Below are 72089 nucleotides of genomic sequence, written 5' to 3'. Positions count from 1 at the left end.
AAAAAAAAATATTAAAAAAAAAATAAAAAAATAAATTTAAAAATATTATAATTAAAAAAAAATTTGAAAAATATTTAAAATTAATTAAAAAAAATATTTTAATGAAACAAAATTTTTAATTCTAAAAATATATATAATACCTTGTTTTAAAATAAATTAGAGAATTTTTTTAAGAAATTTAGTTATTGTTTTTTATAATTAAACATATTCTTAATATATGGAAATTGAAAAAAATATATTTTTCAAAGTATTATAATTAAAAAAAAAAAATTAGAAAAACGAACAAAAAGTTTAAACAATATTTAAAATGAGTTAATAAAAAAATTATATATATACATGTATAAACATACACTCATCTACTCAAACCCAAGTGTCTAACATTTGTTGCAAGCACTCTAATGCACTTACGCTCTCATTTCCCGGTACTTCAAGCACTTGAGAAGACTCTTTTTGAAGTCAACCACATACAAATAAATACTTTTGTACGAGCATTTAGATATGCATTTATTGCCACTTAAGTGCGTTTGTGTGCCACACTATATGAGGCATATCAGTCAGTGTTTATATTGCGTTTAATGCGAAAACAAAATCATTTACAGACGAGTGTGTGCGCCCTAATGATGCTCAACTCATTAACGGTTATGCTGATAAGAGGTGCTTAATCCGACAACCCCAGCAACAACAACAAAAACAACAACAGCGGCACTGCGGCTACTTATGTATATATAGAAATATATAGAAAAAGAGCGAGTGTAAAAATAATCAGCACACTTCAATAGCAAGCAAAAACAAATTAATAAAAAATAAAAAATCAAAAAAACGAAAAAAAAATCAACGTTAAACGTTGGGGTGTTGGCAGTGCTTAGCTGGTTATTGCTGCGGTATTTCCAGTAAACTGCGTTAATAGCTCGGTGAACTGCCGCGGCTGCCTGGTTGGTAGGTGACTGTGGCAAGTCTAATTATGCGAATTCATATCTGCAACCAGGCATCGGTAGGAAACACACACATACACATGTAAACACACGCGCTTTGGTCCGTGCATGTGTGTCGTGAGCGTTGTTGCCACCTTAACGTTTCACCGTTAGGTATCCTTTCAATTAACTCATTTAAACGAGCGTCGCGGATAATGATGCGGCTGATGTGGTAAAGCGAAGGCGTTGATAACGTCACGCTGTACGATTATACCATATATAAGTACATGCATATGTATTTCTACTATATATGTATATGTATTCATATGTACATATGTATTTTTAATGTAGGGAAGGTGTTGATAATCATTAGTTTGGGGTTGAGTTACTGGTAGTTGTTGAAAAGCGCATATTCTTCTTTGAAGGTTAAAGGTTCTCATGGGGTTCCTAGATGGTCGTTGTTGCTGTTGTTGGTTTGCGCAAGCAGCGTCTGTTTAATTATGTATGCATGGTTCTACTCGTGCGAAAGCAGATCCCCGACATTTACATATGCCGGCGCGTACAAGTAAGTGTGTGGAGCATTGTGGTTTTAAAATTTCTTTCGCCATATCGCACACGCAACGCATACATACAGAGATATTTATTAGTATAAGAACAAAATATACATAGCTACGAAGAACCAAGTAAGCATTTTGGTGATTAAATCCGTCAACTAGTTGAGGCATGTGAACTGGTGAGAACTAGGATTTTAAAATATTGCAAATATTTCTATCCCAACCTATTCTACTATATCTTAGCCTACCCTGGTCTATACAAAACAACAACTATTCTATCATAATTTGTTAACCAATCATATCACATCCATCTATTTTTTTCTATCTTATCATATACTATCCTTCTTAAATCTAAATTCTTCTATCTTATTTTTTCTTACTCTAACATTCTATTCCTGACTAATTCAATTCAATCGTTACTATTCTATTGTTACTTATCCCATCCTATATAATTCTTTACTTTTCTATTTTATCACATCCTACTCTCTCTAATCCGATCCTATCCTATTCTATCATATCCATACTATTCTATTCTAGCATTTATAGTAACCAATCTAAACAAAATGAGTATGTGTTCAAGTACGTCTCAGTTACGCCACAGATTTAGAATCACAACTCCTATAAAATAAGACTATTAAAAATCAATTTTGAGTTTCTGGACTAAAACTGTAGTCCTAGCGTCCTATGCAAAAATATAGATCAAGCTACTTTCAAAACATTAGTATTGCACCCTTATTTTATCCTTAACTTTTTTCGGAAAGCTTGAATCACAACAAACAATTCCGTCCCAAAATACAATGTTCAAGTGGTACTTCTTACTTATTACAGTCTACGAAATATGTATATACTCTGCCATATCATTTGCTGTTCAATTCCCGAATGAAGAAATGTAATATCGAGAAATTAAATTGGAAACGGAGACTCGAACTAAAAAGACTTGAATATCTGAGTGCGAGTATCCCAAAATTCGATGACAATATAATATGGAGGTACTCCGGACAAAGAACTTTTTTAGATAGGGGTTATTTCCGAACTCGATTATATGGTTTACCGTTATCTCAAGAGTTTCCATTGATATAAAGTAAGTTTATTGACTACAACAAGATAATCTCTATTCATTCAGTAAAGCTAAGGAAAGTTTTTAGAATCTATAAGTGAGCTGGAATTGGTACCTCAAGAAGAGATGTACATATACATTTCTGAGCCGCAATGCATATCAGCCCTGGAAGTGTTTGTTTTCATTTCAATAATCTACTACTTCAGAAATGATTCCGAATATGTTCGTAGGCTTTCTTTATGGATGAAACTTTTTCTGCTAAAAAAATTGAGAATACTTATAATTAACATAACCTAACTCTTCAGTTCTTTTGAAAAAAAAAAATGCTTCAAAATCTTATCCAAGTTCGTATATGTTCCTTCCGTTGTAATGAATATGTCATTGGTCTCCGGAACACTACTATGCTTTTGTCATTTAATGAACCTAAGGCGTTTTACCGCTTACGAATAAGATCAATGGTCAAATAATGAATATTCTAAAACTAGTAACGCATGTGATATACAGAAAATATTGCGTTCTTCACTTAGCACCCCTTTGATGAGTTCAAGATTTGCAAACACTATCGATTTCCTATCAATATTGATTAAGGACCTTCTCAATATTTAATTACCAATATGTTCACTGGGTGTTGGGAGCGCCTTTTTTGCCATACTAAAGTAGCTCATACTCGAACATACATATACACACTTATATGTACTTGTGTATTTGATTGGTAATGAGTACTTTATACTTGAATGCACGGTTAGTGGCGTCCTTCAAGTGCTCGGAACACTTTATGTCAGGCTAATATTAGATTAACATTTGCTACTTAATCGCGGAGTCTGCACACGCGAGCACCCACACACATGCTCACATGCTTACTTGCATTCAACGATGGGAGTGAATGTGTGTGAGTGTTTGTATTTGCATGTGAGCATACTTTCACTTGCGGTGGATGCGGTGATTATTGCCGCTGCCACATGATTGATGCATTAAGTACCGCTATACAAATATATGTACTCGTATATATTTAGTACGTGTGTAGCTGCCTCGACCTATATTCGAAGACAAGGGAGTAAATTGCTGTTAGTAAGCGCCCGACATAAGTGAGCGTTTAATTGGCGTTGAAAGCGATTTTTTCGCAAGATTGAATGGTTTAAAGGCGCTTGTGTGAATTTTGCATATGGATTTGTCAAATGACTTTTAAAAGGCTATTAATTTGCTAATTTTGGACTACTAGTTCTGATTTCTTGGAATTCAACTCTTTTGTATGTGAGCTGGATGGAAAACTGCTGAGGACTTGTTATGACCTTGAAGTTTCAAAATGTGAAAATCGAAATAAATAAATCGAAAAACGTTTTTATTTCTATTGGAGTGATCTCAGAAAAATGTAATGGAGATAATATGCAACTGTGTTTATTCTCTTTCAGTCGAAAAATTAAAAAAAAAAAGAAACTAATTAAAGCGTCCAGGAATGATGACTATTGTCCCATTGAAATCCATACGTCTGAAAAAGCACCCGTCATGTTTGAACTCTATTGAAAGGCGGAATGATCTGAAGTTGTAAGAGTCAAATGTTATCTCTGTAATGGTTAAACTATGATTAAACGATATTTCTAATACAATATTTGGAAACTATTGACTTAATTAGATAAATTACGCAATTGAACGGATAGGGCCTACCCCCTGACCACATTTAGTTATTAGACGTATCAAAGACAATCTATAATAGACAATGGTACGAAAGTCGGTTGTACGAAATCGGAACGGACCGCCTTTTCCGAACAAGAACTGTCAATTCAGCAGCATTTCTTAAAATTAATTGAGGAATGTTTTATGCCACTACAACAGCAACAACACATTGTTAATCTGAAATGTACTTCGTACTTGCTTGACTATAATTATGATGAAAATGAATTTTTTCTGTCAAATAGTACTTTTTCCTATATATGGTACAGAAATCTTGGATACACTATGGCAAAAATTAACGATTATATTTTGCAAGTGAGGTATCCCTATTAATTCCAAAAAAGATTTCCATTCCATGATTATATCAAGTCTTTAAAAGCTCATGTGGCTTTTTAAAACGTCCATCGTTTGAGAATGAGTTTTCAGGAGAAATTGCAAATTAATAATTCACTTAAGATAGTTTTTACTATATGATAGCACTGTCTGGATATCAACAACTGTTCTATTGAGTTCACCCTATTTGACCTTAATGATCATTATTATTAAGAACACAACGATAGAATAATTTATAAAATATTTGAGGAGAAGCTCCTCTACAATGATATACCTCAGTTAGGACTTAAATTTCAATTAATTTGACCAACCGAAAATCAATGTAACTGAAATAATAACATAATTTGGAACTATTTTGAGCTTGAGACTTTCAAATATACTGATAAGAACTGGCGAAGATCATTTAATGATACGTTGGTTTTCTACTGGATATCTGACTTCAAGTCAGTGGTAATTAAAAATAATATTTTATAGAAAGTTGCATCTACATAAGAAATTAAATTAATTGAATTTTATTTTCAAGTTTTAATATTGAAAGTACCAAATTATGTTATGTTAACGAAGCTTCTGTTCTACGTAACGATACATTATGTTGTTTCTAAAAACCTCAACCTATCAATTCACTGATAACCAATATATCATCATTCAGTAAAACTGTTTTGAAAAATTGCTAGACTAATAAGTTCACCGTTTTCTAAATCACATATTAAGCAAAATCCACACAAGTTAGAGTTTACTGGTACTTTGTAACGCAGTGTAATTGAATAGCTATTTAGAGATTCGAAAAGTTTCAAAATTGTTTAGAAAAACAAATTAATTTAGTATTGTTTTCCAAAAGTTTTCGAAATAAATTCGAGGTAATTTTTGCGCCTATTTCAAGTTAAACTGAAATTTTTAAGAATTCTTTGAAAAATAATATTTTAGACTGTTCCGCAATGATTCCGATTTTGGACGATTTAAACAAAATTAAAATTTCTACTTTTATTTTAATCTAAAAAATATATTCTCTCGCAAACTAACAAACAATTTTTAAAATCAAAATACTAACAACTACGTTCCCAGCCACTTGCTACACGCCGTCAACAAGAACTTTACGTAAATACTGCCGACGCTATGGCAATGATGTTGCAACTCCAATTGCCTGACAGCACAACAACGCAGCATGCCACAGCAAAAATGCCCTTGTGGCATGCAGCTGCATTTTAGACCTAAGCAAAACTAAAGGTCAGCCGTACAAATACACAAACAACTAAACTTTGAGCATTGAGTAACTGAGTGCGTGTGTCAAATGAGTTTGAGTGAAAGAGAGCAGACAGGAAGCGCATTGTATGCATTTCGAATTGGCATTGAATGCATTTCAGTGAAGCTAATGTGCACAGCGACCTCTACTGGCGCACTCATGCTGAGTAAATGCATGTGAAGCGCTACGCTCTGAGTACACTCATTAATATTGTGAGAGTGCTAGTGTGGAGTCACACACTCTCCTTGACTTGGATGACCAATTGGTGAGCATTCACCGCAAATGCAGCTGCCTTTTTGCCGTCCGCTGCCTGCTACATGTGAGTCTACTGTGCTGGCTCTCCAAGTATTTTGTACAAGCACTCACGAAACTCTCTGAAACGCTTGGTAGAACGCTCTCAAACTGGTTTTCCTACCTCCGGCTGCAATTCCACGAGCAACTCTGTGCTCGCCGAAGTCAAAAAACGTTGATTTTTGAGCGCGCTTTGCACTCCAAAGACTCCAATGAGGGTTGTTGTTGGTATTCTCCGTACACTATCGCTTGTTTGCAGTCCGTTGCTTGTTGGCTGGTTAGGTAGCAGAATTATTTACGCTTGGCCGCTTCTCCATGGGCCACAACAGCACACCGAGGTGTTGTTAACACACTAGGTTCGTTCAAATTTTAGTGTAGTTCGTTGCTTGGCCGTGTGCGGTTCTATACTTGGCTTTCACTAACCAAGAAACCAATTCGAACACTTTCGAAACTTAGCAAAAATCAAACGCCAAAGTCGTCTATAAATGTAGAGCGCGCAGAGTTAAGACATAAGAAAGCGCGACAGTCGACAAAAAGTGCCAAATTTTTTATTTCGTTTATTAGCAAAGCCGTGATTAAAGCGAACACTTGGATTATCGCTCACGGTGCAGCTATTGCACGGAAAATTCTAATAAGTGTGTTCAATATAAGAAAAATAAAAACATAAACAAATAAGCAAAAATTGCTCAAAATTGTGTTCAAAATAATTTTGAAACTCACCAAGTGATTTTATCATTAAAAACCATGAATATTTGTGAAAAATAAATAACTGTATCAAAAACAGCAAAGTAAACAACATAAACGTTAGCAACAACAAACATTTCTGTTTGCCACGGAAGTGCTTTATTAAACAGTTAAGTGCTGAAAATCACAGTGAAAATACAAAATCACTCAAATTGCAATTGAAGTGCGTGTGAAAAATTGGAGAAATCATAAAAATCGCATGAGAACTCTGTTTTAATGTGTACGAGTTACAGCTGGCCAGTTGGAAAAGGTTGGTTGTGTTGCAAATTATGTTATGAGAAAAATTTTGAAAATACTTAAAAAGTATTTCAAAATTTATATTTAGTGTTTGTGAAACTGTAAACAAGTTCAAATGAATTTTGGAAAGACACAAAATATTGATACGTGAAAATATGTGTGACTGGTTAGAAAAGAAACACTTCTAAGTTTGAAAAAATTTAAAAAAGCACAAAATTTTAGTTTTTTCAAAATTGTGTTTTTTCAAAAATGCATTAAGAACTAATAAAAAATTGACAAGAAAATTACAAACATTTTTTATATTGAAAATTTTTAATATTGAAATTTTCGAAAATTAAATTTAGAAATACTAAATTTTTAAACATAAAAATTTTCAGTTATAAAATTGAATAATAATAAAACTGAATTTTTTGAAATATTGAATACTAAATTTTGTTTAAAAAAATTATAAATTTAAAATTTTTATTACATAAAGAAAAAATTAATAATGAAATAGGAAATGAAAAGCTATTTCAAAAGCCACTACGACACCAGTTTCACATATCAAAATAGTTATTTTTTAGAGCCAATATTTATTAAGTTTAGTAACTTAAAAGGCAAAGAGTGATTATGGATAAAGTGTTTACATGTGCTTTATATTTAGTTATTGGTCCAAATATCTTCAAACAAATTTGGTGTTTCAAAATCAGTATTAAATTATTAGACAACTACAGCTTTAAATGCGAAATTATACAAGTTTTAGAATTTAAAATAAATTGGTTTTGAGATAATTCAAACAGAAAAATTTTCAAATTTCTAAAAAGTGAAATTTTTGTAATAAAAAATTCTCAAATAGCAATAATATTGTGGAATTATTGAATTTCCATAGAATTTGTCTCTAATAAGAATATGAGTTATTTAGGCGCCAAATTCGAAAATTATATTTTTCTTACAAATTTCAGTTTTGAAAGTTATATTCAAAACTACGGAGTTTTTAGACAAAAAATCTTCATGCGTATTTTTTAAAAATAAGATAGAGGAGTGTTGAAAATATTAAATTTTTGAAAAATATGTGGTCGAAAATTTAAATGTATTAAATAATCAAGTTATTTCTGAGGAACCAAATTTTTAAAGTATAGATTTTCGAAATTTTAAAATTTTTCCAATTATTTTTTCAAAAAGACCAAAAAACACATTAATATTTAACAAAAAAATAATTTTAAATAATCTCATTCAAATTGTTTTTATTATACAACTAAGAAAAAGATATTCAATTAATTAACACTACAAAGCACAGAAATAAATTTGTCAGCAGAGCGGAAACTCCGCTGCACATAAGTCACCCTTAACACACACACACACAGCCATAAACAGAAATGAAATTTTCTTTGCCTTTTTTCACATTTTCCAATTTTTATTACTTTTATGCATTACTTATCTGCTGCATTTCCATACATTTCACATTGAATTAATTTACTCCACTTCAGCGCATTATTTAATCATCTCCACTTCTTTCACTTCTCTTTCTTGCAGCAATGGAACGCTTATAAAACCAACACTCATTAAGTACGCTGCACACCACGAACGAAGCAACGTATGCGCTATAGCAAACAGCAACAACAAAAACAACAAAATTAAAATTACAGCAACGCTTAATAAGCAACCACACTCACACACGTACATATATACTTACCACAAAATGTTGCAACTCACAAGCATTACCTACGTTTCACTACTCTGCCTGCTGCTGACCGCCACAGCTAGCGGTTTGGCTAACTGTCCAGCCGGTTGTCAGTGCGATGACAACACCTTGGTCGTACAGTGCGGCGAGGGTCAATTGGATGTGTTGCCCATCGCGTTGAATCCATCCATACAGCGGTTGGTGATACGCAACAACAAAATCAAGACAATCGACTCATCGATACAATTCTATGCCGAGCTGACATTCCTCGATTTGTCGTCGAATCACCTGATGACCATACCGCAGCGCACCTTCGCCTATCAGAGGAAACTGCAGGAGGTGCATTTGAATGACAATAAGATCGGCGCAATCAGCAATAAGACATTCATTGGGCTGTCGGCGGTGACGGTGTTGAATTTACGCGGTAATCTAATTTCCGAACTGCATTTGGGCACCTTTACGCCGTTGGCTAAAATTGAGGAGCTGAATTTGGGTAAAAACCGCATTGGCTTTGTGGATCCGAAAGCGTTTGACGGTTTGACGCAGTTGCGTATCTTGTATTTGGATGATAATGCTTTGACATCGGTGCCCGATCCGGTTATCTTTCAAGCCATGCCCAGTTTGGCGGAGCTTTTCCTCGGCATGAACACTTTGTTGAGTGTGCCCGCGGCGGCTTTCCAAGATGTGCCGGCCTTAACGCGTCTGGACTTACGTGGCGCTGGACTACGTAATATCTCACATGATTCGTTCAAGGGCTTGGAGGCGTTGCGTCAACTGGATCTGTCCGATAATCGTTTGACACGTGTGCCCACCTTCAGTTTGAGCAATTTGGTACGTTTGGAGGAATTGGCGTTGGGTCAGAATGATTTTGAGGTGATCGTTGAGGGTGCTTTCGTTGGTCTAAAGCAATTGAAACGTTTGGAAATCAATGGCGCTTTACGGTTGAAACGCATTATGAATGGCGCTTTCTCCACAAATGGTAATTTGGAATACTTGAATCTGTCATCAAACAAAATGTTGCATGAGGTGCAAGAAGGTGCTCTAAGCGGTTTACCCAATATGCGTCATGTCATATTGAAAGCAAACGCGCTTACCACACTCGCTGAGGGGCTGTTCCCATGGCGCGATCTTATCACACTCGATCTCTCGGAGAATCCGATCTCTTGCGACTGCCGTGTCATGTGGCTGCGCAATTTGTTGGTGGAGAAGAACGGCACAAACGATGCCATATCTGAGGTATACTGCGCATTCCCCGAACGGCTGCATGGCGAAGCTTTGCGCAACTTGAATCCGGCGCTTATGGGTTGTACGCACACCGATCCACGCAAACAGGCTTTGATCGGTGCTTTGCTCGTCGGTTCGGCTGCCACACTCACCGCTTTGGCGCTGATTTTGTACCGTTGTCGCCGCAAGATCCGCGAGTACATCAGCAGCGGTGTTTGGGGTAACTCGGCTTTGGGACGTAAAGAACGTGAATACCAGAAGACTTTCTGCGATGAGGACTACATCACGCGCCATCAACATCATCCCTGCAGCCTGGGCATACACTCGACCTTCTCGAACACCTACACACCACACCACCCGGCTGCACGTCATTACGGCTTTTGCACCATGCCCATCAACGACTTGAACGCGCCCGATGCACAGAAGAATCTACAACAGCTGCAAGTGCCCACCGCCAGTGTGTTGAACGAGAAGAAAGCGCTACAAGCGGGTGTTAGCATTGACGATTGCGCATCCTACTCGCTACGGCTTAAACCCTGCAACGGCAACGTGGCGGAAACGCAGCAGAGCGTAAACCATTACACGAAACCGCAATTCGCACACTCCGGCGTTACGTTGGATGTCGGCGAGTCGTGCTACTCGTATGCCGATGTGCCAATGATGCATTCGCCCGGGGTGAATACATGCGAAGCACGCCAACACCAGCTGCGTCTCACCCAAGAGCACTTCAACCAACAACAACAGCAACAACAAAAACAGCTGCAACAGCAACAACAACAGCCGTTGCATTATGGCACTTCATCACGTAGCGATTGTGATGCGTCTAGCGAGGTAATGGATGCCAATTATATTTACAGCAACACACACTATTCGATGCCGTTAGAGCAGGGACGTTGCTCCAAAACGCCAACACCGCCACCACTACCGCCAGCATTGCCCTTACGTAATGGTGTAGCGACTACGGGTCGTCGCTCCTTCATGGGCGCTAATGCACAAAAGCAACTACAACAACAACAACAGCAGCAAGGCAACAACACAATGCGTAATCCACACTGATCGCAGGTGTTTAGTGTGGGTAATGAGCTGCCGCTGGCGGTGCGTTACCCCACCTATCATCAGCCGAAGCTGAGCTTGTACGCTTAGTGGGCGCCAACTGTGATGTGACCGCGTGTCGTAGCGTAAGCGTATTATCAAAACGGGAGTGAGAGCGTTAAGCGGGGGTAAAAGCGAAAGTATGCAAGGGATATACAGGGGGCGTTAGCGTGTAGGAGAGATCACGAGATAGAATTTCAAGTATTACTACCGAGGACCCTAAGTACATAAATAGTAAACCAACGAATTATATAACTTAAGTAACTACATATGTAATTAGCAGCAAAGACAATAGGCTAAGTTCGTGCACCTAAAGGTATGCTTCGGAGAGAGCATTTTTCAAAAAGTGTGAAATTGAAATTAAATTTTCCAAACATAATGATACTTTTCAAAAATTTGTATATAAAAAATAATATTGATTTAAAGAAAACAATAACAATTTAAAGAACAACAAATCGGAAGACATAGCATTAATTGTAAATAACTTACCTAAGTAGTCTAACAACTAGTTTGTAAGCATTTTTATTATAATTATTTTTTATTTTTGTTTCGAAAAAAGCACTGACTTAATTTTTAATAACGGTAATTATACTGTTAAGCGAAAATTGTACTTACTTAGCCGTTAAGCGAAATGTAAATTATTTTATAAAACCTGTTGTTTAGTTAGTATATTTAGTTTTAATACAACAACACAACACTAATTTGTAATAGTTAGAAGAATATTTAAATTATATATAAAAAATTGATAAAAATCCACAAAAAAACATAATGAAATAAATAAAGTATGAACCTTTTTGAATTAAAAAATAAATAACTGGACTTTTTCATTGATGAAAAGGAGTTTGGAAGGTTACAAAAAGATGGTAAGTGATTTTATTACAGCAAAAATTAATAATAGGAGAAAAAATAAATTGAAATTAAAAACAAATAAATTAGTAAAATTAAAAAAATACATGTTCAATGAAATCAAAATTTTATATTAAAAAAAGACTAACATAAAAAATATTAAATTTAAAATTAAAAACTTTTTTAAATAAAATGTTAAAAAAAAATATTATAATTTTAATTCTAAAAACACATTTGTATTACAATTTTTTTGTGAAATTTAATAAAAAAAATTTTAATTTTTTTTAAGTTCCACAATCTAAATCTGATTAGAAAATAATCCAATATTTAAAAAAATTTCTTTTTATAATTTCATTTATTTTTTTTTTATTTTTTATTTTAAAAATCTAAATGTTGTTTTCAATTTTTAAATTTTAATATGTTTGATAATGACACTTTGTACTTTCTTCAATCCATATTTGATTAGAAAATTCTTCAATATTTCAAAATTTTAATTTATAGATTACATTTTAATGTTTTAGGTTCACAATGGGCAATATGTTTCACTTTCTAACTTAGAAAGTTTTAAGAACTAAAAAATTAACAACCATTATACAATAAAATACATAGAAATATAAAAAATAATGTAATTATTCGATAATTTTCGAAACAAAATATTTTCAAAAATTTAAAAAATATTTTAAGAATTTGAAAAATTAATTTTAATATTTATATAATAAAAAAAAATAATTCGTTGAGGATATTACAAAAATTAAAGTGTTTTCGAATATTTATTAAAATTTATTTCTTTTTTCAAAATTAAAAACTTTAAAAATAATTTTCAAAATAAACTTTTCACTTTTATTCGACAATTCGACTATTAAATATTTTTTTATGAATTTTATAATTTTTGTAAACTCAAAATAAATGTATTTCGTATTTTTTTAACTTCTTAAAAAAACATTATCTTTATAATATTTATAGCATTTAATAAAAATATTTTGGTAATGAATTTTCATGAAAATTTAAAAACTAATAGAAAAATTTGAATTTGAAACTTTGAAAAATGTTCGATAATGTGTTATTTTCTCGAGAAGGTCGAAAACTTGCTGGTAATTATTTTAATGATGACCCTTAGTTTGCGCATTTGAACTGTAATACTTACAACAGCGAAAATACATTAATAGAAACATAAATAGTTATTTTAAGATATAAATATATACACACATGCTCACACTCATCTACTAACTGTTTTCTCAAAACCAATTGGACACTTTAAAATAGTCCTACTGCGTTCAAGGTCTGCACAAGGTCAACAAATCACTACTGGAACAACTACAAAAACAACAATTTCGCACTGTAATCTTATGCTCCTACTCCACACACTATTCGCACTAATCTCAAGGTGGCTTATAAGCAACCCCGCAAATCCATAATCGTTGCAATGTCCGCATGAGATCTATCTTCTTTCTATTACAAATCACCACTAGTGTTTCACCAACACACACTCACATACTCATTCACGCACACACAACGGGAGCTAGTTGGACAAAAGTCGCTAAGCCTGTGTGTGTTTGCAGTGTTCCTTCGTCCTTTCTTTCGTAGACAATACACAAAATATGAGAACCCAAAACACTTTTCCCATCGTCAGCCTACGCGCCTGCCTATCAACAACAACAGCAAAACCGATAATGAATTGTTGTCTTTTTCCTCCGTTCGCAATGATGAGCTATTAATTTCTTTGCAATTTCCAAAATTAATTCTCAACAATTTCGTATAATTTCACACAATCCGTTGCGCAGCAGGAGAGCCTTAGCGCAGCGCGGAGCCAAATATATGCGTAGTCATGTAGGGACGCATGTTTCGTGTGTCTTCGGTTAGGTCTTCATATGTGTTTGTGTGCTTGACGAGCTGTGCGTGTACCTGTTTTCTTGGGAAATTCGAAACATGCAGTTTGTTGTGGAATCCTTTGTGTCACTTTAGTCCTGTAAGGTGATCTTCCTCAAATAATGATTGTTGTTGTGCTGTTATTTTGTCTTATTTATCTAAAGATGACGCTCTCGTCAGCGATTTCTTAATGATAATTGCGAAAGTAGCCAACAGGAGTCGTTGAGTTTCTGCTAATTTCAATAATAACATATGAGAAGAGTTGACATTCAAGAAACGATAGTTGTTCTACACTCCAAATTTGAGTTTTTGACTCTTCAAGTAGTCACGTACTTTTCAATAGCAGTAGCCCATACGAAACACGTCTGAACAGAATTATCATTAGAAGTTCTACAAAGCTTTGAGTCTGCCGTTACATTATTAAGCGTAGAAGTGTTCTTTCTTACTGCTTTTCTGCCCCTATTATTCCTAGGACGTCTACATGCCTAGATGTATGCTATCATTAATCTGGTAGGCCAGAAAGCCACACATAGACCAGTTTTGGTCCTAGTCATCCTTTACGATGCTCCCACTTGACGATAATTTAAAAAAGTTATGTGGTTTCACTAACGATATCTCTTCCAGATTATCGTACCGGGAAGCCCTGAAATGCTGAAGCTGTTACCTGGATAATGAAGGACAAGCACACAAGAGATGCTCCATTGTTTCTCTGGTATCTTGCTCTTGACATTTCATGCAGTCTTCGCGATCTATCAGCCTCATCTTGTGCCGCCACATGACTGTGACCAATGAGTAAGTCATTAACTATGATATCCAACCTCAGACCTTGATAATTCCTTCTGAATTCGAGACTTTAAGTAATTTTTGCTTAGGACGTCAATGTTCTCCTATCAAATGATTAGAAATAATTTAAGGCCTCAAGCTAACTCAGATACAGACGCCATTCCACAACTCTATATATTTAAACAACATATCATCTAATGGAAGTCAATCCACAGGGGTAACATCCCACGTCTCATAACTTTCGTAATTGGGTTTCTAGAAATTTTGTCTCAAGGGTAAATGTATGTGATTGGCGTTGCAACCGTTTAGCCGGTTATAGCCGAATCGACGATAGTGCGCCACCTCTCTCTCTCCTTCGCAGGTCGGCGCCAGTTGGAGATCCCAAGTTTAACCAGGTCGCTCTCCACCTGGTCCCTCCAACGGAGTGGAGGCCTTCCCCTTCCTCGGCTTCCTCCGGCGGGTACTGCATCGAACACTTTCAGTGCTGGAGTGTTTTCGTCCATTCGGACAACATGACCTAGCCAGCGTAGCCGCTGTCTTTTTATTCGCTGAACTATGTCAATGTCGTCGTATAACTCGTACAGCTCATCGTTCCATCGTCTGCGGTATTCGCCGTTGCCAATGTTCTGAGGACCATAAATCTTGCGCAAAATTTTCCTCTCGAAAACTCCTAGTGTCGTCTCATCTGATGTTGACATCGTCCAAGCTTCTGCACCGTAGAGCAGGACGGGAATGATAAGCGACTTGTAGAGCTTGATTTTGGTTCGTCGAGAGAGGACTTTACTGTTCAATTGCCTACTCAGTCCAAAGTAGCGAAATAATTGTTTTTTTATCTCTTCAACATATAAGTAACTCCAAAGCAATTATTATTCGTTGTCTTCTAAATCTGAATCTATATGGACGGAAGGGTGTCTCAATAAAAGTCCATATACCATACTTTGATACTGAGAGAAATCGACTGTTTTGTAGAAAAATAATGTAAATATCGGCTAACTCAGATTCCAAGTTAGTGTGGTTTGGTAATTTAGTATAGAAACGTTCTCTATAATATGTATAAAAAAGCATAAATACCTTGGACTTTCCTTATACTACAAACTACAGTCCATATTCGCCCTTCAATATATCCAAAGGTCTCATTTTCTTGTTCACATTGACACTCACGAGTCACGTTTGCTATTCAGAAAAAGTTAGATTCGAGTCCGAAACGGTGATGAATCTAGGTTCAGTTCTGAATCACAGTTTAAAGTCTGTCTGTTAGAGCTGACTCATAATTTACTTGTATAATTATCGGTTGGGCGGTAAGAATGTCTTCTGGATATGTAAATTGAATAGACTGTTGTTACAGTTCAAGTTGTTAAGAGTGTATTGCTTCATTTCCTTTTTGAGTATTTTGGAGTTATTACTCTACAGAAGTTCCAAATACGAAAGCCTTTAGAGACACTTCAGTTGATGTGATCTTTCAAGCTTACCTTTTTCAATCAGAGATAATATTGAGATATTTTTTATAAAATTTGCCTATGCATATCACATTATGCTTTAAGGAATGACAGCAAATTTCGAATCAATAAGTAATTAAGCATAAAGAACGAGGCAACAAAGCGTTAATCGATTATTCAAAGCCCCAAGGGCGGTACGACGGACAGACTAAATATTTGTTTAATAACAACACAGCGGCTTAATTTATAAGACAAATATTTGTTTAGTATAACAATAGCTAGCACATTGAAGAGCACTAGAATAACAACAACAACAAGATTAGATCAAGCTGAACCTAGTTAACACCAAGAAATGCATTTTAACTATGATTTTACAGAAATTTCACGCTTAATAAAAGCGGAATGTCTCGCGTGAATGCGGAATAATGAGGGAATTAATTCCCGATGGATGCTTATTTGAATTTTTATTTAATTTTTTATTTTTTTATACATTTTTGTATGAAAATCGAAAAGGTATGTTATCTTAAAGCGCATTTGCCTGCATTATATTCATACTTTTTGTTGTTTGGCGCAATTTTATTTAATTTTTTTCCAATAATTTTTTTTATTACAATGACTTCACACTCATCTTTGTTAATGTGTGTGTGTTCATGTGCACCCTTTACCCTTTCATTTGCCTGCGTGGCGATAATGTCTGCAATTATTTTATTCTCATTGCACGATAATGAACAATTTTCAAGCTGCTCTAATTAAAATAACAAACCGAAAAATATGAATTGTAATTATTACAAAAAAGCAAAAAAAGAATTCGAAAAAAATTACAAAAATAAATAGACTAAAGCAGGCGTGAGCCAGCGTAGAGAGGTTGCACGAATGCGCGCTAGCTTCAGCGACGCGGACGTTGGCGGGTGTATAGAAGTTCAACATGGTACACAATAAAAAGTTAATTGCAAAAGAATTTGTTTTGTCTACAAACACACACACATACAGGCCAACAATGACGTAAAGTGGCATGAAAACCTGTTCGTGGCTGCCACATCATGAAATTAACGAGTGAACTGTATACTCGTATACAGTAATTGTAGTAAGCGCGCTTGATTGACTGACTGACTGGCTGTGGCTGTGGTTGGACTGTGTGTGCACGGGAAGCTTGGCGTTTAAGCCGCAACTCGCTGATGGACGCTGTCAGATTGATTGTTGTTGTTGCTTGTGTTAGAGAGCCTACCTGTTTGTATGTTTATGTTGGCGTTGTTGTATACTTTGTTATTGTTGTGCCATTATTTATTTATTTTCATCCGCTGATGGCGTGAACAAGTAGAATATCGCCGTTACAGCAATAAGGGCGCGCTGATAAGCAGCAATGCAACAAAAAGAAAATGAAGAAAAATCAGAAAAAAAATAAAAAAAGTCCGTTGAAAAATAAACTGTAACAATTGTGCGCACTGGTATGCTTTAATTTCTGAAGTACAGCATTAATGAGCATTTTCAACACAGTCATCATTTAATAATGAAACGAAACCGGCAGCGGCCGCCTCAGCAGCAGCAGCAGTCGCACAGTACCAAAAGCAACTTGATTCTGTGTGTACATGCAATATAACACTTATATACATGTGCAGTTACTCATATCAAAAGGGGCGCTGTCGAAGAAAAGAAAGGCAACTCTATTCGAAGCGCGATCAAGCGCTCAACTTCGTCCAAGCCGTCAATGGACTAACAGAACACTTTGTAAATCGATTTTGAGTTGTTGGTTTTTTCTACTGCAATGGACAGTGGTGCTGAAAGGTGTAAATAGCGACAAAATTAATTTTGATAATAGAAAATCAAAAGACAATGAATTGCCACGAAAAAATATCTAAAGCACATTACACTTTGGTACACATTTTTTTCAGTTTTACATTTTGATAGGTGGCAACTCTATTTAATTTTTTTATTAAGGTCCCCTGGAAAGTAGTCCAAAATTTTCAACATATTTTTTTTGTAATATTTGGCATAATTTTTATTTCCAAGTGTGTCAAAAATAAAATCTCTGAAATATATTCAAAACACTGTTTGAAAACGCTCAACACATTTTTCAAATCAATTTTGCCAGATTTAATTTTTTCGATATTTGGCAACTCTGTTTCAAAATACGTCAAAATTCGTGCCACTCGGTATAATGTATTCCAAAAGCTTCTTTAAAACGCTCTACTCATTTTATAGAATATTTTTTCAGCTTTATGTTTTCCAATAAGTGGCAACCCTGTTTGAAAATAGTTCAAAACTATAGCCTCACTAAATATTTTAAGACATTATACAATTGCTTTACTATTGACAGCATTTTTAAATAATTTTACATTCTTATATTTTGCGATAAGTGGCAACCATACCGTACTAGCTTCCGCAAAAACTTTTTTAAGCATTTACATTTCTGCACCAATTTCAAGAATTTCATTATATATTAATTTTTTCTAGGTGGCAACTCTATTATAAAATATATCTGAACTGAAAACTTTCAGTGTACAAGGGACTAACGGTAGTGATATTTAGACCCACAATTAGGAATTTTACTATCCTCACTTTTCACTTTAATTAAAAATTTCAGTCCAATAATATTTTATCACACCTTTTATGTTCGCGTCCCACATATCAATTGCCGCATATCAATTGCCGCATATAAAATATTTGGACCAATGATTCGTTATAATTATGGCCTACGTAACGCATTTGTGCGCTTAAATTACACTTCATGCACACACTTACATAGCTGATCTGAAGAAAGTTGAAGTCGTTGCGCTTAAGACGTTCGACAGGTGAGGTGGAGAAATCGAGTAATCGCCCAAGTGTACTTAACTACACTTACACACGTACATACTTAGAGCTGTACCGCGTTAAAGTCATTGAGGTGATTTCGGCATTTTTGTTGTTGTTATATTGTTTGTTTGTAGCCTTAATGCGTGATTCAGTAACTCTTTAATGTCGATGGGGCAGTTAATGCTATCAACAAGATCAAAAATGCGGCAATCAGAAGAAAAAATAATCAAAAAAAAATTATGAAAAACGGACAACAAAAACCAAAAAAGTGCATTCTCATTGCAACGCTTTGACCCGAGCATTATTATTGGTGAGACGGGGAAAAGCTCAATGATCGCAGTGATTTTTGATCGATTTTCTCAAGCATACTTCTCTGCACAAAAGCGAACCTTTCAACATTATCAGCGATATCTCATCAAAAGTGGCTCATCAATGGGAGGAAATGCGAATGCAGTGAAAACGGAATGGAAAATATATTCATTTGACTTACTTTTGTTTCTGAAGCGAGTTTGGTAGTTTTGTGAAAAAAGTCACTTGAATCGAAGGTCCATATTAACTGACAGAAGTATATAGTTAAGTCAATAGTAGAAGTTCGTTAAAGATACCAATACTTTCAGATCTTTATGAAAATAGAAATGGCTAAGTTTTTACAATAAAAAATTACATTTTTTTAAAGGTTAAAGCTCAGATACCAAAATTAAACAAGGAAATGAGATCATATACCAATTTTTTTTTTCGGAAAATTGTTTTTGGATAGGACTTAAAGATTATCCGCCAATTTTAAAAAACTATGACAAATCATTTCAGATTTTTTCTTGATATAACTAATTTAGCAAACAAAAATTCACATATGAGATTGGTAGACCCAAGGGCGACCATCATGTGAATGGTAAAAACTACAGTAAAAACTAAACGAAATTTTCTGTTGTAGAAGGAAATTGAATATTTGCACTTGTTAATGGGGAATATGGAGTCAGACAGAGATGCTGAAATCTTTAGATTGAATGTGCTTTAACTAAATATTTTAATATATGAAAGAGCCATTTAATATTTTATTGTCACTAAGGCTCAACCCACACCGGATTAGTTAAAAACGCCTTTGACCAATACGAGGGCTGCTATATACATATATTTCTGGCCTAGGCAACACTAAGTGTTGCCAGGTGCAATCTGACATTTCCATTGGAAAGTTTGACATTTTTTAGCATAACATCACTCAGAACGTTTTGTCATCGTGAATTGTTTTATTTACAGGGAATTAAAAAATTCATCTCGGCCAAAAAATGGAATTAACTCGTGAACATTTTCGTGCGATCATTTTTCACAACTTTCGACGTATATTATCGTGACAAGAGTGCATCGATGAACTAAAATCTTTGTATGGCTATGAAGCACCATCCTATAGCACTGTGAAAAACTGGTACAACGAATTCAATCGTGGCCGACGCTCGCTCAAAGACGAATTCTGTGAAGGTTGTCCAAAAACAGCCGTTGTGCCAGAAAACATCGATGCTGTTCGTGAACTGATAATGCAAGACCGTCATGTAACATACCTTCAGATAGAGGCATGCCTATGCATTTCTCCCACCAGCATACATTCGATATTGCATGAACACCTGGCCGTAAAAAAAGGTTTGTTCTCGTTGGATCCCGCACAATTTGACAATCGCTCAAAAAAAGTGCTTCGAAAATTGGTTTGACCGCATGCAAAAATGTATAAATCTTGATGGAGAATATTTTGAAAAACAATAAAACCATTTAAGTTGATAAATATTCCTATTTTCATTATTAGGCCAGAAATATATATAGCAGCCCTCGTAAGACACAAAAAGCAATTTTGCTCTAAACCACCCAAGCGAACATGCGTTATTATCTCGCCTTGTTCGGTGTGGGTTGTCATAGCTTCATATCTATGGGCTGTTGTATCAGACAAGAAATTATTATTGACTTATCCTGTGTGAGTTGAGCCTAAGTGACTGTATAACTAAATATTTAATACCAAGAACTTTTAGATATGGGTAGTGAAAGACACCTATATATCGATATATGATATTGGTTAATTTCAACTTGGGGAAATTTTCCTGTTGAATCTCAGTTTTGGGAAAGCTGGATAGTGAAGGAACTGCATTCGACAGCCTTCTCAGGAAAGAAATTCTAGATATACATCGTGATAGCCACTATCGACGAATATATAAACCAAATGTCAACGCCGGAATATTGTCCTGCTTCACCGAAGAGATGTTTCCACCTCAGCCATGTGAAACCTGGACAATAGAGATGAAACTGCCTATTAGACAGTGTACAGTAAGAACTCCTACTATTGTTACATGATGAACCTTGCAATACCGAGCTCTCGATCGAGCGAGTGCCATAGATCGAGCGCTAGAATAAGGAGCACCGTTCTCAGCCCGATAAAAGAGGGATAAAAATGTCCCTTCTTACGAGCTGATCCGCTCTGCAGTTCCCAATGATTAAAAACCGAAAAGTGCTTAATATTGAAATAATTTGATGCTATAAATAATGAAGTCAACTATTTTTTGTCCAGCTTTTAGCGAACAGTCAACTAGTTTATGAGCAGTATTGCTAATTTACTTTAGACTTAAATGCTTAGCTCGCTGAAGGAGTCTGCACTTCGGAGCTCGGCATCTACTAATCTCTTTGTCTGGTAACCAGAAACTATTTTTTACAGACAGAATGGGGATTGAGCTTGGAAGATACAAGGTTAAAGGTCGAAGTGTAAGCCTTGATTTATATCTAAAATTATTATAGATATCTAAAGTTATAAATTATTGAACAAGTGGAACAGTAAGAGGGTTTAATATTTAATATTGGATATCCAAGGAATGTAATTTTTCATATAATTTTTCAAAGTAACCTTTAATAAGTCTTCATAAAGCCGCACGTTTTCTTTAATAAAATTATGTACATGCTTACAGAGTACCTTTTGTCAATATTTCCCTTGATTCATTTAATATAAAAGAGCACACAATATTCGAAGCCCTCAACAACCGCAGATTGATTGCGGCGTTTGGTAGAAAAAAATGCATAAATCTGCTGGAGAAGTCTTACATTGACTCTAAATGAAGCGCTGAAGTTAATGAGAAACTCAAATGCAATAAATAAATAAATTCGATTATTTATTTAATCACACTGATGTGCTGACAATGCAACGCGGCAACTACAATATATTAAAATATTTATTACCGCGCACTCCTAGCGCAACGCTGGCTGACACACACGCACTTAAACGCGTGCGTTTGTGCATGCGCCAAGAGTTCTTCAGCATTGCGCTTGATTGCATTAAAATTGCCAAAGTATACACTGGAGATGTGCAGCAAATGCACTTTGAAGTAGCGGTACATGGGTTCGTGCGCGTGTGAAGATGCCGCGCTGATGCGTTTGCGGTTTACATTGCGTATACGTAATTTTAATAAATGAGCTCGTATTTTATAGAGCACGCACATACATTAACCATAATGATATGCAGCATTCTCATACACACTACATAACGCTGGTGTTTTTGTATAATAATAAAATAACAAGGTATTTAAATGCATGTAATGCCATTAAATATGCGCGTTTATGTGTGATTGCTGCGGAGCGCGCGGCATGTCAATGGCAAAAATGCAGCCTACACGCAGTTTGTCTTCTACCGCTTAAGCGCCACTCTTCGCGCTCATAACGCACATTTGTTGCGTGTGTTGTTTCTGTTGTTTTTCTGACGATTTTTGGTTTGCTTGTGACAGACTGACTGCCGTTGAAAGCCTTCATTTACGTGTGTTTTTGTTGTCAATATGCTTTAAGCACGGCGCGGATGTGTAATAAATAAATAAATAAAATAAAGTTTTCAATTAAAATTGTTTATTTTGCCAAGGATGCATCAATGTGGTGACCGTGAGCGCAGACGTAAAGCATATTTGAACTGCCACTGTGCGCGCTGACAGACAAAGCCATCGATCGCTACGCATACTCGTTCTTTTTGTAAATGTGTGTGTGTTATACATATATCGTGTATCCAATAGCGTGCGTATGAAAAATAGCACAAGTTTAAGTGGACGCTTGTTATTGGACTGCCAACAGCGGCCATAGACTATTTACCGCGCTCGTCCAGTTTGATTGGTGGCCTGTCCAGCAATGCATTGGCCACCGGTATTGCATAGTTCCACAGTGTGTTGATGAACTGTCGATATAAAAGCGCGTAAAACACTGTAGGAGAGTGAAATCTTTAAGGAGGGGCATATCAGATTCGTTAGGGTACATAGCTTATGCTTTCTGGACTTTCTATATCGAACTTCGCTGCGACAGTCGTCCTTATGATCCATATCACTACATATTGCAGTAGATAAAAGTTCATAAACTTACTGAGAATTACATTCATATTACCTACTCGAAGGAAATACAAAAATTTCATCAAAGCCTGTCAATATTTTAACCGAAAGGGCTTACTAAAATCTAGAAATATGTTTTAAAACCAAAGTAGAAATAATTCATAAGTTGGTTGAGAATTTTACGTGGGTTAGTTCAATGTATGAAATAGTATAGTTAAGGTCCTATTTTGCAACTATATGCAGTAAAATTTGAAGTCATTCAGTCAGGCAGAATATAAAATCGTATGAAATAAAGAAGAAGAAGAAATTGTATCTTTGTAATAACCAATAACCCCTTGACTCCAATAACAAATCGACGGCTTTCACAGAATACTAGATCGCTTAACCGAAGAACTGGGGATAATTTAAAACCAGAAACAGTTAAAGAAAAATGTTTTCGAATCATTCTTACCAAAAAAGGAAGTTTCTGTTAGAATTCAACAATCTCCCAAATGTATAGATACATTCTGGGACCTTTCATTTATCGCAAAAGATCATGACGACAAAATAAGCCTCCTAACAACTCCAGACACAACGCCCGTATCCACGTTTCACACAGCCAACCAATTTTATGCGAAAAAGTGCAATAACATGTAAGTAAATGCATACTTCCCTCATGTTGTGTGCATTGCACCGCGATCTGTGACATTTTTCATTCTACATTGTGTAACAAAGTATGCAACATTACCAAATTATCTTTTCCCACGCCGTCACGGTAGCAATATATTTTGCGTACGCTTGTGCGTGTCACACTTTTCAGACACACTGTCCGTTTAACTGCTTTTCTGTGGTCACTTACGGCTTGTTTTGGTCAGCAGTTATTCATTGGTAATGCCAGTTCATGAATTCATCACTCAATCAGCTGATTTATTGTGTGAACATCATTAGTTTTATTAAGTATTACTGTAATTATTTCTCAGTCAAAGTTCTGAGTGCGAGTGTAGTGAACATAGAGATTTATGCGAGTTGAAATTCAAACCATTTCGTTTAGTGAAAGATGTTTTGCAATGGTTGGACGCTTGTGAACTTGTGGAACACCTTCTAAAGTGGAGAAGATCACTTTTCTGGTGCATGATCTTGGTATTTTCTTGCAAAGTAATATGGAAGGTGTTCAGTTTAATAATTCAACTGTTCTAAAAATTAAGTTCCGTTTCTACTGCTCTTTTTATACTGTCGGAAGATACCCACCCCTTTGGTTATACGAGTATAGGCCACAATTTGACCGAAATTATCTCCTTATCATTGAACTGAGAGCCTTTAAGAAAATCAATATTGGTTTAAGAGTTGAGTCAGAAATTACATATTTCTTAGATTTTATAATCTCAGTTCAATGTGCATATGAAATGGGCTCAACTTTACTAGCGCTTCGTAGGAAGTAGCGATGATGCTAATTTATGGAAGTTTGGTGAACGTGTTATCTCACGAAATGGCCTAGTCAATTGGCAGCCTCGGTCGTGCGATTTAACGCCAACAAGCCAGCTACGATCGATAAACTTCTTACAAATATTGAACATGAAATTGTAGCAGTATTGACCGATTTATGCTCGAAAACCGTCGAAAATTGGGTTCAACATCTGGACTTTTGCAAGGATGCCCGTGGAGGCTTCAAGAAAATAACGGGTGATTTTTTTGAGGTTAGGATTTTCATGCATTAGTATTTGACAGATCACGTGGGATTTCAGACATGGTGTCAAAGAGAAAGATGCTCAGTATGCTTTGACATTTCATCATGAATAGACTTACTAACGAGCTAACGTCGAATTTTCAGTGAATGGGCCCTAGAAAAGTTGGCAGAAAATCCGCTTTTTTATCGACAAATTTTGTTCAGCGATGAGGCTCATTTCTGGTTGAATGGCTACGTAAATAAGCAAAATTGCCGCATTTGGGGTGAAGAGCAACCAGAAGCCGTTCAAGAACTGCCCATGCATCCCGAAAAATGCACTGTTTGGTGTGGTTTGTACGCTGGTGGAATCATTGGACCGTATTTTTTCAAAGATGCTGTTGGACGCAACGTTACGGTGAATGGCGATCGCTATCGTTCGATGCTAACAAACTTTTTGTTGCCAAAAATGGAAGAACTGAACTTGGTTGACATGTGGTTTCAACAAGATGGCGCTACATGCCACACAGCTCGCGATTCTATGGCTATTTTGAGGGAAAACTTCGGAGAACAATTCATCTCAAGAAATGGACCCGTAAGTTGGCCACCAAGATCATGCGATTTAACGCCTTTAGACTATTTTTTGTGGGGCTACGTCAAGTCTAAAGTCTACAGAAATAAGCCAGCAACTATTCCAGCTTTGGAAGACAACATTTCCGAAGAAATTCGGGCTATTCCGGCCGAAATGCTCGAAAAAGTTGCCCAAAATTGGACTTTCCGAATGGACCACCTAAGACGCAGCCGCGGTCAACATTTAAATGAAATTATCTTCAAAAAGTAAATGTCATGAACCAATCTAACGTTTCAAATAAAGAACCGATGAGATTTTGCAAATTTTATGCGTTTTTTTTTTTTAAAAAGTTATCAAGCTCTTAAAAAATCACCCTTTACATATATATGACTGCTCAACGTTATTTACATATTTCGAAACCATATAACGGGTGATTTTTTTGAGGTTAGGATTTTCATGCATTAGTATTTGACAGATCACGTGGGATTTCAGACATGGTGTCAAAGAGAAAGATGCTCAGTATGCTTTGACATTTCATCATGAATAGACTTACTAACGAGCAACGCTTGCAAATCATTGAATTTTATTACCAAAATCAGTGTTCGGTTCGAAATGTGTTTCGCGCTTTACGTCCGATTTATGGTCTACATAATCGACCAAGTGAGCAAACAATTAATGCGATTGTGACCAAGTTTCGCACTCAGTTTACTTTATTGGACATTAAACCAACCACACGAATGCGTACAGTGCGTACAGAAGAGAATATTGCGTCTGTTTCTGAGAGTGTGGCTGAAGACCGTGAAATGTCGATTCGTCGCCGTTCGCAGCAATTGGGTTTGTGTTATTCGACCACATGGAAGATTTTACGCAAAGATCTTGGTGTAAAACCGTATAAAATACAGCTCGTGCAAGAACTGAAGCCGAACGATCTGCCACAACGTCGAATTTTCAGTGAATGGGCCCTAGAAAAGTTGGCAGAAAATCCGCTTTTTTATCGACAAATTTTGTTCAGCGATGAGGCTCATTTCTGGTTGAATGGCTACGTAAATAAGCAAAATTGCCGCATTTGGGGTGAAGAGCAACCAGAAGCCGTTCAAGAACTGCCCATGCATCCCGAAAAATGCACTGTTTGGTGTGGTTTGTACGCTGGTGGAATCATTGGACCGTATTTTTTCAAAGATGCTGTTGGACGCAACGTTACGGTGAATGGCGATCGCTATCGTTCGATGCTAACAAACTTTTTGTTGCCAAAAATGGAAGAACTGAACTTGGTTGACATGTGGTTTCAACAAGATGGCGCTACATGCCACACAGCTCGCGATTCTATGGCCATTTTGAGGGAAAACTTCGGAGAACAATTCATCTCAAGAAATGGACCCGTAAGTTGGCCACCAAGATCATGCGATTTAACGCCTTTAGACTATTTTTTGTGGGGCTACGTCAAGTCTAAAGTCTACAGAAATAAGCCAGCAACTATTCCCGCTTTGGAAGACAACATTTCCGAAGAAATTCGGGCTATTCCGGCCGAAATGCTCGAAAAAGTTGCCCAAAATTGGACTTTCCGAATGGACCACCTAAGACGCAGCCGCGGTCAACATTTAAATGAAATTATCTTCAAAAAGTAAATGTCATGAACCAATCTAACGTTTCAAATAAAGAACCGATGAGATTTTGCAAATTTTATGCGTTTTTTTTTAAAAAAAGTTATCAAGCTCTTAAAAAATCACCCTTTATAATACAGCTCATATATAATTAGGACCTCAATTGTCTTATTTCAGTATGACCAAAGGTCTCCAATGTTAAAGTGCCAAGCAGGGAATATCTGAAATATAAAGGAATGACTATAGCTGATCAAAAAGAAAAAGGTTTTCACCGGTTGTCAGACGGAAGCACATTCAAAAGATAACGGTTTAGTCATTCAGCAGAATCTTTTATTTGGTTCATGAATACTGCATCAGTCCTCTTTCTAGGTTAAGTTCTGCACTCATAATCGTAGAAGTATATCCGGGGTTATGAAAACACTCACTCATTTAGCAACTTTTTTATGAAAATTTTGTATGAAAACTATGAGCTAACTAGGTACTGTCTCATCGATCTTCCTTAGACAAAACGCTTAGAGATTATTATGATAAAGGCCATGAGAAAGCTCAAAAGCTCATTTTGGCCAAGATTTAATGGACAACCTACGAGATATATACGATTTTATGAAGGTTTTATTAGAAAATAGTCCTTGAAAGGTGATAATCAATTCGAATTAAAACGAATCAAATACGTTTCCATATAAAAATAATATTATTGGACTGTGTATGTTTATTAGGGTTGTTCTATAAAAATTAATTGATTTCAAAAACTGGTTCCTCCGTTAGTGAGAACTACGTTGGTTAAAACTATCAAACAGAATTTTTCATTTCGTTTACAGTAAATAATAAGCATGTTCAGGGTCATCTGGACCAATCAGTTAAATATTTTTTTTGTGGGGTCCTATAAACTTTTGCACCTGCGAAACACCTATTAAAACATTTTCAAATAGAACCAAAATTTGTATATGGTATCTTCAACTATACAGTAGTATCGAACTAAAGGTTATAGGTTGGAAAATTACTTGTTCAGCACTTATTGGAACCACCCTAACCTACTTATGTCAAAGTTGACAGAAATGTTACAATAATCATTATTTTCTCGGTAATTTGTTACTCTCGTTTGAGATAGTAAACAATCGCGACACTTGATTTAAATAAATTGGTTTTATCAATGTTAATACTGTTAATTTCTGGTCAAGAGTATGTAAATATAATACGAAATGTCCATCGGCAAAGGCTGACGCAATTCAAATACGCAATCAATTTGCATGCAATAAACTGTTCATTATTTAAAATAATTTTCAGCTTTAATTTCATTTATTAACAATTTTTGCGATATTTATATTTGTAGTTGTTGTTGGTGTTGGTTTTGTTGTAGCTTTGTGATAGCATTTATTTCATTTGCAGCAAATTAACGGTAAGCTGATGGGATGATGCGATATTCATATATCCATGTATGGTATGTATGTGATGCAAAATATAGCCAACGGCGGCTAAATCGTTAACGATGTGTCAGTTGCAATATGAAAATAAATATCCGCATACAGTTTTATACTACCAGACTCATATAGGTATGTATATGTAGGTATATATATTATATACCCACCATAAACATATTATGTCTAGTGTATCAATGCACTCAATAATCTGCATCGAATTAAATTCAACGCGAAAATGACGCAGCTATTAATAATAATATGAAATTACATTTTTAATGCATTTGTTTGTATTGTTGCTTGTATTATACTCACACGCATATCATGCACTTTGGTGGTGTGAGTATATTTGTATCTATTATAATTAAAATAAATATTACCATAAGCTATGAATTAATTGAAAAACAATTGAAAATTCAATTTTGTAACAATTACAATAGCAACAACAGCAATAATAATAACACAAGCAATCGTGATTACCGCACTATATTTGTCGGGTGAGACCATAAATTGAAGGAAAAGCGCTAATGTTGTTGATTAGATATTAAATATTTTGAGGGAAGAGAGTGGACAGATGATATCAAATTATTATTATTTAGCAAATATTTTTTAAAAGTGGCAATAATGGACAAACCTTTAAAGTAAGTTAGGTGAGAGATGGGCGTAGGCATGGAGAAAACACGCCTTATTTATTTATTTATAATGTCATTAGTGTTTATTTTCTGGATACTTTAATAGCCAATTATGAGCAATTTTGGTTTCCAATTATAGTAAACATCGATAAAATAATCAAGTCCCATAACATTTAAATGCAGGAACATTGTCCAAAAACCGACTAGATACAAATAGAAAATCGATGCTCAAGGACCGGTGCAAATGGTGTCAAAAGCAGAATTGATGGTCGTGAAGGTTTTGCTCTATGTTTCGTGAGATGGTATCTATGCCCAAACTCTTAATTCGGACCTGTAATGTTTAGCGCATTCGCGTCTTGGCTCCCACGTCACCGTTGACAGTCGTCTTAGATAATCTCGTATACCTGAGAACCAGCATAACAACACCAACAATCACAATGTCGAAATACAGCGCAGAACCACTCTTGCCAACAGGTGCTACTTTGGACTGAGTAGACAATTGAAAAGTAAAGTCCTCTCTCGACGTACCAATATCAAACTCTACAAGACGCTTATCATTCCCGTCCTGATTTATGGTGCAGAAGCGTTGACGAAGTCAACATCAGATGAGATGACACTAGGAGTTTTCGAGAGGAAAATTTTACGCAAGATTTATGGTTCTCAGAACATTGGCAAAGGTGAATACCTCAGACGAAGGAACGATGTATGAGTTATAGGACGTATACGATAGATAGACGATAGTTCAGCGAATAAAAAGACAGCGGCTACGCTGGCTAGGTCATGTTGTCCGAACGAAAACACTCTGGCTTTGAAAGTGTTTGATGCAGTACTCGTCGAAGGAAGCAGAAGAAGGGGAAGGCCTCCACTTCGTTGGAGGGACCCTGTGGAGAGCGACCTTGTTGTGCTTGTGATCTCCAACTGGTGCCGAACTGCAAAGGAAAGAGTGGCGCGCTATCCCGTCTAAACGGTTCCAACGCCAATCACATACATACAATGTTCACAATTGAACCGTGTAAAGAAAACAATCGCCCAGTAGCGGCCAGAGGAATTGTTTCCCAGTTGTTGGTCATTTGTGTTCCGTTAGAACAACGCCAGGCCACACATATCCATATGGACTCACAAGAAGACCCGTGAGCTTGGTTGGTAGGTTCTTATAGTCCAGCCTCACGCCTTTTCTTGTCTGGCGAATGATTTAGGTAGGTGAAAAAATTGGTGAAAAATTCGTATTAAGAGAAACTTGCGAAATTCGACTATCCCTGTTGTTTGCCAATAGAGTTGAGGGTTTCTATGAATATTGTATCAAAACGATGTATGTTAGACTTAAATTCGATGATTCTAACCATGAGTAATGGGGTTCTTTTATGCCTTTATGAACTTTCGATTGGGAAAAGCACATCTTCTTTTAGAAATACGAGACGATTTTTCAATAAATACTTCGATCTATTAAAAAATAATTTTGGAAAGTTTTTGCGATTCCTTTTTTTGTTGCATTCTTTGAAACAGTAACAGTTTTTTTGGTATTTGATTGTATCTGTTGCATACAGAACCAGATCGACTACGAGCATTCCAATTGCATAGATGTTAGAGTACTAAGACATATTTCACATACGTCTCTTGAGAGTAAAATCATAAATCCGTAAATGACCATAAATCTTGGCGCTTGTCCGACAGGCCTTGGTCATTATGTCAATGCTCCTTTGGTTTGCAAGTTCTACTTTATTTCGATTCATCGATTTATTTCCAATAGAGCTTACAGAAGTAGCACACCACGCGATTGAGGTGAGGGAGTCCAGACCTTTTCATCACTGAACGGCAACGGCATCACGATAAGAGTAAGAGTCAAACTAATCAAAACTATTAACATTCTCAAGGTTAACGTAAAATATTCAGAAGCTAAATGGTTCCATGACAACGGTGATAACACTGTTTCATGAAACCAGCACATTCTTGAGGGTATTGCCCATTCAGGTCTTGATATTTGACTCCGTTCAACTATGTTTGTGGTAATACCTCGAAACATTGGTATAAACCACCCACCACATAATTTTATTGGACAACCAATGTTGTAAAATGTCATTCGTTTCGTTAAACGTAGAGAAATCAACTCAAAAATCGGCGTCACCGATGTAGTTGTAAGCCACAGATTAGATTGCTAAACCCATTGACTAGTCTGAAATAAGCCAAGGTCTACCCGCGTCAATCGAAAAATCATCATAACGATTGGTTAATGACCTAATCTGAGTTGTATTGGCATCAGTAAAAGCCTGTCATGCGTTTTGCTTTGGAACTCTTCGAAAAATGTATTTTGATCCAGTTCTGGTGAAGCTTGCAGCACCGTTTTATACCTTGAACTACCGAAAACTTTGAGTTCCAGTGTAAGTTTGGAGTAATTGTGTTTCTAAAACAAGTATAATTTTGTACGCACCTGGGCTCGCATATCTCATAGCCTATTTTTCATTACGATACTTGCAACATAGCCATTAAAAAAAAATGGGAAAGTGGCTTTACCTCAGCAGCACATCGGATTCGAATACGAAATCTCATTTTCCTAGCCCCCAAAACTCATTATTCTTCAACGCACTTACATAGCATAGCAAGTTAACACTAACTGTAGCACAACGATAGCAACAACAACAACAACAGCGACCGGGAGCAGTCACCTCCTTTCACTTGTTAAGTTGTCATTCAAACGTTTAACAGCAATGGCACCGCAAACAAAACGAAATGCAATGCATGCACACACACACATACACAAGCGTGCTTTAATCGCGCAATCAGGCAAATGGATATAGCATTAGACAAGCATTTTGTTGCATATCACTGCTTTGGCTTGCAACAAAACCGCACGATGCACCACAGTCACAGCTGTGCGCGCAGCAACAATACGAACAGTAACAACAACAACAAACGTTTACAATAAGCCGCGTCGCGTCACGGCTGCAACAGCATGTGTTTGCGTCTACATCATGTGGCATGCAACATTCAACAGCATTTCAACCGCTACACATTTGGCCAAAGTCAATTGACGCATTCACCATATCCATCCATGGCGATCTGTTTTCAGCGACAGCGTTGACTAGTCGGTACGCCGCTATCTGCAACGCTATACGGTGTACGGTGCTGGTATGTTTGTATGTATGTTGTTGCAACAGACGGATGTGGCCGAGTTGTAGCAGCAATAATTGCTAGGGGAGCGGGTGCATACCCATAGATTGGCTGTGGTGGTTGGCGGTGGCAAGTGCAACGATTGCCGTCGATCTAATGTACGCCAGCCAACAGTCAACGAGCACAACAACAACAACAGTGATTGTCAATATGCCACATGAGCCTTGCAACCTGTGAACAATGTGCAGCTATGGTCTGTGCAAGAACGCTGGTGGGACACATACAACTGTTCGGTCAGCTTGTTCGGTCGGTCAATCTGTTCATTCGAGCGAATGGACGCACGGACGCATGGACGGCTGCATCAGATGGACGGCAGCGTTTGGACGGTTGAAATCGAGGTGTGTTTATATGCATTATTACTGTTGCTGGGGGTACAAGCTGACATTGTTGTTGTTTTATAATATTTTGTCGTTGTTGTTGTCTTATAAATGGTTGCTGTTGTTGTCTTATAAATGTGTTCAATGTTGTTATTTTCTAAGGTAAGGTGTTGTTGTTATTGTTGTTGTCGTCAATTTTTTGGTGTTGTTGTAGTAGTTCGTTATTGTTGTTTTGTAAATTTATGTATTGTTGTTGTTTTTGTTGTTTGAATGTTGTTATGGTCGCTATTGTTGTTACTATTGCTGTCGACTATTCGACCTCAACTGGAATGCGCCACATTTCGCAATAAACAATCCTCGGTCTAACATGGACCCACCTGCTCTGATGTGGCATGTTTACCCATATACATACACACACTTACAACAGGTTTTTATATATGTTCGAGCGTTTGTGCCACCAAATATACAATAATCTATGTGCATGTAAGTAACTCTCAGCTGCAACATTGTTTGTGCAACATGCCACACGCACGCATATGCAACACTTGGTACACTATGTTTGTATGTATGTTGAGCGCCTGTTATGCGTGTAGACAAGTTGGAATTGCAAATTTCGACCACATGTTAGATTTTGTAATTGAATTCGTGGCAACACGCATTTTGGCTTCGAATCAACTATTTTGAATTATTGAAATGCAGTTTGACGCATTGCAATGCCACATAGCTGTTGCACACACCTAGATTGGTGTGTGTGTGTGCCAACCTGTTTATGCAGACCAGCTGCTGCGCTTGCCCGCACGCTCCGCTAGCACTCGTTGGTGCAACAAGCAAATAGCCTTCAGCGAAATGTTGCAAATGAATGTGCTTGCCTCAAATGTGGTCATTTAAATGTGTATTAGTGTATGTTGCATGCTTGAATGTGTGTGTGTGGGTGCGTAAATTCGTCGACTAATCAGTTATTCGCAATGTAACAGTACATATATTATAAAATGTTGGCAATGAATTGTTCCCATCGTGTTGGTGCTTTTGGTCCATGAGCAACAATGAAGTCACATGACATGATGGAATGTGATAGAGAGTGGGTGTGTGTTTGTATGTGTGCAAATAAATGGTACTAAACATGGTGATTGATGAAATTTTAAACAGATGAACTGAGTTTAACATGAGGTGTAAGGTTTCAAATGAAAGACGGTCTACACATTAGCAAGAGAGCGAGAGAGACAGAGAGAGAGGGATAGAGAAAGAGTGCGTGAAGAATATATTGTTTTTGTTATTTAATGTTGTTCAGAATTACAAATTTGGATGTTTGGAATTTGGCTAATGCGTTCGTATGCGTAAAAACTAACTCTTTCTTAAGCTTAAGTTTAGGAATCTGATATGTTCTTTGTTATGTTGCAAGTGTCTCCAAAAGTTCAAGAATTTTTAATAAATGATTATTATCATTTCTAGAATCGACTGCTGCTCAGTGCATCAAAATTGTCATGACTGCTGTCGGCTTTAAGGGGTTAGGGGTAGTGCGGATTTTCAAAAAATCGATTTTGAATTTCATTTTGCATTTTCGTTAAACTTACCTTAAAAATATTCTCTGAAAATTTGAAGTTGATCCGATAATTACTTTTCGAGTTATTCGACAAATAACAACGAGCTCGGCCACTCCAACACGCTAGCGTGAAACTTTCAATGCGATTTTCTCAAAACTGTTTTTTGAACTGGTGACAACTGTACCTCGAAAAACACTCAGTAAAGTTTAATGAAATTTCTACAGGTTTTAGAATACATAATTATCTTGGGCCGGATTTTTTAAGACCAAAAAGACCCTAGAAAAAAATTCCTGAGGCTGCCATTTTGTTAATTTTTGAAAAAAAAAGAAAAAAGTTTCGATCCGGCCCGGGGTTATCTAATCATAAAACTAAGTTTTTCTTAACCGATTGACTTCAAGTCGAAACATTGTGTAATAATGCCATATTATTACTTTTATTACATGACTTAAATTTTTTTTTTTTGGAGGATGGGATCATGTGTAGAAGTTCACGCAAGTGAGGAAAGTTTTTGATTGTCACTCACTTGGGAGTGGCCAGAAACGATTCTTCTCCACATGGTTCAAGCAGCTCACGACTTCCGGTTTTAGACCAAGTATCCTCTGGGTAGCCAACAGACATCCGTTTGAAGGCGAGCTAAAGTGAGAAGGCGAAGCCCGCTTATGCGGTTGTGCGTAGGGTTTGGGACCCACCACATAAAAACACCCCCCAATGAAAAATCTACGAAAGCCTCGGATGAGACACCCCCCTTTTGATGACGACCCCTGCAAACGTTTTAAGGATAATGATCCTCTCTCGACGAACCAAAATCAAGCTCTACAAGTCGCTTATCATTCCCGTCCTGCTTTACGGTCAATTATCTGTCCTGTAATTGATAATCCACGATGAACCTTACTTAAGTTTGTCTTTCAGTTTATATACCGTCGTTATCAGAATATTTTATTAGAATAATAATTTTCTATAATTTTAATAGGAATGTATATCAGATCAAGGTGTAGCTTATATTTGAGTAGAGATGGGTTACAATAAATATATTTAAACGGATCTAATTATGAAATATTTTTAGTGAAGGTGGATTTGATAGTAAAATTTTAAAGATTGTGAATTTGATTTTAGCTCTAGAATATGCACACATCGCCCGTCGCTCTTACTATTAAGGTAAGATAAGTCGTAACATAGTAGATGTACCGGAAGGTGTATCTAGAATGACAGTTTAAAGCTTATTTAGTAAAGCGTTTCATTTACATTGAAAAGATTTTTGTGCAAATCAATATAAACTGAGCAATATTTGTTTATTAATTTTTTTTGTTTTAAAATTAATTTATTAAAAATAATTATATAATTTAATGTTTTAGTAATTTTTAATGAAAAAATAATAATAATAATAGTTAATTAGTATTGTGAAAGATTGCTGAAATATTTTGAAAAATTTTTGTTTTAAAAGAAAATTTTATTTATTGTACCTTGTGTATCAGGGTTTATCAAATAATTAATAATTATTTATTAATCTCGATTTTATAAGAGTTAATAATTTATGAAAGTTAATGTGTCAAAATTATTTTAAATAAGTTATTAGAAATGAAATGTTATTCGTTTATAAAGGTATCTAGTTTTTTTAGAAATAAATTTAATTTACGAATTTTTAATTTTTTAGTTATTTGTTTAATTAAAAAATTTATTAATTTGAATATCTTAAGGGATAAGCTTTAAGATAAATTGTTAAAAATTAATAATTTTAATATAAAATGTATGCTTAGAATTAGCAATCATTATAAAGTTTGTTATAAATTATTTTATAGTTTATATTATTTATTATATTTTAATTTATTTATAAAAATTTTTTTATTAATAATTTATAAAAAGTAATAATGATAGAATTAGTATATTTAATGTTTAAGTAATTTTGTATGATAAGTTTGTATAAAGAACTCGGCAAATTTTTTACCCGCCTGTTTAACAAAAACATGTCTTTTTGAGTTATTTTTAAAGTCTGACCTGCCCACTGAAATTTTTAAATGGCCGCAGTATTCTAACTGTGCAAAGGTAGCATAATCATTAGTCTTTTAATTGAAGGCTGGTATGAACGGTTGGACGAGGTATAAGCTGTTTCATATAAATTTATAATAGAATTTTATATTTTAGTCAAAAAGCTAAAATATTATTAAAAGACGAGAAGACCCTATAAATCTTTATATTTTTTTTTATTTAAATTTTTTGGATTTATTTTATTTTTATAATGGAGAATATTTTGTTGGGGTGATGTTAAAATTTAATGAACTTTTAATTATAAAAATCATTAATTTATGAGTTATTGATCCATTAGTAGTGATTATAAGATTAAGTTACTTTAGGGATAACAGCGTAATTTTTTTGGAGAGTTCATATCGATAAAAAAGTTTGCGACCTCGATGTTGGATTAAGATATAATTTTAGGTGTAGCCGCTTAAATGCTAAGTCTGTTCGACTTTTAAATTCTTACATGATCTGAGTTCAGACCGGCGTAAGCCAGGTTGGTTTCTATCTTTAGTAAGTTGTAATACCTTAGTACGAAAGGACCAGGTATTAAAATAATTATATTTTAAAATTAGAATATGATTAATTTAAATAACTATTTTGGCAGATTAGTGCAATAAATTTAGAATTTATTTATGTAATTTATATTACAAATAGTACTTGTTTTTTATAGAATTAATTTTATCAATTATTGGCAGCTTAATTTTAGTAATCTGTGTTTTAGTGAGAGTTGCTTTTTTAACTCTTTTGGAGCGTAAAGTATTAGGCTATATTCAAATTCGTAAGGGACCTAATAAGGTTGGATTAATAGGTATTCCTCAACCCTTTTGTGATGCGATTAAGTTATTTACTAAGGAACAAACTTATCCTCTTTTGTCAAATTATATTTCTTATTATTTTTCTCCTATTTTTTCTTTATTTCTTTCTTTAGTAGCTTGGTTGTGTATTCCTTTATTTGTAAAGGTATTTTCTTTTAATTTAGGATTATTGTTTTTTTTATGTTGTACTAGTTTAGGTGTTTATACTGTTATGGTGGCTGGGTGATCTTCTAATTCTAACTATGCTTTATTAGGGGGACTTCGGGCTGTTGCTCAAACAATTTCTTATGAAGTTAGTATAGCATTGGTTTTATTGTCTTTTGTTTTTTTAATTGGGGGTTATAATATTTTAGATTTTTTTTATTATCAAAAAAGAATTTGATTTTTGGTTATTTTATTTCCTATTAGATTAGTTTGGTTTTGTATTTGTCTAGCAGAAACTAATCGGACTCCTTTTGATTTTGCTGAAGGAGAATCTGAATTAGTATCTGGGTTTAATATTGAATATAGAAGAGGGGGATTTGCTTTGATTTTTATGGCTGAATATGCTAGTATTTTGTTTATAAGAATATTGTTTTGTGTAATTTTTTTAGGGTGTGATTTATTTAATATTATATTTTATGTTAAGTTAACATTTATTTCTTTTTTATTTATTTGAGCTCGTGGTACTTTACCTCGGTTTCGGTATGATAAATTAATATATTTGGCTTGAAAGAGTTTTTTACCTTTTTCATTAAATTTTTTATTATTTATTATTGGATTTAAACTATTATTAATTTGTTACATGTGGTTAATAAAAATTAGTAAAGTCAATAGAAAATTTGATTTCTATCTTATGTTTTCAAAACATATGCTTATTCAAGCTCATTAACTAGTTGATTAGATTATCTCATCATTTATTAACTAGTGGGTTAATAATATAATAAAGGAAGTAGATAATAGTTAAAATTTGCCCTACTAGGACGTACGGATCTTCTACTGGACGAGCACCAATTCATGTTAATAAGATAACTGTCACTACTATAGATCAAAATAAGATTTTATTAATAGGATAGAATTGGATTCCCCGAAATTTTCTTAAATGATAAAAAGGTAAAATAGCTAAAATAGCAATTGATAAGACTAATGCAATTACTCCTCCAAGCTTGTTAGGAATAGAACGTAAGATTGCATAAGCGAAAAGGAAGTATCATTCGGGTTGAATGTGGACTGGAGTTACTAAAGGATTTGCTGGGATGAAATTATCTGGGTCTCCAAGTAAGTAAGGGTTGATTAATGTAAGAAGAAGAAGGGCTGCAATTATTACGAGGAATCCTACGATATCCTTGAATGAGAAATATGGGTGGAAGGGGATTTTATCAATATTAGAATTTAATCCAATTGGATTATTAGATCCTGTTTGATGTAAGAATAATAAATGAATTAAAGTTATTGCTAGTACGATAAATGGTAAAATAAAATGAAAGGTGAAGAATCGAGTAAGGGTTGCGTTGTCAACAGCGAATCCTCCTCATACTCATTGCACTAAATCAATACCTAAGTATGGAATAGCTGATAAAAGGTTAGTAATAACTGTGGCCCCTCAGAATGATATTTGTCCTCAAGGTAAGACATATCCTATAAAGGCTGTTGCTATTACTAAAAATAGAATTAGTACTCCTACTAATCAAGTAGGTGTGAATAAATAGGATCCGTAATAAATACCTCGTCCAACGTGTAGGTAGATACAAATAAAGAAAAATGATGCTCCATTAGCATGAAGGGTTCGTAATAATCAACCATAATTTACATCACGACAAATGTGGTTTACTCTATTGAAAGCTAAATTAATATCAGCTGTATAATGTATAGCTAAGAATAATCCTGTTATAATTTGAATAATTAAACATAATCCTAGTAGGGAGCCGAAATTTCATCAAGCTGAAATATTTACAGGAGCTGGTAGATCCACTAAAGCATTATTTGCAATTTTAAATAAGGGGTGTTGGGTTCGTAAAGGTTTGTTCATTAGTTTATTGGCCGAAGAGGACCATAAAATAATTTAGTAATTTTTACTACAGCAATTAAAGTAACTAAAAGGTAGTTTATTAATAGAATGGTGATTATATTTGTGGGGAAGTTATATAGTTTATGTAGATTTAGAGCGTTTTCTGGAAGAATATTTTTTATTTGGTTAAACGGTTGTATTTCTAGATTTTGTATAAAGCATGTTGTTGATGATTTATCTATAAATACGGAGATTAGTATAAGAGTTGCTGTAGCTATTACACAAATAGTAGTTAATTTTATAGATAAAGAAAATATTTCGTTTGAAGCTAGAGAGGTTACATAAATAAATAAAACTAGTATTCCTCCTAGGAAGATTAGAAATAGAATATAAGAAAATCAAAATCTTTTTGCTATTAATCCTGTTAATAAACAAATTTGTAAAGTTTGGATTAATAATATTAACCCTATAGCTAAAGGATGGTTTATTTGAATAAAAATAAGTCTTGAAATTAATGTAGATGTGTATAAAAATAGTTGTATAATATCAGGAGGTAGTTTAATTAAAATATTAATTTTGGGGATTAATGATAAAGTAATTTCTTTTCTCTTGAAGTTTTAAAAGACTTAATCTTATTTTTGGTTTACAAGACCAATGTTTTTATTAAACTATTAAAACTAATGTTAATAAGTTTATATTGAGGGCTACCTTGTTTTTTGTTTTTAATAGGGATTTTTGTTTTTGTCTCTAATCGTAAGCATTTATTATCAATACTTTTGAGTTTAGAGTATATTGTACTAAATTTATTTTTTCTTTTATTTATTTTTTTAAATTTGATAGATTATAGAAGATTTTTTAGTATAATATTTTTGACCTTTAGAGTGTGTGAAGGTGCTTTAGGCCTTTCTATTTTAGTTTCTATAATTCGTACTCATGGAAATGATTATTTTCAATCATTTAATATTTTACAATGTTAAAATTAATTTTTATAATACTTTTTATTAGTCCTATTTGTTTTATTAATGGGTTGTTTTGAATGGTACAAAATCTATTATTTGTTGTTACTTTTATTTTCATTATATTAAATTATTGTACTAATTATTTTGTAAATATTTCTTATTTTTTAGGATTTGATGTAATTTCTTATGGATTAATTTTATTAAGTTTTTGAATTTGTACATTAATGTTGACAGCTAGTGAGTCTGTTAATAAATATAATAATTATAAAAGATTATTTTTGTTTAATGTATTAATTTTATTGATTTTTTTAGTTTTGACTTTTAGAAGTATAAATTTATTTATATTTTATTTATTTTTTGAAAGTAGTTTAATTCCTACTTTATTTTTAATTTTAGGATGAGGATATCAACCAGAACGTTTACAGGCTGGTGTTTATTTATTATTTTACACTTTATTAGTTTCTTTACCTATATTGGTTGGGATTTTTTATTTATATAATACTTTAAATACTATAAACTTTTATTTATTGGGTAATTATATGTTTAATTATGATTTGTTGTATTTAAGTTTAATTTTAGCCTTTTTAGTTAAGATACCAATATTTTTGGTTCATTTATGGCTACCTAAAGCTCATGTAGAGGCTCCAGTTTCAGGGTCAATAATTTTAGCTGGCATTATATTGAAGTTAGGAGGATATGGGCTATTACGGGTGTTTTCTTTTATACAAATGAGAGGCATTAAATATAATTATATTTGAGTCAGTATTAGATTAGTAGGGGGGGTATTGATTAGTTTGGTTTGTTTACGTCAAACTGATTTAAAGGCTCTTATTGCTTATTCTTCTGTAGCTCATATAGGTATTGTATTAGGGGGTCTTATAACTTTAACTTATTGAGGTCTTTGTGGATCTTATACTTTGATAATTGCTCATGGATTATGTTCTTCGGGGTTGTTTTGTTTAGCCAATATTACTTATGAACGGTTAGGGAGTCGAAGTTTATTAATTAATAAGGGGTTATTAAATTTTATACCTTCTATAACATTATGGTGATTTTTACTAAGAGCTTGTAACATAGCGGCCCCTCCTTCGTTGAATTTATTAGGTGAAATTTCTTTATTGAATAGAATTGTTAGTTGATCTTGAGTTACTATAATTTCTTTATCTTTACTATCTTTTTTTAGAGCTGCATATACATTATATTTATATGCTTATAGTCAACATGGTAAGGTATTTTCTGGCGTATATTCATTTAGAGGGGGTAAGATTCGGGAATATTTGTTATTATTTCTTCATTGGTTTCCTTTAAATTTATTAATTTTAAAGAGAGATATTTGTTTATTTTGACTTTAATTAATCTAAATAGTTTATTATAAAATATTGATTTGTGGTGTCAATGATATGAGTTAGTCATTTTAGATCGTGAAATATTTATCAATTTGTAGAATTAGATTTTTGGTTTTAATTTCTATTAGAATCAATTTTTTTTTGTCTAGTTTGTTATTTTTAATAAATGATTATACTATCTTTTTGGAGTGAGAAGTTGTAAGTTTAAATTCAGCTAGAATTGTAATAACCTTTTTATTTGATTGAATAAGTTTATTATTTATATCTTTTGTTCTATTAATTGCTTCTTTAGTTATTTATTATAGAAAGGAGTATATGAGAGGTGATTTAAATATTAATCGTTTTATTATATTAGTTCTTATATTTGTTATATCTATAATATTATTAATTATTAGTCCAAATTTGATTAGAATTTTATTAGGATGAGATGGGTTAGGGTTAGTATCTTATTGTTTAGTTATTTATTTTCAAAATGTTAAGTCATATAATGCTGGTATATTGACAGCTTTATCCAATCGGATTGGGGATGTCGCATTTTTATTAGCTATTGCTTGAATGTTAAATTATGGGAGTTGAAACTATATTTTTTATTTAGAAGTTATGAAAAATAGAGTAGAAATGGAAATTATTGGGGCTTTGATTATATTAGCTGCTATAACTAAGAGTGCTCAGATTCCATTTTCATCTTGATTACCTGCTGCTATAGCGGCTCCTACACCAGTTTCTGCTTTAGTTCATTCTTCTACTTTGGTGACTGCTGGGGTTTATTTATTAATTCGATTTAATATTTTGTTGAGAGGTAGATGATTAGGGGATTTATTATTATTATTATCTGGTTTGACTATATTTATAGCTGGATTGGGGGCTAATTTTGAATTTGACCTAAAAAAGATTATTGCCCTATCTACTTTAAGACAATTAGGATTAATAATAAGAATTTTATCTATAGGATTTTATAAATTAGCTTTTTTTCATTTGTTAACTCATGCTTTATTTAAGGCTCTTTTATTTATATGTGCTGGAGCTATTATTCATAATATGAATAATTCTCAAGATATTCGTTTGATAGGAGGGCTTGGTATTTATATACCATTAACATCTGGTTGTTTTAATGTTGCTAATTTAGCGTTGTGTGGTATGCCTTTTTTAGCTGGGTTTTATTCTAAGGACATAATTCTTGAGATTGTTTCTTTAAGTTATATTAATCTATTTTCTTTCTTTCTATATTTTTTTTCTACTGGTTTAACTGTTTGCTATTCTTTTCGATTGGTCTATTATTCAATAACAGGTGAATTAAATTGTGGTTCTTTAAATATGTTAAGAGATGAGGGATGAATTATGCTTCGTGGGATGAGAGGTTTACTAGTAATGAGAATTGTGGGAGGTAGTATGTTAAGTTGATTGATTTTTCCTACACCATATATAATTTGTTTGCCTAGTTATTTGAAGTTGTTAACTTTGTTTGTTTGTATTGTGGGAGGTGTATTAGGCTATTTAATTTCAAATGTTTCTCTATTTTATTTTAATAAATCTTTAAGTAATTATGTTAGCAGTTATTTTTTTGGTTCTATATGATTTATACCTTATATTTCTACGTATGGGATTATTAATTATCCTTTGATTTTAGGAGGAAGAGTATACAAATCTTTTGATCAGGGTTGATCAGAATTTTTAGGGGGTCAAAATTTATATAATGAATTAGGGAAATATTCTCAGCATATATTTGTTATACATAATAATAATTTGAAGATTTATCTTTTATTATTTGTTTTATGAATTACTTTCTTGTTTTCTTTCTTTTTAATATTTTATTCAAATAGCTTAAATGTAGAGCATAACACTGAAGATGTTAGGGTAATTATGTAATTTTTGGATATAGTGAATTAGTTTTAGTAATTTATAAAAATAGTAAAATTTTGTTTTTACAATGAAAATGTAATGTTTTTGCTAAACTATATAAACAGAAGTACAAATGGAGTTTAACCATTAAAAGATAAAAGTTAGCAGCTTTTTCTTGAACGTCATACTTCCTTAATTGGAGAATAACCTCAATTCTATCATTAACAGTGATAAGCCTCTTTTTGGCTTCAATTAAAAAGATTTAGTAAATAATTAATTTTATACATTTAGAGAATAAGGGTATTAAATACCTAAGATTAGGTCGAAACTAATTGCAATAAATCGCTTCATATTCTGTTTAAGGTAGATTGAGAATATCAATACTTTTTGAATGCAAATCAAATGTTATAATTAACTACAACCCTAGGTTTAGTTTGATCAGTTTAATATTCCTTGATTTCATTCATGATATAATCCAATAATTAGAATAATAATGAAAATAATTGAGGTAATTGTTCATATGAAGATGTCTGAAGTAGAGATAATTAGAACTATAGGTAAAATAAGAGCAATTTCTACATCGAAAATTAGAAAAATAATAGTGATTAGGAAGAATCGAAGTGAAAAAGGTAGGCGTGAAGATGACTTTGGATCAAACCCACATTCAAAAGGAGAACATTTTTCTCGATCTGTAAGAGCTTTTTTTGAAAGTACTGAAGCTAAAATTATTACAATTCTGGTGATTGTTATTAGAATTAACCCTATAATAATGATTGAAAAGATTATCTATACTACTGATTAGTAGACCTTATGATTGGAAGTCAAATATACTTATATACTATACAGATAATTAATTAACCTCCTCATCAATAAATTGAGATATAGAGGAATAATCATACAATATCAACGAAATGTCAGTATCATGCGGCTGCTTCAAATCCGAAATGATGAGTTTTAGAAAAATGATTATTTAAATGTCGGATTAAACAGACTAAAAGGAAAGTTGTCCCAATTAATACGTGAATTCCATGGAAGCCTGTTGCTATAAAGAATGTAGAACCGTAAACTGAATCTGCAATAGTAAAAGGTGCTTCGATATATTCATAGGCTTGTAGGATAGTGAAGTAAACTCCTAATAAAACTGTAAAAAATAATCCTTGTGTGGCTTGAGAATGATTACCTTCTATTAATCTATGGTGAGCTCAAGTTACTGTAACTCCAGATGATAAAAGAATTGCTGTATTTAACAAAGGAATTTGGAATGGATTGAATGGTTGAATACCAGCAGGGGGTCATGAAGCACCTAATTCGATGGCAGGTGATAGTCTGCTATGGAAAAATGCTCAAAAGAAGGATACAAAGAATAAGACTTCTGATAAAATAAATAAAATTATTCCTCATCGAAGACCTAGTGTAACTGGTAGGGTATGTAATCCTTGAAATGTTCCTTCTCGTGAGACGTCTCGTCATCATTGATAGACTGTTAGGATAGTAATTACATTTCCTAATAGAAATAGCGAAATGTCGTATTGGTGGAATCATTTAACTAAACCTGATACTGATGTTATAGCTCCGATAGCTCCTGTTAAAGGTCATGGGCTATAATCTACTAAATGGAATGGGTGATTTGAGTGTGTTGACATTAATTTACTTCACTAGAGTATAAAGTACTTAAAACAGCAAATACATATGACTGAATAATAGCTACAGCTGATTCAAGTACTAATAAAGCAATTTGTCCAATTAATAAAAAGGATACAATAACGTAAGATAACGAAGGGCCAGTATTTCCCAATAGGGTTAATAATAAGTGTCCTGCGATTATATTAGCCGCTAGTCGAACAGCTAAAGTTCCTGGCCGAATAATATTACTAATAGTTTCAATACATACCATGAATGGTATTAGTACTGCTGGAGTTCCTTGAGGCACTAGATGGGCGAATATGTGTTGAGTGTGGTTAATTCATCCGTATAATATGAAACATAATCATAGAGGAAGAGCCAAGGTAAGGGTCAATGTTAAATGACTTGTACTTGTGAAGATATAAGGGAATAAACCTATAAAATTATTAAATAGAATTAGAGAAAATAATGAAACGAAAATGAAGGTTGAACCTGAATGACCTGAGGGACCTAATAAGGTTTTGAATTCCTTATGTAGTGTTAGTAAAATAGAATTTCAAAAAATATGTCATCGTGATGGTATTAATCAGTAAGCTGATGGGATTAACAATAATCCTAGGAATGTTCTTATTCAATTTAATGATAAATTGAAAATGCTTGATGAGGGATCGAATACAGAGAATAAATTTGTTATCATTTTCAGTTAAGGGATGTAGATGAATACTTCTTTGAGATTTGAGATTTAGGGGTTTGTGGAAGTACAGAATAATAATTTATTATACTAAACAAAATAAAAGTAATTGAGAAGATAATAAATAAACTTAATCAACCGATAGGAGCTATTTGTGGAATTAAAAAATACTAATTAATTCAGTAATTTCAGTTTGACATACTAATGTTATATTTTAACTAATTTTTTTTCATTAGAAGTAAGTGCTAATTTACTATAAAATGGTTTAAGAGACCAGTACTTGCTTTCAGTCATCTAATGATAAATTATGAGTTAGCTCTGTTAGTAACTCATTTAATAAAATGATTAACAGGGATTCTTTCGATTACAATAGGTATAAAACTGTGATTAGCTCCGCAAATTTCAGAACATTGACCATAGAATAAACCTGGGCGGTTTATTAAAAAATTAGTTTGGTTTAATCGACCTGGAGTTCCATCAACTTTTACTCCTAACGATGGGATTGTTCAAGAGTGGATTACATCTGCGGCTGTCACTAAAATTCGAATTTGTGAATTTATAGGTAAAACTACTCGGTTATCTACGTCTAATAAACGAAATCCATCTGTAGCTAATTCATTAGTAGGGATTATATATGAGTCAAATTCTACATTTATGAAATCTGAATATTCGTAACTTCAGTATCATTGGTGTCCGATAGCCTTTAAAGTTACTGAAGGTTCATTAATTTCATCCAATAAGTAAAGTAGGCGTAGAGAGGGGAAAGCAATAAATAGCAGAACAATTGCTGGAAGAATAGTTCAAATTATTTCAATGGTTTGACCGTGAAGGAGGTTTCGGTTTGTGTAAGTATTGAAGAACAATATAAATATTAAATAACCTACAAGAGTTGTAATTATTACTAAAATTATAAGAGCATGATCATGAAAAAATGTAAGTTGTTCTATAAGAGGAGAGGCACTATCTTGAAGGCCAAGGGCAGCTCATGTTGTCATTAGTTTCTAATAAAAGTAAAATACTTTATATATGGAGCTTAAATCCATTGCACTAATCTGCCATATTAGAAATTAGTTAAAAGAGGTAATTCTGAATAACTATGTTCAGCAGGAGGTGTATTTTGAAGTCATTCAATTGAAGAACTAAGTTGCATTGGGTAAATTACTTGACGTTGAGTAACTAATCTTTCTCAAATAATAAATAAAAAGAAAAGAATTCCTAGTAAAGAAATTGATGAACCAATTGTAGAAACTACGTTTCACGTTGTGTAAGCATCTGGGTAGTCGGAGTAACGTCGAGGTATTCCTGCTAATCCTAAGAAGTGTTGAGGGAAGAAAGTTAAGTTTACACCAATAAATATAATAATAAATTGACTTTTTAATCACTTAGGGTTTAAAACTAACCCAGTAAATAATGGGTATCAGTGTACAAATCCAGCTATAATAGCAAATACTGCTCCTATTGATAAAACATAGTGGAAATGAGCTACTACGTAGTAAGTGTCATGAAGAATAATATCAACAGAAGAGTTGGCTAATACTACTCCAGTTAGTCCCCCAACTGTGAATAAAAATACAAAACCTAAAGCTCATAGCATAGCTGGGGAATAATTTAATTGTGTTCCATGAAGAGTGGCTAGTCATCTGAAAATTTTAATTCCAGTAGGAACAGCAATAATTATTGTAGCTGAAGTGAAGTAAGCTCGAGTATCAACATCTATACCTACTGTAAATATATGGTGGGCTCATACAATAAATCCAAGTAATCCAATTGCTATTATAGCGTAAATTATACCTAAGGAACCAAATGTTTCCTTTTTACCCGATTCTTGTCTAATAATATGAGAAATTATACCGAATCCTGGTAAAATTAAAATATAAACTTCAGGGTGTCCAAAGAATCAAAATAAATGTTGGTATAAAATAGGGTCTCCACCACCAGCCGGGTCGAAGAAAGAGGTGTTTAAATTTCGGTCTGTTAAAAGTATAGTAATAGCTCCGGCTAATACAGGTAGAGATAGAAGTAAAAGAAGAGCTGTCAATACTACGGTGAGGATGAACGATGAGCTGTACGAGTTATACGACGACATTGACATAGTTCAGCGAATAAAAAGACAGCGGCTACGCTGGCTAGGTCATGTTGTCCGAATGGACGAAAACACTCCAGCCCTGAAAGTGTTCGATGCAGTACCCGCCGGAGGAAGCCGAGGAAGGGGAAGGCCTCCACTCCGTTGGAGGGACCAGGTGGAGAGCGACCTGGTTACACTTCGGATCTCCAACTGGCGCCGAACTGCGAAGGAGAGAGACAGGTGGCGCACTATCGTCGATTCGGCTATAACCGGCTAAACGGTTGCAACGCCAATCACATACATACAAATTTTTTCGAGTCTCTGACTACCCCTAATTCCTTAAGTCAACCCACCCTATCTGCAAGGGAACTTTATCTTTGTTCGGTGGAAAATTGTCGCTTCGAAATATTAGCCGAAACTCTTAAGCAATTTTTTAAACAGGTTCATCAATAAGAACACCAATAACGTTAATTATGTCGGGTGATCCAAGTAGAGCCTTTTTTTGACAAATCACGTGTCACCCAAGTAAAGCTGTCATTTTATTTTTGTTCAGTATTGATTGGCATTTCATCGTGAAAAGACGTGCGCCTTAACAACGTTAACAAATTCTTCAGCTTTATTACGAAAATTAACGTTCTGTAAAGAATGTGTTTCGCTCAACTTATGGTTAAAATAATCGGCTAACTGAGCATACTATTCGCAACACCATCACCCATCTTGGGACCCAGCATTCATTATTATATTATTGGGCCAGTCGATTGGCCAACAAGATCGTGTGAGATCATACCGTTAGACTTTTTCCTGTGGGGATATGTAAAGTCTGAATTATATCTGGACAATCCCGGCTGGATTTAGGCTTTGGAGCAAAACATCACCCGTATCATTCGCCAGTTACTAGTCGAATTGCTCGAACGAGTCATTGAAAATTGGACTCAACGGATGGAAAATCTGAAACGTAGCCGCGGCCAACATTTGAATGAGATGAACAGATGAAAGAGATAATCTTTTTAATGCCAACGAGTGTTCTTTCGAAGTATAATAAATTGAGTTTGCTGTGGTTTTTTCTTTAAAAAAGTAGGGAACCTCGAAATCGTTCACCCTCTATGTAGAGCTCCCTTGTTTCGGTTCTATATCTAGATTTGTGTAAAAATAAAAAAAAAAATACAAAAAACAATGAACTGGTTCTTTAAGTAAGTCAACGATCGATACTAAGATTCGGACTTCCCTCTGGATGCTGTGTTGATTTGAATATTTGTTGAAGAATCGCTTGTCCGTATATGAATAACGAACATTAAAATTATCTATATCATTATTAAATGTCCGAAATTACAATAAGTGTCACTCGGAGGTACAGAGAGGATTATTTCGTTCAAGACTTTCTAATACTATAAGTTTCTGATTAAATAAATTTTAATGTGACTTTTCAACATAAATTTTTTGAGCGCTAACATAGAGTTTCTAGACTCTTGTCACTGAAGAGATACACACAATTTTTAAACTACTCTTCTTTCAATGTTAAGCCTTCTAATACTTATGAACTGAATGTTAGACTATGCAACTTCCTACAACTTTAAACAAACTGCTGTATACACCTCATTCGGTCTCCAGGATAGGAAATCTTATTGAAATTTGCACCGCAAATGTACAATTTATGATCATCTCCCTTAATTATCAAGATGAGTTGGGCTCACTTAAAGACAGTGTGTGTATGAAGGAATGCGGATATGCCATGGAAACTGCAAGCGACTAAATGCCACACTCGTTGCAGTAGTCAACCAATTTTCGTAACAAAGTGAAATGACTTGAAACGTATTTCCCACACTCGAAGCTGATGGCTCTTCTATTTTGCATAAAGACGAACAAATATCGTTCTAAATTCACAAAAACACATACACTCTTGCCACATTGGTCGCCTCGTTTTGTGTAAACTTTTTCACTAACTAAAAGTGTCTTGCTTCTAACAGTCTTCTGGGTTCTACTCCCGTCCAAGCATACCATTTTGTTATCTTAATGATAGATGAGTACATGGAATAGGTTTTCTCAACAAAAAGTCATTTGAATATACAAATTTTTTCATGTTGCCTTTAATTGATGATTAAAAACACAGCAGTAGTTGGCATAACACCAACCAACCACCAACAACAACTACAACAATAGCAAAGTGGTAGATTTAGTTACATTATGAGTACAATGCCAGTTTTGTAGCAAATCGAAAGACAAACCGAGCGACCAACCAATTTCGTGTTAGCCAGGTGCATGAAAAAGCGCACGAAGTTGAGTAAGCTGAGAACGGGGGCTCTGTGGGGCATGCAACTGTTGCACTAGATGCAATGAGACACTTCTAGCGATGGCCAACGAGAGTTAGGCGATGCTGTGTGAAGTTGGTGTTAAGCTGTTGAAGTGAAGGCTTGATTTGGTCCATTGCTTCAAGCTCTTTGCAGGTGTGTGTGTATCTGTAGCTGTGCTTTGATTGTTGCACGCTGATAGGCGCTGATCGTGCGCTTTTGTTGTTGTAGTGGGTATTGCTATGGTAGCGAACGAACGGAAAACTGGTGTGACGGCATTGCTAGCGGCACAGCTGCTCTTGGAGCTAAATACATACATACATATTTATATACAGGGACTGGCGCAACATGTGGCAGGCAGCGATGCAAGTGGTCAGCTAAGCTGGATCGTTGGAGTGGCAATCGAATTTTTCTAGAGCAACAACAAAGCACTGATTGAGCACAGGTTTACATTAACAAAAAACAAAAAAACAACAACATGGAAAGCCTACAAAACAAAAATGATAAAGAATGACAGCAAAATAAAGAAGAAAGAATAACAACAAACGGAAAAATGAAAACAAAAACAATAAAAAACCAAAATCAAAAAGATAAAAAACAACAAAATTAACAACAACAATACAAAAATTGAAAGCAACAACAACAAAAAGAAAGGTGAACAACGACAACAAAAAATCAAAAATTACAAAAAAAGTTAAAAACAACAACAGAAGTAAAAGCATCCACGATAACAATAAAAACAAGAAAAGGCAACAACAACAACAAATAGCGATGGAGCCAAGTGCTTAATGACTACGATTGTTGTAACATCACAAAGATTTATTGCAACTTGATGTTGCACTATTTTTCATTGCTCATCGCTCTTGCCACAAACGGCGTGTTGCACGCTACACGCTCGCTTTATTGCCTTATTTTCCGTATCTCGCTCTCTCAGGTGGAGCTAACTTTTTGATCAATTTCGTTGTGTTTTGTTTTTTGCTGGTGGGGGGGGGGTTCAAAGTTTATTATGCACCGTTGTCAACCGATTTGTCACCGCTGGCGCTGCGGTGTGATTGCAATGCTGCACTCTGGTATTGTATGTAGCATGTACAATGTACACCATACCGACGACCGTCAAAGTTTTCGACAGCAATGCGGCTATGTTAATTTTGTGGCAAGCACAACCGAAAAAGTTCAACTTATTTAAATGAAGTGTCACATGGAGTGTAAATAAAGAGATTATATATGTATTTCAAAACAAAGAATAAAAAAAGCAAAAATATAGAAACAAAATATAATAATATATTATAGTATAATGCATGCAAACATATATTTGAGTAGATAGTAAATGTGTGTAGAGGAGAAGACAAAATTTCACTAATATGAACTCGTGTTTACAGTTTAAAAATTATAAATTTTCATACTTGACTGTACAATACTCCAAAGATCCTAATATAGTATAATGTAAGTCAGACTCGGGGTAATTGTTTTTCCTATTAAACAGCAGCTTCAGAAAGAGAGAAAACGTTAAGTGATTTTTTTTGCAATCAAACAAAGGTAGTCAGTCTAATCAATCTTTACTAATGAACCAAAAGATCACTTTGAAGAAAGCACAGGAAAGATGAAAAAGCTGACTATTAGCAAAAAAGAACTTATGAAGCAGCTACCAATGAGAAGCCAATTGAAAACGCTACATAGAGCAGAAATGTTAGACTAAACTTCTGAAAGAAACTCTTTCCGTCAACCACACTGAAGCAGATATACATATCTACTGAATCTACATCTACCACTATTTATAATTCTTTTGTAAATCAGTGTAGCTATCTTTAAGTTCAATATTGGCCTACATTTGTAACCGACAAAAAGTGGTCCCATGGATTTTCAGTGCAATTTTATACCAAAAAGCTTGTTGAAAGAATCTAATATAACATCAATTCTAGGAAGCCATTCTGAGCATAAAATTGGCCTTAATCCTAATCCTAAACTGATCTCCAACTTCTTTAAACCACCTGAAAAATACGATTTATAGACAGTCTTCTACTTCGTTGAAGCAAGTTAGCCAAGGGAAGTGCACTGTTTCGAATATTCCATAGTCGCTGGTCTCAAACCAGTCGGTTGTTTGAAACGAAGTAGAAACTCCTTCGGATTGTGATTAAATAGTGTCAAACACTGCTATGAAGTGGTATTACCTTTGCGATTGTTGTCCGGAGTGAGAAGACATCGACAGTTTTATCATTCCAATATTTCATATGGTCGTTAGCGTTAGCTGGCTAGCAATCTTTTGGAATGCTCAATATCTCACTATCCCGCGTGACTTCAGTCGGCGATCTCTTTATATGAATTCTGGACTTTTGTTGTATTATTTTGGTAATCATGTTCCTTGGCTGAGTTACAAATGGTTTAACTCTGTTTTTTTTTTTTGGTAAAATGTATCTATATATTGAGTATAAGGTTATTTTTACACGTTGAGTCTTTCAGCTAAAATCGGTCCAAAATCGTGACAGTGTACATGATTTTATTTCACAATTCGCTGCTAAAGATTGAACCCTTGAAATTTGACACTATTGAGCCCATTATTTGAAATAATTCGACAAAACATCTCCAACTCATCAGATTCATTAAAACATACTTGAAATATGAGACTATTAAAAACAAATTTTCAGAAGCATGCCACTTGAACACTTCCAAATTAAGTGGTACGTTAAAAATAAATTTAATTCTAAAGTGAAAAGCACATTATTTAACGAATAATCAATTAGTCATAATCCGGTAGCCACAAATGCCACCGCGAGCACCCAAAAGTTGTCAAAAGTAAAAAGTGTGCAAAACAAAAACAAAAAAACACCAAACTGTGTAAAAAAACAGCTCAAACAAAACGCAATCTACCACGAAGTGCTGCAGCAACAACACCGTGAAGTGAGCGCTACCAGCTATCAGCAATTGAGTATCAGCAAACAAAAACAACAACACCAACAACAGACTACCAACAAGCCCAGTAGCAGACAAACACCGAGCCAAGCAACGCGATAGCCAAGCAGCAACCGCCACCAATCAATTTAATCTGATGTTGATCTGATGCTATCGTTTACCCTTAAGTTAAAATTCATTTGAATATCCCAACATCCTATTTCAATTTAAATTCAAATCCGCAAACATGCGCTCATTTCGGGCAACGAATGAGCTTGCCACCACTACCACCAACAACAAGTACAACGAACAAAGTGAGGAAAACTTTTGCATTGCCACAACGCCCTGCGGCTGCCACACTTGTGCGCTGAGCAGAATATGTACCTGCAAAACGCTGCCGCTGCCAGCTATGTCGTATGTTGTGGCATGTCTTTCGACTTGCCACTTGCCACATCCCTTCTTCGGCTACATGCTGCATGCACATTTTTGATGTGGCGCAGATAATCTGCAATCTTCTTGCAATGGTCACACTGCCACTCAGCCGGTATGCGGTTACCGCATTTAGTTACTCAACCAGCCGTAGATGAATTGGCAATATACATATCCCTCACTCCTCATCTCCGCAGCATATCCAGACAACCAGTGTCGTATATAAGTCCTTCCAAGCGCATATGTGTTCTTGCAGGACTCCACTGTTGGCCCCCACAAAAATCCACCACCCACTTTTGCTAAACGAAAGTCATTCTGCTGAATTGCGGCATTCACCGTTATCTAGTGTGTGTGTCCGTGTGTGTATTTGTGCCGACTACACATTGTCCTCTCTTGTTGGCCGCAAAGCGCTCGGCAATCGTACGAAAAAATCTCCCCAAAAAAATTGAGATAAAATAAAATAAAATTTGGTCACAAAGAAAACCTTATCTAAATCGTTTTCTGAAATTTGAATTCCAATTCACTTGCCAACATCAAAAAATAGTTACTGTTGACCTAATCTTAATTGGATTTTTTATATTTCATTAAGTTGTAGTAGCAGAATAAACGGAAGTTAAAACTAACTGTCACACGTATGGGGGAGACACTGTTGAAATATTTATCAGAGAATAAATAGAGTGGGCCAAGTAGGCTTTTGTTTTTTAAAATTCTAAAAATTTAGAATATTTCCGATATAAAATACTATACTATACTATATTTTACATAAAAATGGTATACCGCAACTGTTGCGTAAAGTACGGGTTTCTCGCTCTATAGTCGTCTCAGTGTTAAAAAAGTCCTAACAATTAAGAATCCCAGCTCTCTAATAGGTAACTGGCTGAGATGTTTCAGCTACCGAATTAATTTTAACAGGACGGCCAGGTTTTGTCTTGTATTAGTTTTATCCAGTGTATCTCTGGTCCATCCTTCTGAAACACTAGAACAAAACAGTTATTCTGCGGCGATCAGTCGGATCTGATATTGATTGATGAACTGTCAAACGACATCCTTCTATGGCTCAGGTTAGCAGATTTCTCAAAAAGAATGTCAACATATGAGTAAGAGAAGTCCAGCATGCTTAAAGTCAACGAAACGCGGCGTCAGAGATATGGCTCTATTTTAGCATATGGGAAATATTTTCTTATTGGAATAAGAAGATACGATATGCTTACTCCATATATTTTCCACCGGGTTTGATATCGTTCGCTTAGCGCTATTAAAAAGGAATATTTAGTTACTCAAAGGATCACAACTTGAATTTTGTGGTTCAAGCTTTATTAAACTAACCTGGATTTGAGAAGAAAATGTCCGACAGCAAGAATTTGCGTTCCTAACGATACCTTTAGACAATAAGAACGTTAAGGTGTTACATGGGTTTCAATTTTTTGTTTTTTGGCTGATTAATTTCTACAACATCTCAAGAATATAATCTTAAATTTTCAAGTCGAACCGAAAAATAGTTTTGGAGATACAGTATTATCCTTACTCAAAACTTTTTCGAGATACAATTTACTCGTGTTGGAACGAAGGATTCTTTTTTTTTTCAAATTACAACTATTTAAAAAATGTCAAGCGAATTTTACAGAAATTCTTTTTTTTGGAAAAATGTCTGCCAAAATTCTTTTTTACTTTTTTTGTCGTTTCTTTGTTCAAGCACGTTATGGTCTTAACTACAACGCCTATTTTTTTTTACAGCTTAGATGATCCTGTCAGGAGTTATGTTTACAACGCGGACGCAGCTGTTTTCGGAGGGGTCACCGGAAATTACGTCATAAGGAGGAGTTTTTTTCAGAAATTATTCTTTATATATGTATCTATAAAACTAAAAAAATTTTGAATTAAATAAATAACTTTTTACATAAAAAAAAATAATATTGAAAATAGCCCTTTTTTACCCGAAAAGACCCACGTAACGCCTTTAATGAATTGGTGAGTACAAGAAGGCTGGGGCCACAATTTGGAAAACCCTAAACATCTGGTACCATTTATCAGATCCTTACAAGTTCTTTGGAAGACAGTGAACTGGAATCATCTTAACACTTACTGGTAAACTATTTTTTGAGAAAGTAGTATTAAAACAAACTGTCGCTAAATTTGTAAGCCTTAAAGAAAAATTAAAAGTTTTGGACTATTTTATTATTTTATGATTAGTTCGAACTAAGTTTCTTGGAGTAAGATCTCAGCATAACTAAGTTGCTTTCGACTTTATAAAATAAAGTATATTTCTGAAAGTGTTTGACTTTCGCTAGACCCTCCATATCATGAAAACACAATATGCTCAAACAAAAAGCTGTAAGATAATCTTTATAAAAAGTACCGAGTACTAGCCACTAGTTGAGCGGGGTTCAAGTGGTATTTACAAGGGTTGTCTCGATATATCGTTTAAAAATCAAAAAAATGAAATGCCATCTAAATTAGCCTCGGAAACTTGGAACCTACAACAAAAGCCATTTTATATGCTCCAGTTGGATATTCACACATTAAGTTGCAGGCTTTGACCTCTTGGCAGCAGACCGCCGTCCCGTCTGTATGACGAGTCTCAAATTAGGTTGACTGTGTCGTAAAAAAGGAAACTCTGTGATATTAAGAAATATAACCGCATAGTTTTGCTGAGCCAACAACTGCCAGATTTTAATTAAAATCTCGGCACACAACCGAGTATTCCTTGCGGATTTTTCGGTTCAACAGGATGGCGTACGCACGCTACAGTTGTCAGGAATGCGCCATAAAGGCAAGTAATGCAACCGTTTTGACTTGTCGGCATTTCATTATGTATATGTATGTATGTATGTGCCCGTTGGTTGCAAGTTGTAAGTTGCAACAACGCATTGCAATAACGGCCGAAAAACACGTCGCAACAAAAGTGGCTTGGCAAACGCTCGCAGTGAAATGAAATTATTATGAAGAGCAAGCGTGCAAGCAACGGAGCAAAACACCAAAAAAATATATGCCGCTGAAAGGGAGTGCAAAGTAACGGTTGAGGCGGCAAAAGAGGAGGCGGGGAGTGCACGAAAAAATGTATCTAAACGGTGGACATCATACAGTTAGTTTGCTAAAGTCCTAGCCATGGCTGACGGCTGCTCCTGAGAAATACAATTTTCCCAAACATTAGCTGCGTCGACGGCGAGCGGACGAGGCATGAGGAGGCCGGCGCAGCATTTTCACCTTTTTAGTGGTCATGAGACGAGCGCGTCGCGTTGCGCACGAACAACGCGCAAAGCGTGCTATTGTTGCAAGTGTAGCACAAGTAATAGCCGTGCGACCATCACTGTGTGTGAGTATGTGTGGAAGTGTGTGGCATGTTGCAACAGCTGCTCGGCATTTGCATTTTGCGGCGCGGCCACATTCTCGCCTTGGAGGTCGACCCACTCAGGTGGAACGTGTCGCCGTCGCCGCCCTGCTGCACATGCAAAGTGCAACAGCAACAACAAAAACAACATTTTCGCAAGCAAGCTTTTGGGCGTTGTGCACCTGAGGCAGCCGGCGTTAGCAAAAAGCAGCAACAACACCAACAACAACAACTGCAATATAACTTATGACTTGTGTGCATTCGTGCAGCTTGCAACGCGCACATTTGCAAGTTGTTGGCCAAGTTGATTGCGTTGTTGCTGCCACCGGTGTTTGTAATGCGCTTGTTGTTGTTGGTTTACGCGTTGATTGCGCTCATGTTGCTGTTGTTGCCGTCACGCTTGCTCATTTTTGTAGCTGTTTGCATGGCAATTCGCGCTTTTCCGGCATTGCATGGCTGCAGCACTGTGCCACACAAGCAACACACGTATGTGTGGATGAATATGAGCTTTTTTATATGTACTTGTGTATGTGTATGTTTGTAAATATCTGCATAAACGCACTAGCATCCTTGCAATTGCTGCTTGATTGCTAGTGGCTGTTGCCTGTTAGCTACTTGTCTGTTGTCTACTTGCAGCATTGCTCGCTGTACAAGGTGCACTGTTGCTACAATATCGGTGCTACTATAAAGTAAACGTGCACTTGTTACAGCCGCTTTTCTGCTGCACGTGCATTCATAGGTGTTTGAATGTATGTCCCGGGATTTTGTATCTTCGTTACAATATTATTGGCTAATAAATTTTTACGTGTGGCAGTTGCAGTTTGAAACACTTTTGCGCAGTCGATAGGAAAACAACTATTTTTTATCGCTCCATATCGGAGTAAAAGAATAGCTTATGTTTTTTTTACAAAGCTCGAAGCTTTATTCATGTTACTATTCTGTTGGTTATACTTGTAAGACCACCAGAGGAGATCTAGCGGTTGCTGCTCTGATTACATCGAATTTGTGGAGGGAACACTTCTCCAGCCTGCTTAATGGTAGTGAAAGCATAAAACCAGAAGAATGCGAACTAGATATCCCATGGATGACGATGGAACAGATATTCCATGAACCAATCCGAAATCAAATACGGCGACGAAGAACTGATTGCCAATTATCGTGGCATAAACTTCATCAATATCGCGTATAAGGTTCTATAGAGCGTACTGTGTGCAAGACTAAAGCCCACCGTCAACAAACTGATTGGACTGGAAATCCTACAGATATTTAAAAAAGATGATCGACACATACCACCTATTTATCGATTTTGAAGTTGCCTTCGACAGTACGAATAAGTTGAATTTGGTATCTCCGCATAGCTATACGGCTGTGTGAACTGACGTTAACCAACACGAAAAGATCCGTCAGGATCAGGAAGGACTTCTCCGAGCCGTTCGATACCAAATGTGGTCTAATAGACTCTTCCTACCGTCTGAGATTAAAGAAGATTCCCGACAAATATTTATAAAGAACATGAAACATTTTGACAAAAAACATGTTTTCCAGTTGGTATAATGAAGAGAAAGGTGTTTGGGGAATAATGTTGGAGAAATAGTGAAGTTATATTATTATTATTATTAAACAAGCTAATGTTATATACAAAATGGTAAACCGATCAGGAATGTTGGCAATATTTTTGAAGAAGGACAATAACCAGGCAACTCTATACTCCTATGTCGATACTTTTGGTTGACTTTTTGGTGACATTGTCCACGAATTTTATTCGATATTTTCTCAATTTCATTGAATTTCTACATCATTTCAAAAAGACTGGTGTAGAAATATAGCAAAAAGTTCTGGAAGAGTTATAAAAAAATGGTTCTAAATTTCTGATATTAATATCTTCATATCACCCTATAAAGACCATGAATCGACAGTTCTAAGATATATTTGTGGTGTATACTGCCGAATTGACAGTTCTTGATTATATATAAAACTAGAACTTTTGATTCAGATTTATTGAAATACTCTTAACCTCTTGAAATACTCTTCGACCATAAAAGCTTCTTCTTTCTTATTTCGTTTAATAAAATTAACATGAATTGGATTTAATTCAGTAGATGAATATAGCTCTTTAGCAAATAATAAATAGGAAGTTTCAAAAAATAAAACCTACAATCATTGACAGTTTGCTATATTTTTTTTCTCGAGACTAAGTTAGTACCGAATGGATATAATTTATCTAACAGCATCTCTTTCAGAAATAAGACTGCAAGTCTTTAAGATATTCTTGTATGAATCTACAGGAGGTATTGACAGGAAATCATAAAAGAAACAGGGATTAAGAAGTTGACTGTAAAAATTTGCAACAGGTATGTTTTAAAGGAGGGAGGCGCTTACATAAAATCTTTTATAGGAAATTATTGGGACAAAATTGTTATTGAACTGGATACATTTCCAGAATGCTTCTTAGCAAAGTAAATGCATAATGGGAAAAGAGGAAGCACTTTATAAGACTTTCCAACTTCAAAACCCATATCCGTACTCTTATCAGTGGAAGACGCATAATCTAATATTATTAAGTACGATTAATCTGTTTATATGTACATATTATTAGAGGATTTAAGGATTATTAAGGATTTATTTAACCTTAAATGAGCTTTTATTCTATTTCTAAGCTTCTTATTAAATTAAATACCAATGTCCTTAATTTAGGTGTTTTCAATTAAAATCTTCCCTATTAAAATCTTAGATACAACTTTAATACTATTTTCAAAACAGACATAAATAATATTGCTTTGTGACCAGCTTTTACATTTTAAAGCCGAATTTCCTTCTTCCTTGCAGCAATCATTTTTTACACTAACGCAAACAAATTACCGGTTTCATAAATACTATTTATGCCACAATAATCGTCGAAATATATTTAACGAGCAAATTAATAACTTGCGCAAGACGAAAACCACTAACAAAACGGAAAATACACAAATATACCCGCACCGACTGAAGAGCTTTTCCTCGTAAACTTTACTGCAGTTTAATATTTGGAAATTCAAAATTGTTTATAGATTCAAACCGCATACATTTATTTTATGCACATTAAAAGAGAGCAAACAAATTTTGGTTATTTGCTGATAAATGCTTTCTGCATAACCCAAAAACTTAAATATTAGGGTATATGTACTATATATGTAGGCAGTATATTCCGTAAGTAGGGATGTACTTATTTTAAAGGTGGAATGATTTTATTATTTATTTATATCTTCATCGTTATCTTCTAATGTGTTGTAGTTCTTGACATCATAGGCCTCACCAAAAGACCGTCAACGCAATTTTTTTCCAGAAAATCGAATGAGATTGGTCTGGTGGTGAACGAGGTCAAGACAAAGTACCTGGAAGCTACACACAAAAATTCCTGTCGTCTTGGGAACTACGTCACTGTTGGCAACGATACATTTGAATACTGCTTTGATGGCGACGTCTTTGTTTATCTCGAAACCAGCGTAAATACCACTAGCAATCTAAGTTATGGGGATTACTGAATAACTCTAGCACCTGTTGGCAACTTTGGGATCGGTAGGCAATTGAGGAGCAGATCCCTCTGACGAGGGAAAATTACGTTCTATAAGTCTCTCATCATTCCCGTCCTATTATATGGCCAAAAAACATGGACGATGAGAAACCCAGATGAGAAGTTACTTGGAGCATTCAAGATCTTTGGAGTCGTCCACGTGAACAAGAAGTACCGAAACTGTATGAGCTCTATGGCTATATGTCGTACATATGGAAGATGGTGCTCCAGTGAAAAACTCTTTCGATTCGAGACCCATTGGTCGACACGCTCACGCATCCAATGGACGGACCAAGTGTATTTAAGCCTGCATGTGGGATGTAAAACTGACGTGGATTCGCAAAGGATAGAAGCAACGGGTGCGAGGTCTCTGCTTTTATGATAAGTCAAACGCTTGTGTAAGACATTTTTCTTATCAGAACGAATGTTCTAATGGGTGTTATTAGTCTTATTAGAGTGAATACAATCCAAAGTGTATGATCAATTTCTAATATGTATTTTTGATGCAATCTTTGGAAGTAATTAAGTCCGATTTCTGGTTGAAGGAAGTAATATAATGGTTACCTCCGATGGTGCTTTGGAAAATTCCATATTATGAGCAGTCTCAGTCGTGTCACTTCGTTTGAATTATAGAAGGAGTGTTATGTCGGAGAAGCGAAGATTTTACACTCACTCATCAATATTTAGCATCGCAATTACTATATGACAACCCTTGGCTGTTATTTTTTAAGGTCGTGGCAAGTTTTAAAACCTCCTTACTTTGTTATGAGTGATTTCTAATTAATAAATAATGTCTTGAATCGACTCACACCAGCAAATAAGAGCATCCCTTACAATTTAATCCCAAAAAAAAAAAAAATACTGAAACGCCAGCAAAAATTTTGGCTTCATAAATTTTCCGCAAACGACAAAGTTCGCCTTAAATTAGCCACTGCAACCTCAAGTCGAAAATTGTGCAACAATTCATTAGAAGCACACTCTTGTTGTTGTTATTATTTTTTACTGCTTTCGACAACCTTTTGTTTAAGCATGTATTCGTGTATGTGTGTCTAAGTGTTTGGCTTGTCAATTTAATCGAATATAAAACTTGTTTCTGACAAATTTTTGACGCAGCCTAAGCTAAGTCGAGCCAAAATCAAGGCAAAAGCCGGCCGAAAGGACGGACGTACGGTCAACACAGCAGCAGCAAGTACGCAAAACCCAACGCATTAGTTAGTTTACGGACGCACCACAAATCCTTTGCTTAATTGTTGTTGCATGCGTGCAAATGGCAGCCAAGACGAATTGATCGGACGAAGTTTGGGCAACAAACCAAATAATAAACTGACCAACACGACTGACCGCACGGCCGGCCAAGCGTATGAAGAAGCATGATTTTGCATAAAATGAGAGCAGCAAACAACAAAAAAAGGGGTCGGTTCGCACGGAATAGGGGGGGGGGGGTATTTGAGTAGGCGTTTGGTGTGTCGAGAGACAGCTACTTATGGATTTTGCGTTGTTTGCAGGATAACAAAGCAAACAAACACAAGTATGCCGATAACATTTTTGCTGATAATGCTGGAGAAGGAGAGTGTGTGTGTGTGGCAGTGAAATGTGGCACGGAAGTCGGTGTGCTGCTTAAGGACACGCCAATATGTTTTGAAGACAGCAAAAGGATTTTCGAGTTGTAGTGTTTGTATATGGCACTACTGCTGATATACATATTCATGTATATATATGTATGTATGTGTGTGTGTACTTGCTACTTTGCGTCAATCTTTAAGCCAAATGAAGTGTTCCGCACAACCAATGACACGCTCAACCAAATATTTTGCCAGCAAATTGCTGTCTTTGATGGTCATCGCTCAGCGCCAACAACACTTCCGTCGTAAGTAGAGCTTCTCGTAAGTATGTATGTGTATTTTGGGGCACTTCCTAAGTCACTATAATCAATCATGTGGTGTTTAAGAGTTCACTACAGTGTCACTCGGCACAAGCAAATGAGTCAAGGATGATGTGATAAAGCACCGAAAAAGGTTAAGCAGTTCGCAGCGTATGCGGGTCAAAAGATGAAAAATTTAAATTTGCAAATTTTTCTTGATCGATGTCAGTGATGTGTGGGACTGGCGGGAAGAGTAGGTGCGACTTTATGACTAACTACCGAAAAGTTATAAGTGTCACAGCCTTTGGCCATAGACGTGATAAGCAGCTTTATAGATTTCTTTTTCATACAAAAAAAACCAACACTATCGCACATTAGTTTTCCGGCATATGACATGCTGACTCATAAAGTGTCAGCGTTGCATTTAAGGCTGTAACTATTGGCTAGGGTCGCTTTGGTCTGTCATAAAACAGCTCCTTCTGTAGAGAAATATTCGCGTGCGTGTATGAAATTTTACGATTGCTCTTATCAGCGGCAAATATCTTTCAAAACACATTCGAGTTTCACATAATAAATAAAACATATAAATTTATATGCTTTGATTGTTGATTTTAAGCCACTCGTTGTGTGCTGTTTTTGTACAGGTTTTTGTTAGGGTCTCCGTTTTTTTTCTTCTTGCTGCCTTTTGATAGCAATTTACTACGCACAAATGCTGACAGTACAAAATATGCCGAAATATATGTAATAGATAATGTATTATACTATGCAACAACAAAAACTAGGCATTTTAACCCTTTAGCAACTCAATAGGTGCAAATCTATGGATCTTTAATTTGAAATGATAAGTCAATAAATTATTAAATTTATTACAAAAAATTTGTATGCACTGAAAAAAAAATTTCTGCATTTTCTACTGTCTTACTTTTGGACTTTTTCAAACAAATCTAGTTTTAGTAGTATGTAAAGGGTTAAAATATATTAAAAGAATTCACACTATTAATTTTATGTACAATTTTGTGTTTGGTTTGTGCGTGACCATAAGTCCGTGTTAGAAGGCAATGGTTTGTGAAAACATGCAGCTTTTGAATGTCGAAGGCTGTGAAACGCCATGTTTCGACCATATAGAAGGTTGACTTAACGTCAAAACTCGCTTAATTTGAAATAAAGACTAAACATACTAAGTTTTGATGGATACGATGGGTTAAGAAGCTCGTCTTTTTTTTAATAATCTCATACTAACATACTTTATCCACATTTTAACCTTTTAGTGTTGCAATGCTCTTTAATTTTAGAAGTTTTTAGGGGTTAAGATATTAAAAAAATATTTATTTAATTTTTTTTAGCAAAAAAATCATCATAAAATTTACCTTTTTGAGTTTGAGTTTACCTAATTCACTTTAATTTAAAACAAGAGCCACTTTAATAACCCTCTACCAAGTAGGTATGTCAAAGGTTAATACAATTTTGAAAAAAATAACATTGTCTCACAGTGTTGGTTGCATGGTATATCTCCTGCTTACGTTCCTATGTGGCGTTCCATATTCACAGATATCATATACCCTAATCAGACAAGTCAAAAGCTCTGTTATTAGGGGTTGAAGCGGAAAAATCAAATATTTGTACACTTTAGTATCTATCAATAAGTGTGTGTGTGATTAAATACAGATGTGTTACTGATAAACATATTGGTGTATTTGTATATTTAAGTTGTTTATGTCTAGCGAATCGGCTTAGGTCGACATTTTGCGCTGAAATTTATATGACAACAAATACTATGGTCCAAAAATAGTGTTTGTGTTATTGTATTGTACGTCAGTAATATTAGGTCAAGTTAGTGGAAAGGTGTGAGATACTAATGTAACTTAACTTAATTTTGTTGATTTTGTTTTGAAATCACGAATTGGCTATAACTCCAAAAACTTTTGACATGATAAATAACAATACGATCATTAAGTTATCCACATATATAGTACTTCTATTAACGACTTGATTCGAGAACATACAAAAAATGTGAGCTCTTCATCCATTAACTGAAGAGCTTGGTTGGAGACCAAATCATTGATTATGACTATTTATTATCCTTTCTTACAATAGTCGGGTTTATAGATTTCATATTTCATACTGAAGACCTTGGGTGGAGACCAAATCATTGATTATGACTATTTATTATCCTTTCTTACAATAGTCGGGTTTACGTAATCGGAATTTAATGTAGATCATATTTCTGGTCCTGGACTGCAGACTTGAGAGCATTCTATAGAATTATTGAAAGTAGTTGTTATTTCATTCAAACATTAACAGTATCTTATAGTGTTGGCCAACCGATTTCAATTACTTCTTTATTATCTCACCTGAAAATTCATATTCAAAGAAATTGTAAATTGTGAAGAGATTCTTGTCTATGCTTCAATAGTTCTCCGGTTGGAAATAATAAGGCACTTACTTTGATCAGAGTGTTTCTAGATTATACATAAGTTATGGTTTCTTATCAAAATATACAATAAAACCGAATAGATCGCTATTTTTGTTGATTAAAAACAATCAAAATTGACTTTCCTAACGAATCTCCGAGAGGAGGTAAAATTGGTGAGGTGAATTTATTATTTTATCTCAATGGATCTAATCATAATATATATATACAGTACCTCCGACCTGAAAATTACGATCTTGAGACTACCATGTTTTTTCTATACACATAAAAGAAATGGTAGAGTTTGATTGTAGTTCATCGCGAGAGGACTTCATTTTTAAATTGCCTGCCCTGCTTTATGGTGCAGAAGCTTGGACGATGTCAACATCCGATGAATCGACCTAGGAGTTTAGTTGAAAGACAAGATTTGAGGAAGATTTATGGTACTTTGAACATTGGCAACGGCGAATATCGCAGAAGATGGAATGATGAGCAGCGGCTACGCTGGCTAGGTTATGTTGTTCGAATGGACGAAAACACTCCAGCTTTGAAAGTCGGTGGAAACAGAGGAAGAGGAAGGCCTCCACTCTGTTGGAAAGACCAGGTGGAGAATTAGGAGGGAGAGAGGAGAATGGCGCGCTATTATCGTTTCGGCTATGATCGGATAAAACGGTTTCTACGCCAGTTAATACATACATACATAAAAGAAGTGGTTACCGAACATCAACCGAAGTTCAACAACAAACCAAGTCAATGTTGGGAGACCAATGATTGCATATATTGCAAATGGGATAATGATATAAATAAAAGAAGAGATGTTCCAGGAAAAATATAAGAAAGAAATTATACTTTTAAGATGTGACATCTACACGTCTTATCTATAGATAAATGACAATACCTATTTACCGAATATGAGGAGCTCAATGCCTATGGCCAATTATATACCGAAAATATCAAAATTAGACATCTTTCCTCGTAGTAATGTGACCTGGAGCAAAAAGAAATTTTAAATATTTTTAATTCTTCTCCTAGATTCTACATATATAATACACAATTTATTGATTTTCGTTACCCCGATTGACTTTATACAGTATTTATCGATCAATATGAAAGATATCTTGACTAAATTACGTTATCATACTATTTGGTTCCATATTACACCATATACGGTATAATACATATAACGATTCACACGATTCACGATTAAATTTTGAGCATATATAATACTCTACTTTACTTTAGTGCGCTATGTAGAGTCGACAATAGAATCGTTGTAGATATTTAATCATAATTAATTGATTATAAATAGTTAAAAGAACATTCAAAACTTTTGAAAAAGGTAAAAATGTCATAAATATAAACAAGTCAATCACCCTGTGTGTAAGCAGCAGAACTGCATCGATTATGTTTGTCACCCTCATTTTTTCAAAAAGCGCTCATATATAAATTAGTATATATAGAGATATAAAAAAATAAATATTTCACTTGCTGCAACAAAATATCCGCTAGATCAGGTGTAACGGAGTATCCAAGCATATAACTGTATAAGTATGTAAGTAAGTGGGTGCTTGTGCTCTATGAAAGTATCAAAGGTACACGCACCTGTTCTCGAAATGTAATGAGCGGCCTATAAACTTTTAACGCATCCATAAGCACAAAAATGCTTAGAAAACGGAAGCGCACAGCAGCAACAAAGGTATGAAGCAATTAAAAGTGTTTGAAAAAACAAAAACAACAAGCGAACGAAAGTAATCAAATTGCCAGCAAACGGATTTCGGTTTATATTTATTAAATGAGCCCTAACAAGTAGAGTTAACCGGCTTGTGGACTACTTTGATGGCGTTACACAACAGTTGTCGATAGTTAAATGAATGTATATATTTTTAAATGTGTATGTATGTATGTGTGTAAATATGTTTGTATGCTTGTATGTCTATCTCCAACTGTATTAGCACTTCCTGCGCCTGTCATGCGACGCACGAAAGCAGAAAATACGTAAATTATATTATGTTGATGCTCATTAGGCTCTAAGTAATTTGATGATGCCCTTTCAAAATTTCCGAAAATTTGTATCTTAAATGAGATAGTGTCAAATGTGTTTGATGCAAAAGTTTGCCCTTACAACAAGCGCTACATACAACAACACACGATTGTAGATAAATATATGTATGTAGTGTGTTCATGTACCTTATTTAAACAAACATTGATTAGCACAGAGGATATCAACAACAACAATCGACAAATGCGACGAACTACAGAGACACAGCCACGCATAAATGACCTCTTCCGGTTTGGCGCTTGACTCCCCTCCCGGCCATTAAGGCATTAGAAAGTTGTATGCAGAGTTTACTGGAGATTATTTTAGAAGCGTAAAGATTTTAATGACTTTTGATGGACAGTTTGAATGTTGTTTTGGCATGGCAAATGAAGACCGTAAGGCAATTGAAGAGATAAAATACATATAACAAATAAGTATACGGACAGGGAAGAGGATGTGTGTGTGAAAGTGATATTTTAATGAAGCTAATATATATATATATATATATATATATATATATATACAGACACAGATATACATAATATACAAACATATGTACTTAAATATATACACACTCACATATACATATATGTATTTAAATACACTTCCTTCGCATATATATTTGTATGTAATTGCATAGACACCAGCATTTAAAGGCGTTTACTGTCAATTAAGCTCTATCAACTCACTACAAACTACTTGCCACCTCCCAAAGTACTCCTTTGCCAGCAAATTTCTGAAATTCATATTGCCCTCTCTTGTGTATGTGTGTGTGTGTACGGTGTGCCTGCAAAGCAACTAATCCTATTTGTTAGCTTTTGTTTGTTAGTGTATATTTACATTTAAAATGAACTGTTACATCTCACCTGCAAAACCTTTGATTCATTAAATACTTGGAACTTGCCACACCACAAATCCTTTGTGTCTATTTTACTTAGTCACTTAAGTGAAATCAATAAAAGCTGCAGTAATATATGTAAATACTGCTTTGTTGTTGTTGTTGGTTAACTCTTGCTTTCAAATAGTACAGAATATTTACTTTTAGACACATAAATACAAATGCTAGTATCACAGCTTTGGAAATTCTTACTACAATGTTGCAGTTTTACTTTAGCTTATAAGATAGAGCGGGTCGAATACGTAGTATACACTTTGCGGGAACTGAAATCATTCTCTAAAACATCGATCGATGGAAACCTAGAAAAAATACTAAGAACTGTACATTTTGAAACCGATTTATCGAAATGGTAACTCCAGTGGAAGAGTTATGGTTCAAAATAAAGGCTACATGACTTCCTGAAGTTGGTGAACAATACTGAAGAAGGCATGCGGGAATGAAGCAATTAGAGCAGCCTACATATATAGAATTACACGAAATCAGTATGTTGAAAAAGGTTCCGCATAGGTCTATGTTGCCACATATGAAACCCTACCTCAGTTAGTGTCCACTAACTGCAATCCATTTCAAAATCTTAGATTTCAAACTGTTACCACGTATTTAGATTATGGAACTCTTTATGCACACACTTTTGTTTTGAAACACTAACTCCAACCTCATCCAGAATCCAGTAGGGTAGACAAGACTGATAAGATGATACCAATTACGTGGAGGAATCGACCTTGGCATTGGAGGTACGGTACTGATTTCTTGACAATTTTTATAAGCTCAGAACCTTGGACGAGTATTGCGCATGAGGTAAATACATACTTCTTATGAAAGCACTAGATGGTAAAGAAAAATTAATTTAGAAACATTGGCGCTTCGTATGAAGCTGCAATGAGTTTGCCGCTTTTTGATGAATAACATATAGGAAGTAGGTAAAAAACTATATTACTACTCATAGCATAAATCTTTGAAATATGAAAAAAAAATTTAAGTAGTTCAAGAAGCTGAAAGGCCTTACTCATCACAGGTCGCAAAGTCTATGAAGGCCTTCGGATATTCTGAGTTAGAGGGTTGAATCGCTGGTTGAAGGATATCGTAGAATGTCTGACCGCAAGCGTCCACTCTTAACCCATTGATATGTTCTTTGTACTCCCAATAAAGTTCCAGACTGGACAATAGCTAATATAATATATCAATTGTTCATCATCCTCTTTTTATGGTCTGCATTTTGCTGATTTCGCTTTGCTAAGTTTCTGAACGTGAGATCTCAGTGGGAAGATCCCTGTGATGATACCTACAGAGGTAAAAAATTCAGTCTTTTCTAAAATAGTAATAATATAGCGTCGTTGGTCTGTTCACCATTCACATAGGCCCCATAATTTTTGGTTCGTATTTTATTGGTGGTGAAATATGAAATATTACTCTAGCATCCATTGCCTATAACAGCCTTTTAAGGACTTATACCGCCCTAGAGAGCCTATAAGAACTATTTTTCCGAGCAATTAAAAAAGAAATGCATTATTGTGATGCAGAAGCTTTCTTTACCCCATTTTAAGCATGTTTTCTTACTATTTTTCCTTGGCAAATGTGTAAAAATGCTCTCATATCGATAGGTGTAACACGAAGCGTGATGCCAAATGAAGCGTGTAAATATTTTGCACTTTCCCCAGAATTAAATTGCAACAATTGATACGAGCTCTGAATGAAGCAACTATGTAAGCGAAGAAAGCTGCACACGCAGCGGTAGTAAAAAAACAATACAGCTTTATGCCCAAGTGTGGACCGACGAGCTGAGTTGAATGGAGCTGAGTTGAGTTGAATTACTGGCTCGATGCTTTACTACAATAGCAACAGCAACAGTCAGCCAAGCCAATGGCGCTAAGTGATTTCTGCTATCGACTGCCGTAACTTCTATTACCGTTATACGAGTAAACGCTTCGCCGGCTCCTACGCCCCGTCCTGCCGAGTCTCACTAGGTTAGTTGTAAGTTAATATGAAAATGCTATGACTCAGCAAATTACTTTAAATGAACAGTCAAAATCAATGAAAGTTTCTCCTCTTTCATGTCGCTGTGTTGTAGGTGTTGTTGCATGCGTACAGCATAAACCCAATAGTTTTTTCCCTTTTGTTCGCCTCCATATTTTCTATGTTTTTCACAAAAACTCTCTCTGTTATCCTTGCTGAGTGCGTAACTTTTTTCGGGCTGAGTCGCCACTTCATGACGTTGTGTGGCAGGAGCAAAAGGAAAGAAACGGAAAGTAATGCTGCTGTCTGATATTGAAGCTTTAAGAATTGCTCGATTGCGTGTTCTGGGTGTGCGTCTGTTTACTTACATTTCAGCGTAAAGTGTAAAACTTTACCGGAATTATTTACAATCCAAACTTAAGTTGCATTTAAAACGCCAAAATCGATTTCAAGTGCATGAAGACTTCGAACACGGAAACTCATCAGCTTGCTGAGCACTTCGTTGCGGTGGTTACAGTGTGTGGTGAAAGAATGTTTCCAAGAATTATTAGGAAAGGAAATAGATCTGAGAATTGTTTTTTAAATAAATTCAGACGAGTTTTTTTTAATCTTAAACAAATGTTACAGAAAAAGTTTTGTCGGTTCTTCTTCGATAGATACTGGTATTTCCGGGTTGAGAATCCTATTAATAAAATTATTGAACCATTCGGAGTTTTCACAATTTGATAATATGAATATGGTTGTTTCAATAGGACAAAAAGCTAGAATAAAAGGTCGTCGGTAAACGTCAATATTTAATTCAGCTCATATTTCGATATTGTTTACCAGCATAGGTTAACTGAATTCTAGGGACTCTAGATCACATATGGATAGGTTTATATCTAACTCTATATATCTCAAGGCAACAGATCCAAAAATTTACAAGTGAGTAAAAGAAGCCCAGTTCAATAAATTATGAACAGAAAGGAAATTTTCGAAAAGATTTGTTAATATAATCATTGGGCTCAGATTTGACTCTGAATAATTAGCCTAACGGAATCCCTGAAGTAAACACCTAATCATCAACCGAAAGAACGAACCTAAATTTGGAACAGATTTTAAGATAACATATTTAAGATAACTCAGATTGCTTTTATAGCGGATAAGACATTCTGAAATTTATAGAAATAGACAACTGTGTCTATTGTCCTGCGCAGATATAAATCATAGTCCATTTCGGTTACGTAAAGTCGACTGTTTAGCAACTGGCAGGTTAGGAAAGGATAGATTGCTGAGGCCTCATTTAAGATTTCCCTTTTTTCTTTCTTGGATTTGTACTAGAGAGTGTCTGCATTTCATAAACGCACCATCACATTAACTTATGTGGCTCAGAGATAGCATAACTGTCGGGTAGTTATAAGATAAATAGATCTCCATTCATAAATGATTAAATTTAAGATCTCTGAATGGTATCTGTTTCTTTGAAAGCTAGCTCCACTCAACATTTTGCCATTTTCAATAATATCTGAGTCGAGAGTCGCCTTAATTATTTTCTATTTTAGTTGTCCAGTTGTCGGGAGTTTCTTTATTAAGTAAGCTACTGGTGCCTAAGTGCGTCGTTTTGACAACCACATAACCTAAGCTACTGGTTCAACAATAAGCTAGAACATCCGATATTCCAGCTGACATTGTTGACTTTCCAGAGATGTTTTATCTTGTTCTTCCACCTCAACTCATTAACCTAAGTTCGTTATTCCACCCAGAGAATTTAGATATAACCACGAAATTGTTAAGTTCAATGTTACCATTAATTAAAAGTAGTTCTAAGAATGTACTCAAAGATCCCCATTAATTTCAACACAAACTAGAACTTACTTTTCCGCCACACACTGTAGTGTGAGTGGGCACTTTCTTCATATGATCTTTAACCCTTAATAGCGTGTGAGTTGAGTTTGAATTTCAAATTCATTGCATTCATACGAGTATATAGGCAGCGTATAGTGTATTTATTTTGTATTTGCAATTCAATTGCTGGAAAATTCATAGCAAAGTTTATTTTCCAAACCATAAAAGACGGTTGCTCGCAAACTGCCAATGAGTTTCGAGTTCTAAGTTCACATTCGCAATCGCCGTAGCAATTGTCGATTGCTGAGCAAGTCATAGCCACCAATAAAAGCAAAAACAAAAGCAACATTGAAGTACGTAAGCATTCAAGCAGAGTACAATAAAAACTAACCAAGCAAGTGGTTGAATTGTCTTGCACCATAACGTAACTTGGTAGCTCAAAGTTTCGCAAATAAAGACATTTACCAAACTGCAATCAAACTCATCACTTCAATTCACACAAATCCACTCTCGTTTGGCTTACAGCTGTATGCTGGTTGCTGGTAAGGGATGTCGGAAGAGGCTTTGCTTGAGTGTTGCACCGAAAATTTTTGGTTTAAAGCTTTCATTACCAGCAACCCTTAAGCTTAAGTTATGTCGACTCTCAAAAAGTGTGAAATCTCCAATATTTATGCGTAATTTTTGCAGTAAATGGACTGAAATCGTTGGATGTGTCACAAATAGTTCGTTTTTCTGAATTTTACAGCCTTGAAGTACTTTTATTATGTAACGTGGAATTGTGATACATTAATCGGTCTAATCGCATTAGTGATCGTCTTCTACGGAGTTCTATTTCAAACTTGGGCCGAGTATTCATTATGGTCCTCTTCTCATTCTACCTCCTTTTCTACCAGACGGCACTGCTTTAAATAAAATTTGGTGAAAACATTGAAAATATTCAGAAGAGCCTAAATATGTTGAGACGACCAATATTAATCTTAGTTTTAAGTAAGGTCATTCCAGAAGAAGATGCTGAGATGATTCTAACTTGTCTTCTTCCTGACTACATCCACAATTAGAGTCCGACACAGTTGTTAGCTACAATGCATGAGAAACAGATGGGTTAGAACGCTTTTCCGGAAATTTTCCGATTTGTTCTTTCTGTTCTGGCTTCCATCTCAACACGATTCAGCTCCTTTAAAGCTTGTATGAAGTAAGGGATATTAGAGGAGAACACCTCTTGGAGCTCCACCTAAATTATTTTGGGGTGGTGGGAACAGACTGCAAGGTTTATACGTTCAAGAATATAGCAATTGAGTAAAATGGTAGGGATTATCACAGGCCGCTTAACTCTTCTGAGATCTCATCT

The 72089-nt window shown here is 34.9% G+C and overlaps 1 protein-coding gene and 3 pseudogenes across 1 annotated transcript; 2 read left to right on the top strand and 2 right to left on the bottom strand.

Moving 5' to 3' along the window:
- The first annotated feature begins 6413 nt into the window (after positions 1-6413).
- On the top strand, positions 6414-11789 carry LOC105216484 (leucine-rich repeat neuronal protein 3). The gene is made up of 2 exons (XM_011191003.3): positions 6414-7048; positions 8548-11789. Exon 2 carries the CDS (start codon positions 8714-8716, stop codon positions 10973-10975), a length of 2262 nt encoding a protein of 753 aa, XP_011189305.2. The 5' UTR covers positions 6414-7048; positions 8548-8713; the 3' UTR covers positions 10976-11789.
- Positions 11790-36885: 25096 nt separating this feature from the next.
- Positions 36886-39364, bottom strand: LOC128921587 (cytochrome b-like; annotated as a pseudogene).
- A 2124-nt stretch (positions 39365-41488) lies between these two features.
- LOC128921416 (NADH-ubiquinone oxidoreductase chain 5-like) lies at positions 41489-42872 on the top strand (annotated as a pseudogene).
- An 875-nt stretch (positions 42873-43747) lies between these two features.
- LOC128921415 (cytochrome c oxidase subunit 1-like) lies at positions 43748-51779 on the bottom strand (annotated as a pseudogene).
- Between the last annotated feature and the right edge of the window lie 20310 nt (positions 51780-72089).

Source organism: Zeugodacus cucurbitae, chromosome 4 (genome assembly GCF_028554725.1).
Source record: "Zeugodacus cucurbitae isolate PBARC_wt_2022May chromosome 4, idZeuCucr1.2, whole genome shotgun sequence".
NCBI classification, from domain to species: domain Eukaryota; kingdom Metazoa; phylum Arthropoda; class Insecta; order Diptera; family Tephritidae; genus Zeugodacus; species Zeugodacus cucurbitae.
The sequence above is the reverse complement of the archived record's forward strand: the minus strand, read 5'-3'. Positions and strand labels throughout refer to the sequence as shown.

What these genes read in the sequence shown, in the direction of transcription:
- LOC105216484 (XM_011191003.3), top strand. Translation starts at nt 8,714, where the DNA reads ATGTTGCAACTCACAAGCATTACCTACGTTTCACTACTCTGCCTGCTG.